This window comes from Cololabis saira, chromosome 8, assembly GCF_033807715.1.
Source record: "Cololabis saira isolate AMF1-May2022 chromosome 8, fColSai1.1, whole genome shotgun sequence".
NCBI lineage: Eukaryota > Metazoa > Chordata > Actinopteri > Beloniformes > Belonidae > Cololabis > Cololabis saira.
Window position 1 is genome coordinate 31698135 of NC_084594.1, and position 70411 is coordinate 31768545.

The 70411-nt window shown below is 39.7% G+C and overlaps 5 protein-coding genes across 6 annotated transcripts; 3 read left to right on the top strand and 2 right to left on the bottom strand.

Annotated features, from left to right (window-relative positions):
• Nucleotides 1-3517: 3517 nt before the first annotated feature.
• On the bottom strand, nucleotides 3518-5790 carry LOC133449493 (cytokine-like protein 1). Its single transcript, XM_061728647.1, has 4 exons — nucleotides 5493-5790; nucleotides 5355-5399; nucleotides 4523-4669; nucleotides 3518-4413 (listed from the first exon to the last, which is right to left on the bottom strand). Exons 1-4 carry the CDS (start codon nucleotides 5637-5639, stop codon nucleotides 4312-4314), a joined length of 441 nt encoding a protein of 146 aa, XP_061584631.1. The 5' UTR covers nucleotides 5640-5790; the 3' UTR covers nucleotides 3518-4311.
• Nucleotides 5791-7223: 1433 nt separating this feature from the next.
• Nucleotides 7224-24333, bottom strand: LOC133448854 (limbin-like). Of its 2 annotated transcripts, none has more exons than XM_061727775.1 (23): nucleotides 23932-24333; nucleotides 21508-21559; nucleotides 21196-21371; nucleotides 21047-21103; nucleotides 20742-20928; nucleotides 20534-20634; nucleotides 20343-20408; nucleotides 20126-20260; nucleotides 19774-19913; nucleotides 19345-19669; nucleotides 18966-19205; nucleotides 18599-18774; nucleotides 17381-17540; nucleotides 17072-17248; nucleotides 16655-16965; nucleotides 16158-16332; nucleotides 15061-15204; nucleotides 14611-14838; nucleotides 14241-14461; nucleotides 14069-14156; nucleotides 13802-13977; nucleotides 9493-9594; nucleotides 7224-9247 (listed from the first exon to the last, which is right to left on the bottom strand). In XM_061727775.1, exons 1-23 carry the CDS (start codon nucleotides 24088-24090, stop codon nucleotides 8866-8868), a joined length of 3978 nt encoding a protein of 1325 aa, XP_061583759.1. In that variant the 5' UTR covers nucleotides 24091-24333; the 3' UTR covers nucleotides 7224-8865. The 2 variants fall into 2 exon arrangements, with proteins under 2 accessions (XP_061583759.1, XP_061583758.1); XM_061727774.1 differs by having other exon boundaries at nucleotides 15061-15207.
• A 280-nt stretch (nucleotides 24334-24613) lies between these two features.
• LOC133449494 (evC complex member EVC) lies at nucleotides 24614-35003 on the top strand. Its single transcript, XM_061728648.1, has 20 exons — nucleotides 24614-25045; nucleotides 25128-25238; nucleotides 26004-26090; nucleotides 26439-26662; nucleotides 26761-26845; nucleotides 26942-27040; nucleotides 27118-27246; nucleotides 27343-27504; nucleotides 27624-27840; nucleotides 29132-29280; nucleotides 29454-29552; nucleotides 29642-29854; nucleotides 30010-30119; nucleotides 30294-30495; nucleotides 30626-30850; nucleotides 31970-32105; nucleotides 32353-32455; nucleotides 32549-32675; nucleotides 32772-32868; nucleotides 34612-35003. The coding sequence occupies exons 1-20, from the start codon at nucleotides 24881-24883 to the stop codon at nucleotides 34758-34760; spliced, it is 2889 nt and encodes a 962-aa protein (XP_061584632.1). The 5' UTR covers nucleotides 24614-24880; the 3' UTR covers nucleotides 34761-35003.
• Nucleotides 35004-36944: 1941 nt separating this feature from the next.
• On the top strand, nucleotides 36945-41504 carry LOC133449495 (major intrinsically disordered Notch2-binding receptor 1-like). Its single transcript, XM_061728649.1, has 3 exons — nucleotides 36945-38948; nucleotides 39422-39640; nucleotides 40664-41504. Exons 1-3 carry the CDS (start codon nucleotides 36945-36947, stop codon nucleotides 40856-40858), a joined length of 2418 nt encoding a protein of 805 aa, XP_061584633.1. The 3' UTR covers nucleotides 40859-41504.
• A 4851-nt stretch (nucleotides 41505-46355) lies between these two features.
• Nucleotides 46356-55701, top strand: LOC133448857 (rac GTPase-activating protein 1-like). The gene is made up of 16 exons (XM_061727784.1): nucleotides 46356-46465; nucleotides 49142-49344; nucleotides 49555-49709; nucleotides 49901-49970; nucleotides 50087-50140; nucleotides 50310-50387; nucleotides 50509-50626; nucleotides 51468-51610; nucleotides 51717-51881; nucleotides 51980-52075; nucleotides 52198-52396; nucleotides 52482-52587; nucleotides 52783-52915; nucleotides 53063-53171; nucleotides 53755-53863; nucleotides 55027-55701. The coding sequence occupies exons 1-16, from the start codon at nucleotides 46387-46389 to the stop codon at nucleotides 55097-55099; spliced, it is 1890 nt and encodes a 629-aa protein (XP_061583768.1). The 5' UTR covers nucleotides 46356-46386; the 3' UTR covers nucleotides 55100-55701.
• The last annotated feature ends 14710 nt before the right edge of the window (nucleotides 55702-70411 follow it).

The following is a 70411-nucleotide window of genomic DNA, read 5'->3' on the forward strand; positions in this document are numbered from 1 at the left end:
TTTATTGAGCAGCATAATTGTTATGAATAGCCTAAAGAGCGCCAGTCCTGCATCGAAAATCAAGGGGGAAACATTTTGTTATGCGCACTAATGAGGCAGTATTTCTTTTAAAACGCAATTTAAAAAAAGTCGAAGAGATGGAAAATTGCCCGAAACCCCCGAAAACTAATCAGAATCACAAACTGCGTCGGCGCACCTTTAATATAGCCCAAATGAGTGATGTGATGTGTGCTTTACAAGGAAATTTGTTTCAACAAAGCAGAGAACGATTACTGTCACCCTTGGGGTAAGCGGTTTTTACTGCGAAGCATTTAGGATTTTTGGTGCAGTGTCACTGAACATAAAATTGTTAAATTACCTGGCCGCCTGCGGTTTAAACGCTCTTGTCGTTCTGCCTTAAAAGGAGGCGCATTGCGCGGCCCTATAACAATGATTAATAACAACAGCAATTAAACTTTATAACCGCACTGTGGGCTGTTTCCTAACAAGCCACATGGTGCTGACTAACTATTTTGTCTTTGCCGGATTAGTTAACTCGCCGTGAGGGGTTCAGACGCAAAAACTTGATTCATGGCAGGGAGAAAAAATAAGCTTACACCAGAAAGAGTCCAACTGAAATGAAAGAGCAGACTGTTAAACAATTATAACAAAAAACCGAGCAGATTGAGTGTTTTTGAATCCAGCTCAGATTTTTAGAGGATAATTGCCGGCTATTGTGCAAATTGTTGTCTGAAAATGTCTAATTCCTGGATTTAAATCTATTTTTATAAATCACTACAACATTATTTCCATCGACTACTTTAAATCCTCGGCAAGAAGAGTAAACAAAACTGTAAAGTGATAACCATAAACGGACAGAGTGGAAGATGTCTGCATCCAGTTTATGGAAAGAATAAATGCATGCAGTCCTAAGATTGTGAATAATAGCTCATAAACACTGCCTCTAAAAACAGGCAGATGATGAGAGTTTTTATAATAACATCTTCTCAGCAGTTCCAAAATACTCTTTCTGGGGTGAGTATGGAAAATGATCGACTTCTGTTGCGTCAACGTGGTACTTTGAGAACTAGCGCCATCTACCGACGGGACAATTGCTATCTTATGTCCTTAAAATACGGTTTTGTGAACAGAAAGCCAACCCATGGTAACTCTGCTTCTTCCAGAGGTCCGTGGCTCTCTCCCAGGAACACACCTCCTATATGAATGGTAATATGTCATTTCAATTCAAGTTTAAGTATATAGAGTCTACAATGAAAACTCTATTGGTGCTTTTCAGAGAACTAGAGCATGACCCCTGAGCAAATATTAAAAAGAAAAACAATAGCATGGGGGGAACAAAAACTCTTCTAGCAGAAGAACAAACATTTAAGCCAAACATTGGCAAGGATTAATTAATTCCCCTTTAAGAGAGAAGACACCTTGAGCAGGACCTGGCTCATAGGGCGGGATCCTCCTGCCGAAGGCCAGCTGGGTTGAGGAGGAAAAGAGGAGGGAGATAGAACTGAGAGGACGAAGAACAGAGAAAGGAGATGCACAAATATTGTAAGTATTATATTGGACAGAAAATATTGGTAGTCATTATCCATTTGCTGGAGAACTAAGAGTTCCATGTATTTATATTACGATCGATCCGTGGTTAGTTGATGTCCTACGGAGAAAACTATATAAATAGGCAGCAGACACTGGGATGGTCAGAAGATCAGACTGCAGGCCAGCATCTTCGAATCTAGACAGATGCATCTAAACAGTTACTCTCGTTCCTGTAACCTGACATACTAGCCTTCCAAACTAAGTATGACAACATCAGTGCTAAATATGGCAACCTGTATGGTCATTTTCTACAAAGCTACGCAAAGTTCAGAATTAATCAAAATATGAAACATGATCGACTGTTGAAGGTATTTCTGTGATATGGATTAAAGATTTAAAGCCATTCAATGTAGCAATACCAATTAGGACCACATGGGAGTATAAACACCTGCTATATTGATGAACGAGTCATTAATGTTGCTCTCATGACTGGAAAAAGGCCAGCAATTATTGCAAGGAGCACTTTAGTTGGGTCTGAAGCCAGCAGATAACACATGATCTGTCTGGTGATATACTCCCCCGTGTGGTCACAAGTGGAATTACTACAAAAAGCTGTTCATAACATTCAATATTCAATTTATTATCCTTCCACAAGTAATTGACAATATGACAAAGAAACAACATTTTGTTTCTCACTAGCTCATAGATGTGCATAAAGCTAGAAAAATGAATACAATTGAAAAACAAAAGAATACACATTCATTAAAACAAGCATTCTGAGCAGCAGAGTTACAGCGGCATCACTGGCAGGTGATGCCAGGCTGTCACGGTTCTAAGTCAATGAGAGGGTTTGTTTGGATGTGGGTGTAGAGGAGAAGGGGAGGGGGTATATCAATGACGTGTGCAGCATCAAAATACAAACAGACGAAAGATCAAGAGAAGAAACTACAGCAGCTTTGAGTGCAAAACCTGCAAACATGCAAAATGCAATTTGTGTTATGGATAGATCATTTTTATATAATCGTGTCAGTCATATCTTATTATGCAGGGACATCATGAGATAAATGATTGACTGAAATGAAACAATCCCTGACATTATGATGATGTCATGAAAGAGTAATTCTGTCTGAAACAACGAGCTGCTGAAGGCGTTCCTGCTGTGAGCGCTGCCGCATGTTGTCCATCAGAAAGGAAAGCTGGGTGATTGTTCACACAGGTGAGTCTAACCCCTTCCATGCCAGACCTTGCTGTAAAATCACAAGTGATGCTGTATTTCAAAGATTAGACATGCAGCAAACAGACTGGATATCATTTCCATTAAGATATGCAGCCATTGCTGGGTTTTATTGGCATCCAACTTGACAAAGTTGCATTAGGGAATTTTAAAACAGGTTTAAAGACTATAAGTACTTACAGACTGGTTTAATGGGAGACTTATTTCATGTTAAAATCCTTCTGGATTGTCTCATTTGGCCTCACAGCTTTGTCAGTTATGATAATTATGACCAGAAAATGATGGGGCAAGTTCAGAGATGTTGAGGTACATTTAGCAGAACTGCATCAATCATTAAAGTTGATTTATGCACAAGCCCCAAGTTGCCATGACATCCATGTCTATGATGGGTTTCTATTCTACGAGCAGGATACAATGAAAAAGAAGAAAAAAGTTACATGAGCTGTTTTAGCGTTCTTGCTTCCCATGTGTCAGTTTCCAGTAAACAGAGCCGATTACTTTCTGACATTAACCCAGTCTGGAAAACAGGGGGCAGCAAAGGCCGTGACCTGAACGAAGATACATCTTCAAAATCATTACAATGAGTCCAAAAGTAATGGCAACTGGACAGAAAGAATAATGATGCTCAATCAAAAGACAAAAAACAAACAAAAACCAACACATTTCATATGAGGTAAATCAGTCTCATCTTTAATTTTGTTTGAAAAATGCTTTTACTGTGACATTTTCAGAGTTTACTCAATATACACATTTATTTTAATGAATAAAAAAGCATTAAAATGTGTCTAAACGTATTCGATCAATCAGAAATTGTCACATGCGAGCGAAAACTATGCAAGATGGATGACAAAAGTATCATGAAAGATGTAAGAACTAAAACAACTAATACAAAAATGAAAGCTTTATTACATGTAAAACCTACCATTTAGAGAGAGCACATAAAAGAAGACAAGAGTTTTATATTACCGTAGTCACATAAAAGCAGGAATTTCATTCAGGTTCAGTACAAATAACACTGAAATCATAACTGTTTGGGTATAAAACTCTACACAGGAACATTCATGAACACACTGTAAAACTGAGACAACCATCCCTTATGGAACATGTTCAACCCTGCAGATGTTTACCATGACACACTGCTGCTCTAAGACATGAAGGCTGGTGCAGTACAGCATGTTTCTCCTAATGGTGCCGAAACCTTTGATCAACCCTGGTAAGTAAGCAGCAGTTAAGCGTCACTCAAAAGCATCTCTTATTAGTTTATTATTTCAAGGTTTTCACCGGCATGGTTGGTATTCAGCAAATTTCCTGTGGAAAGTTGTACACTGGTTGCTGGAATGTGGCCACCCATGTCCACTAACATGAGTGTGAATCTCGCTCACAGCCAACTGGACATGGAACAGATGCATTATGTACTTATGCTGCATCTGACACAACACAAGCTGCGATGAGAACTAGTACTTGCTTTACTGGTCTGCATGTTGCTGCTTTAGGTTTCTATGGAAGCAGGAGCTCGGTTTATGTCCGTCGTCCGCCTTGGGCATCGTTCATCTCTCCTCCTGCAGTATCTGTAGTCTGTCTTCTGCGTAGTGGGGGCTGCTGTGTCCGGTATCAATGGCCGGGCAGTCATCTGTGAAAAACACCAAGTCCTGCCAACATACAAGAAAAGCACGCATGTGGTCAAGCTGGTCCGGCTTGACCACATGAACCTTGTGGTCACAACAACCCTCCTGAAGGGAGGCCGAGGGAGGCTCTTACCCGGTAACAAATCCTGGTGATGATGCTGTACAGGTTCTGGATTTTGCGTTTCAGCAGCACCATTCTGGGTCTCTCTCTGCAGTACTGGCTGGGATGGTTTAACACCACATAGAGAAGGTCACGGAGCTTGGTGGTGATGCAGGAGTTCTTAAGAGACAACAAAGACTTTAAAAATGACCACCAGCTTGGACTAAAGGCTGATTTATGGTTCCGCGTTACACTACGCAGACACACTACGCCGTAAGGTGCGCGTCGCCGCGTACCCTACGGCGAGGGCTCTGCGTCGATTTAACGCAGTACCATAAATCAGGCTTTAGTCAGTGTTTTTGTGAGCTGTCCCTATTTTTTATTTTTTTTTTAAAGGAGCACGAGGCTCCTTTTAAGAAATGAGACTCTCTAGCGCCACCCTTCACCACGACGGCCGTCGGGGGAACTGCAGCCAACAGTGAAGCCGGCACGGGAGAACGGGGAGAACGTGCATGCAGCGTCATGTGACGTCACATCCGCAGCCCAGCGCGGGAAATTCGGGCCCAGAATTGCAGCACATTTTGCAGCACACAGCCTGTTCAAGGCAACGGAGAGATACGCTAGAGGGCTCATTCTTTTTGGTTTGGAACGCTTCATCTGACATTATTACTAGAAAACTTAAAACGTATATGAATTTTTTTTCATAAATCCTGCCTCATGCTCCTTTAATGTGAGACAAAGTTCACCATTTGCTTAACATTGTATTCAAAATTAAAAAGGCACTTCTTTCCAGATACTGTCCCACTCTATAATCACCATGCAGTAGCTCCATCTCCCCCTCCCACATCTAATGTTTCAAACTTACATGCACATCAAGGAAGATCGTCGGAAGAACTTCGGCGCAGGTTTTCTGCAACCCAACAAACTTTTTTCATTAGACATCATCACAGGCTCCGGGTTAACAAAGTACATGGCAACAAAAAAATACGCTTAAAGTGCTTACAGTGAGGCGGAAAGTGTGGATTTTGTCCAGCAGAGCCATGGTCTCTTTGCTGAGGGTGAGCGCCCTGGAGTAGCAGGTCGGGGGCGCGCCCTCGCAGCGCAGCAGCGCCGAGAGGAGGCACAGCAGAGCCGGGAGTCCCAGCCTCATGGTGGACACACGCTGCTGCACTGGTCCCTGCAACAGTCCCCGCTACAGCCCGCACTAAAGCCCGCACTACAGCCCGCACTAAAGCCCGCACTACAGCCCGCACTAAAGCCCAGCTGCTGCTGCTGCAGGCTGGTAGGAGGTGTGGAGGAGACTGGCTGCAGTTTTACAGATGGAGAGGCAGGAGGAGGTGGGGACGGAGGATGGATGACGTGGAAACGCTGCTCAGGAAAACATGTGGGGTCTGCTGACGGGAAACAAAGGGAGCTTCAAATATGAGCCATGGTGGATTTTTGCCAAATAAAAGCAGACCCACATTTTTCCAGCATTCTTGAAAAGAAACACAAAAATTGCTTTGCAATAGATTACACTAAAAATGAAAAGTGAAAAGAAAGGCAAAGAGATCTTAAGGGAACTCTTTTATACACTGATACAAATATTGGGCTTGATCTACTTAAAAAAAAAATAAGTCAACTTTTTGCATGAGATTATTATGTAGATCAAGAAAGACTAGTATTTGTATAAACTACTTAATTTTATGTATGTCAATAATACAGTTTGCAAGTACAGTCAACTTTATCAAAATTAAGTTGACTTTAAAAAGAAAAAAAAGAAGAAAAAAGATAAAAAAGGAAAAGAAATTTTAAAAAAGGAAAAAAGAAAAAAGGAAAAAAAAGAAAGAAAGAGAAAAAAAGGAAAAAAAAGAAAGGCAAAAGAATTAAGTTGACTTTACTTGCAAATGAATTTTTTACATACTAAAAATTAAGTAGTTTATACAAAGACTAGTCTTGATCTACTTAAAAATCTCATGCGAAAAAGTCGCCTTAATTTTTTAAAAGCAGATCGAGCAAGATATTTTTTACTGTGGTGTTCTACTTAAACAAATAAAGCATGTTTCATCTAAACGTTGGTCAATCTGCCCAATAGATTAAAATTGTTAAAGGAAAATAAATATGTTGTTTGTGTGTAAATGAAAAGATTGCCTGGGATTACATAAATACTGCTAGTTAAAGATAAAATGCACAATGTCTTGTTTTTTGAACAAATGCAGAATAAGTTCAAAACTAGATGTATTCATGTAAAGCAACAAACTTAATTTTTAATTGTTAATATCACAGATTTAAATATGTTATATTTACATGCGCTTAGATTTATTTTTTTCAGTGTACATCTCAGTCACCCATCTTTGGCCATCTGTGAAACTCAATCATTTGTGTGTAAAACACAATCAAATGAAAAGTGAAAAAGCCCAGGTGTACTGAATGTGTGTGGAGACATCCATCGGTGAGGTGGAGAGAAGGAGCTCCTTTTTCATTTGGTGGTCTCAGTTGTAGAAAAACAATCGGGCATCAGCTCACACAAGCACCACACAAGCCACAGATGAAAGGTGAGTCCAGGGAGAGACATCTTATAAACATCAGGCCCCAGAAGCCTAAAGTGTTGCACGTGCCAGCTAACATGTGGTTCTAAGAAAGGTTTTCCAACACCACGACCAGAGCAGCCAAGTTACAGAGGACCATTACCGACTTTTCAACAGCTGAACAAGAAAGACAATACTATTATTATTCCTGCAGAGACTTAAATGTTTTTATTTCTATTTTGTAAATCTCGTGAACTTTAGCAGGTGTACATATGGCTTGACATGTGTGGCCGACTACAACTTGACAGGTGCTGATCACCATCCCTCATCCACGGTACTGGACAGCTGCTACGCCTCGTTTTTCTCAGAGTGCTCTCATTACTGACAGGCGTCTCAAGGATTGTGGCCTGCTTAGATTAAATTTATCAATGTTATATTATAGAAAATGCTTCATAAAAGACTTAATTTTTCTAAATAATTAGGGTCTGCAGAGGCTGAAATGTAGCTGCAGGTCTTTTTAATGGGAAGTTCAGTGTGACATCACATTGGGGTGAACTTTAGTGGATGTCATCAACTCGTTAGAAAGACTGACAACCAGATGTTTTTCACATAAGCTTTCTTACTTTAAAGAGCAATGATGGACTCATAAAGCCCCGTTTGGGGGGAAATGTCCTCACGACCTCTCCCATATTGATGGGAAGATCATTGCTGACGTCATTCCTGTTTGACATTGTTAACATAGACGTGAATGATCCACCAAACTGGCAAACGTGATGATCAGACTTTTGGATCTAAAAATACAGGTGCATAAAAAGGTGTATTTGGTTAGTAAACGTTACAGCTTAACTTAGATGTTTCTCCTAAAGACTCAGGGTTAATATGAGGGCATTCAAAATCAAATACATGGAAGGTTCCAGGAATTCATTTTCAGATTCTTCTTTTCAAATCGTTCAAATTACATTTTTAAAGGAGCATAAACTATGCATTGAAATCCCTAAAGCTGTGTTTTGTTGTTTGTAGGTCCTTTAACTTTCATTTCATTTCAAATTACTGACTCAAAATAATAATAATACATTTTACAACTGAATGCCTTGTGTTGCTTTTGCATTATCTCTGTCTTTGTCCATTGACACCGTGAAGCAATGTTCGGTCAGCACCACAGCATTTGGCTGCTGACATGCATTCCTATACTCTGATAGTCATCTGTGCCCTTCTAGCTACCACTCATGCTCATGTTCCTCTGTTTGGTTTGTTTTTTTGGCAAATTTCACTTTTGGAATTGGCTCCAGGCCTTTTGCTTGCCTAAAAAACGAGGAAAAAACAAAGAAATAACCAGCATTTCTGAGTATTTATGTGTTCATGAAGGAGTTACTTGATATTAAACTGCAGTTTCTCAAACTACCCTCAAATATGGACGTGAATACCTTCAAATTGAAATCAAATGTGGGACTTTAAGCCCATTTCCACTGTAAAACTGTAGCTCTAATACATTTTGATAAACAGGTCAATTAAAAAAAGTTGGATCAATGTCCAAATATTTCCAGATGTAACTGTATCTATGATGTGTTTGTTAAGAAATTAGAAGAAATAACTGGCAGCAGTTTAGGTCAGCTGCTTTTACTTGAAAGGATACAATAGAAAAGCCTTTACTGTCATTGTACGATGCAATACGATATTGTGGTTCTCCTGCAGAGCCACTGCACACCATAAAAAACAAAAAAACAAAGCCAGATGTCTCATACACATGGAAAAGTACAGAGAATGCTGTTGTCCTACACTGTAAAACTATTTTCAATTTTATTTTGAACATATATTATACCATAAACAAACATTAAAACAAAAAAATACAAAAGACCTTGTGTATACATCTCATGGTAAGATTGTTGGTGCTACTGATCCTTTCTTCAAATTGAGGAAATTCCTCTTCCTTTTTCTTTTAGGGATATCTACTCTGTCACACGTTTCAGTTGGATCTCGAAACACAAACAAGCGTTCTCCCGTGGCCGAGCTGGCAGACGCCGCAGTCACGTATCCCTCTGCTGCGCTGTGCGCTCCTTCTTTCTCCGTGTGCACCTTGTCGCTCTGCTGCCGTTTACCAGGGACGGCAGATTTATGAGAAGGTTGTGGTACTTTGTTTAAATTGTCCCCTTTTCCTTTCTCCTCAGCTAGCATCGGCACGACATCTTTTGGAAGCAGGAGACTGGACCTGGGGAACACTTTTTCCATCAGACTTTGCCTCCTCTCCTGGAGTCTGAGAAATTTGGAGGACAAAGGAGCTGTTGTTAGCGGGATCGGAGTGTTTTAGTGCTTACCTCATGCATGCAGTGACTGCAGCCAAGCCACAAAACTCATCTGACCAAAGGCACATTTCACTTCAGTTTAGGATTTGTAAATTATTTTGGTTACCCCTGATCTCAAAATTAGTCTAGGTGGTACCGAAACATCGGGTCTTTATATGGCAGCTAGTAGAAAAACAGAGGAACAAGCTGAACTCACTTTTCTCTTTCCATAGCGAATCCTGGCATATTTTGCATATTTTTCCGCACCACATCTTCCCGCAGTTTGGCAGGAATAACTCTGCTCAGCTCTCCAGCACACCTGTTCAAAAAGTCATCAACATATTATGAAGCTTCGTGATCCAAAAATATTCAGGCATACCAAGCTCTTGTAAAGACATTCATTACAGTTAGGGAGGATAAATATTAAATCTCTTTATTCATACTTGTCTCCTTTCTTTGTACTTGTTTCTGTTTACTGAAACTGCAACAGAGCGTCACAGCAAATTCTTTGCAAGTTAAAACAAATTTGCCAACAAAAAAATGGTCTGAACCGTGTAAGGAGTCACTTGGCGGCACTTTGGCAGAAGCTGGCGTTTATTTAGCAACATACGGCGCAAACACAAACAGCTGCTGCAAGCACACTGATGCGTGATCACATTTAGAGGGAGGAAGGGAAACACGAGCGCTGGAAGCAGTTCTGGTTGTGAATATGGGTCATTTTGAACAAATTCAAACTGGAGCGTGAGATTCTTAATACAGGCATACACAACATGACTGACCTCACTATTCAGAGGTGTGAAAAATAAAATACACAAGAAGATTGAGTAATTCGTAGGACCAGCTTTAGCAGCAATGACTTGAGGTAATCATCTTCTGCATGATGTTGGCCTCTGACATCATTGTGGAGGAATTTTGGTTTAATTTCCGGGAAACTCGCATTGATCTTTTTGAAATCATTTCCAGATATGTAAAAAAATAAAAAAAATAAATCATAGTTGAAAGGTTGCACATACCTTTTCATATTACTTAATGCCATTTTCTGTTAAGTCTGCTCTTCTTCCTTCAGACACACTTGTAGGCATTAGCCGTTGGTTTACTGATCTTATCAATCAACTTTCATTTGTTATAGTTTGTTAATAAAACATAACATTCCTATTCTGCTTTTGAAACAAAAGTATTTTCAGAACATAATTTGAGTGTGCAGCATCATCACTATTGTCCCAGACTCTCTTTGTTCTGATTGGCCACTTAGTGACCACCTATCAATTAATGTACGACGGATCTCTGATGACGGCAGGTGCCCAACTGATCAGACCGCTTTCCCCTAATAGTAAACCCTGCGTATCAATTCATGAATCATAGATAAAGTTAAAACTGCTCTGGAGAGTGGTTTACATTTCCTAGTCTGCACACAGTAAACAAAAAGAAAAGAGCACAAACGGACAAATACATGAATAAATAAAAGATGTGCTGCATATTGTTCCAGCCAGATCATTTTCGTTCCCTGGTCCTCCAGCCAGACAGCTTGATTCCTGAGCCACCTCATGGAGTAAGCAATCCAAACTCAGTAGGAGACGGAAGAGAGCTCTTCAGCGTATCAGGAAGAGAGGGAAATTAAACGATGAGTAAAAACATTTATCACACCATCTTGGCTTGGGAAAAAAAAGAAGGCCCTTTCGGGAGACGCATTATTTATTATTTAAAGTGAAGATAATGCCCCGGAGATGGCCGAGTTTCAACAAGCTGCTGTGCAAATGCTGTTTTGATTTAAACAGTGGGAGAAAGTGCACAGGAAGTCTTTCCAAGAGGGACACAACAAAATAACACAAACAAGAAGGCAAAACATACGGTGAAATGCAATTTCCCAAAACAGGGTAAAATTACAACTGTGTCCAGAACTTTCTAAATATGAAACAAATGTGTGGGGTCATTAGCAGAGTTAATGGAGTGGTAAATGTAGGACTGAGGCTGGGAGTTTGGCACGTAGATCAGCGTGAACCCAGAGTCATGTAAAGTCCTCCTTCAGCAACACTAGCAGCACAGACATGAAATAAAATATATCTTAATATAAACTTTTGATGATCAGGAGTAAAACTGTGAAACCTGCAGTTGTGTTGCTGCAAGGTTTTATGTTTTGAATCCAGGTAGATTTTGAGTGTTTTAAAATCTATTAACATTTATTAGCTTTAACAGATTTACAAAAATAAAAAACATCTTTAAAATGGTTCAGAGAAAAATGTAACACATAAATCATCTGGTTTTGCTTGTATTGTTTTGGTGATGTATAATGAAGCATTTGCAGAAATAAAGAACGCTGCACATAATAATATTTTGATGTCGTCTCTGATAGACTGCCTGGTACGTCTGAACACTATTGCAAACATGTTCTTGCTGATATACAAGAATCTGAGTTTTACATGATGCCAGGTGCCAGTGAGGCAAACACTGCTCATCAATCAGTGAAATCCCTGGAAATCTAAATGAGTTGCAGAAGCCACACCCACAACAATCAGTCATCACTGAATGGATGGATCCAGGTGAAACAGTGCACTTGGGGCCCGATTTACTAAAGGTTTGCGTGCGTAAAAACCTGTGCAAACTTGACAGCACCTGCAAACCAATGTGCCAGCTGATCTACTAACAGCGTGCAAAGACGACTGCGTCTCTGAAATGCGCAAAATTGCACACGCAATCCATTTAGTACTTTTGCCCTGATGAATAATCAATATGGGGCGTACCCGGCAGAAATCCTAAATACTGGGAGGGGAAGATGCAAATTGGTCCATTTACCACACGCAATGAGATTTACCAAGCCTGAAAGTTATTGCGCGTATTGTGATTGCGTCTGTATTTAATACGTTCGAAAGGAAGGTGCTAATCTGCTGCTGCCGTTATTGTGGCAAGGAGGCGACATCGCCAAAATCAAAGAATACGCAGAGAGAGAGTCTTTATTCTGCTGCATGCTATTTTAAAAATGGTTGCACAAGTTTTATTAAAGGCCACTTTTTCTTTAGTTCTCCGCCTTATATCTTGCCACCTTCTCTTATTGTGCCCCCCTCCACTCGCCCACAAGCAGGCCAAGCCTTTGTGCCAAAACTTTGTATTTTATTGATTACTTATCTTATTGAACGTGAAATCATGCTTTGTAAATTACATTTAATTAAAACCCGTGCTTATTAATCACAAAACACAGGTTAAACATCATGACCAAATCCGCTCCGACCCGCTGTGTCAGGATCAGCGCAGAGACTGCAGCTTCGCCTGAATTATGCTTCTGCGTTAAATCGACGGCCATATGATGGTCCCGTCTGTCACACATTTACTGTCAGTGTTTGCTATATAATATATAATATTTGCAATATACTGTGGACATCTGAATAAAAACTTAACTCATAAATAGATTGAATCAAAGCGCTCTCCAGCTCTGTGTCTGATTGACTTTTTCTCCTCAGATCATGCCGAGCACCGCCGGGTCACGCAAACCCGACCAATTAAATATTAAAATCAAATTCAGTCCTGTGGCCCGTTTTTCTATTTCGTATATTTGATCTGTGCCTAAAATTGAAATATGAAAAACCAGACGTTTTTCCGTTTTTTGTCTTACCAACTGCATTTATTCTATCGCAGGTTTTCTCCGATATTGCGTTTCTTTTGGTAATGTTTAAATTTATTTGCTGTAGTTCATGAATGTGTTTATTTGCCTCTTCCACTAATATCTCTAACTCCAACTCGTCAAATTTCATTTTGCGCTTGTGACTTGTGACTGTGCTTTCCATCCAGACTCTCCATGGCGCAGAGTTTGCGCTCGCAAACCTTAAGACACGCAACACCTCATTTAAATACTGCTGTTTGCACCTGTTATCAATTGCGCACGCAATCTTAGTTGATCACCCGCAAACCACACGCAAACAGCACGCGCAAACTTTTTCAGTGCACACGCAATTTAGTACTCTTTCTTTAGGATCTTAGTAAATCGGGCCCTTGATACGTATACTTCTTAGCACATTTCAGATCACATTCTTGAGAACTTGCAAATTTTACAAAAAAACATGTGAACAGATTTCTTTACTACTATATATTATAAGATCAGCTAACTTTCTAGATAATCCTAAATGCCTTTTGTGGTGATTTTGTTATTAGTTTCCAGTGTTACATAAAAAGCACACATTGTAATAAAATGGAGAAAAAGTCTTGAATAAAATCTACATTTTAAAGCAAAAAAAACATGAAAAGAACAAAGATGAAGATTTATTCAAGAACTAAAATACAGAAAGACCATACCTCCAGGCCAAACTGCTTCCAGGAATATTTCAAGAAAAAAAGTCTGAGTTTTAGATGTGGGCGGTATTTGCTTTTTGCTGCAGAAACATTTAAAAGGAAGTGAAATAAATAAAAAGATCCTAGTCATATATGTCATAATTATCCTCATTATGTGTCTAAACATCATATGGAAGTCATATAAAATCAAAATTTATGTGAGACCTCATCAATGTTTGCAGTAAAAATACTTCAGACCTTGTACTTACCCAGAGATCTCCTGCTCTGCAGAAGTTGAAACAGGATGGTGTTTGGGGCAGAGGGCGTCAGTGATTGAAAGCAATTCACTTTCTGGGAGGGCGGGAAGGAGGAGACGTAGGGCTTCTAGGACGACCTCAGCAGACACCTGGCTCTGTTTCACCAGCTGAGAGGCAAACTCCAGATCCTGAGGTGCAGAGCAGCATAGTATAGGTATATTACTTGTACTATATAGTAATATAACAAACAACATTTTTTCTAAAGAGAGAAAGACAAACCTGGTCGCAGTTTGCGTAAAGTCTCTTGAGGTCCATTTCCTCTTTCTGATCTTCCATAGATTGATCATTGTCAGTACATTTTTGAAACCTGAAAACACCACAGTTTCCACTTTAATTCAACATCCTGACAATCTCAAAAGCCTTTATAATTTCTTAAACAGCACAGGCTCACCTGTCAATCGTCAGTGCGATAACCTGCTCACACTTCTGAAGTGCTTGCTGGAGGATGAACATCATCCTGTATTCTGACTGCAAATGAAACACATCATCTTCCTCGCTGGGCTCCTCTCCTTCAGAGACTTCTTGGTGGATTTTACTCAACACTACTCCAGACTGAGGCATGTGCAGGCCATCCATCTCCTTCTGAAGCTGTTGCTCTGCTTCTTCCAGGCCCTGCAGCAAAAGTCATACTAACCTTCTAATAAAAGTCAACAATGGACTTCATCAATACATTTGATATGTTGTAGGAGAAACACGAACATTTTGAATTTAGAATGCTACAAGTCAGGAATTAACCTGCAGTCAAGAAATGGAGGACCCACCGAGCAGTGGCTCTTTATACTCTGAGCCATGTCTTGTTTCCCTAGGTTTTTTCTCTCTCCGAGCTGTTGGATGAGCAGGTTCTGCAGGGTGAGCACAGCTCTGGCCGTCTCCAGAACTTTAGTCCGCCTCTCAGCCTTCTGGTAGTGGATTGTGGCCATCTCCATCGCCATGCTGTCTGCCTGCAAGTTCAGGAAATCTTCTCTCTCCCTCTGCATTTCCTCCAACACCTGCCATGATTAGAGAGGATAACTGTTTTTTAAAAGCCTATAAAAGTCATGTATGATTTTGAAAATCAAATATAAATACAGAGAAACAAATAAATACTTAAAATACTACTACAGTTTATATAGGGCTGAACGGATGGGTTGAAAATAGGCTGTACTGTAAAAACAAGACATGAAATGCTACATTAATCATTCAAATCAATGGAAATAGATCAACAAGCCAACCTTAATCATCACACCATTCTCCATCTCCATCTCCTTCTCGAACAGCTGAATCCTCTCCTCGAGTTTCCTCTGGAAAAGCAGCACATCAGATGCAGCTTTCTTCTTTCTGACCTCGGTGGCTTTTCCCTTAGACTGCGTACTTGTCTGCTAGAAACCACAATAACCACAAAAACTGTTGGAAAAACTCTTTGAGTAGTGTCACAATGTCATAAGAAATGAAACCATGCTGGATCCCTTCATTATGTCTGAATAACTGAGCGCAGACTCAAGCAGCCGTGTATAAAGGCTGTATGACTGCACAGGTTCTTGTGTATTTAACACATTAAAAAAAAAAAACACTGTTCTATTAAAATAGATTAATAAAACATTGACATTATATTTATATTATTTATACATATGTATTGCATTATCAAAGTCAACATGAGGAGATAAACACACTCACCAGCCACTTTAGGTACATCTGCTATACCTAATAAAACAGCGAGTGAACGGCAGACATGGTCATGTTTTTTAAAGGAAAAGTATTATGAGTGATTCAAATGACAAAAAGAAAATGTTGCCAACTGGTTTTTGTAAACACTCTAATAATCATAACAAACAAAAACATATAAATAGTATGAAATCATGACAATGGGAACCCCTTCTCGTTGCCACTAGTGTATATCTGCCGTGATTCTAGTAGTTACAGTAACTTGTGCTTCCTCCCCTGTACTCAAGGACTTTTGCAGTCAGTGTTAGATACTACGCCTACGGCTTCAGATATTGCACACGTTTTCATTTGCCACATTTTCATATTCAGAAAGTAACCCAGGAGTCTTTATTTTGTCTTTTATTTTTTCAACTTCTCCATCTTTGTCTCTCTTTCTCTCACAAACAAATTGGAAGGAGTTAAGTTGCAAGGTCACCTGAGGGGGAAGTGAAGTGACACATTAACATTGTGACAAGAACCCTATACCATGTTCATTTAATCTTAAAAGTGAAGAAACCAAAGTTGAATTGAAAAAGAGAAGATAAAATCCTTTCTAATTATAGCAGGCACTAAAAAAATAATTGTAAGAGCCAACTCTGATTTGTCTAATGTGTGATTATGTGTTCACCATGTGCTCTTCGCTTTCTTCTCTCCAAGCCGTGAGGGCAACATGAAGTTTAGTTCTGGAGGTGGCGTGAGGCAGGACCAGACAGCGGTCTATCACAGACAGACACTTCTGAAAGTCCAGCTTCATCCTCAGCCTGTCATCTTCTGACTGGGCCAGCTGGGACAAACACAAACACCTAAGGCAGAGAAGGAAAACCAAGAGTTGCTCATAAACAAATTTGGATTTCAGGATGACACTTTATGCATTTATGGAAGCAGCTTAACCTTTAACCAGAAAAATGATGAATAACATTAGTCCTATGATTGACGTTGATAAATAGTCAATACCTTTACAAAGCTTGTAAGATGTAGTCTAGTATTATTTGAAGGCACTTATTTAAAAAAACTAAAATGTCTATATTTTCCACTTATTCAAAATTGACAGTTAATATGACATCACATATTTCCCTGTATTTGAACCCACTGACATATGCAGACTCACATTATTGCATTACTGACCTGAAGAAAACTCTGAAGTGAGCCCTGAGCGCTTTCTGCTCCTGCAGCTCTTTCTCCATCCCTTCCTGCAAAGCTTCCCTGGTGCAGCTGAGGGTACGTAAGGCTGCCTTGCCTTCCTGATGGAGCTTCTCCTGGCCCTGCAGAAGAGCACCAGCCCCTTGAGTGGTGCCCTGACCTGGTCCCGCATCTGGTTCCACCTGCAGCAAGAGGTGTTTTGTCCCTGGAGGCACGAGTGTTAGCGCAGCCTGAATGGCAGAAGGCTGTATGGCTTTGACATCAGTTATGGCACCTTGTATCACTCGCATTGTCACCTAAAGGAACAAAGGATAAGCAGATATATCAAAAACAGCCAAGGTTACATGTTTTAATCCATCTTCCACTGTGATTACATTGTGATGTGTACGGTCGGAGGTGCACCTTGCGGATGTCTGCAGCAGCCTCTTCATCCAGGCTGTTGATGAGCTCTGCTAGCTCCAAGCTCTGAGCTGTAAGTAAACTCTGCCAGCAGTGCAGGTGCTGCACTACATCCGCCTGTTCCTCCAGGCCTCTGGACATACTTGACAAATCCCTCTGTCTCTGTTTGTGGGCCCTTACCTGAAGAAGGTGTGTTTTGGATTACTTAATATATTGTTTGAAATTAGGAATATACTGCATTGCCACACCAGCGTTTTAAATATGAGTCCACATTTAATGTATTTCATGGCTGAATATGCATCACCCTCTCACCATGTCAGAAATGAGCTCCCTCCTCTTCCTAATCAGTCCACAGCGCATAGCCCTCCTCTCTTGGTTCAGAGTCTCATCCAGACGTTGCCTCACCATCATAAGTTCTTTCTGTGCCTTTTCCTGCAGCTGGTCTATCTGCTCTGCAGGTACGATGCTCCCTCTGGTGGATGAAACAACACAGTGCCACATTAACTGTACTTGCGTTTATGGTCAAGAAGGAATAACAATTATTTTAAATCCTTATGTGTAAAGTACACCTTTTCTTAAAAATAATGCTATTTATTGTAATCATTCCTCTCGTTCTTCTTATTTTAATTAAAGCTGCATTTTGACTGCAGGGGCATTTCTAAGGCACTCTGGCTATTCCTCCAACCCCTTCGTTCTCCATCAGAGGTACGACAGGGTGGTCAGAGTTCAATGGGACATATTTTATGCCGCAAAATAACCCTGGTACAAAATATTTTTTAGTACACTGCCCAGAACCTTTGAGGTGGAGTTTGCAAGATAATTTAGTATATTTTAGTATTCAGTAATCCCTCACTGTAACCCGGTTCACCTCTCACGGTCTCGCTGCTTCACAGATTTGCACTGTGCATTGTGTTCTGCATTCTGATTGGCTAAACAGTCTCCCCGCTTCTTCACTTCCTGTGTGTCAATAACGTTACGGTTTAATATGTACTGCACATGTACGTGTATGTAAAACAGCTAGCCAAATTTAAGTTTGCAAATTTTCTCAAAAAACCCATAATGTCGACAAAACGTTCCATACCGATTCTCCCGTTCAAATCCAATTACTCAGGTCGCGGTGCGGTGGTGCTGATCTCCGCAAATTTGAAGCCTTGTATAATAATTGTAAAAAATATAAAGGTTACTACTTCAAGGATTTCACCTATCACGGGTTCTTTTTGGAACGTAACCCCCGCGAACAGCGAGGGATTACTGTATATTTGTTTCCGATATATCTGTCTCAGTCAGCTAACATTTACTCTCCATAGCTTGTTTGTAAACAAGATTTGAACTCAGTTTGATGGTTGTCCTTTCCATACAGATCTATACATTTTTGGAGAAAAAAAAGCCACATGATGCTGAAATGTTGGCTGGTTTTAGGAGACATGGACCTTTAGATGTTCTTTAGACGATATGCACCTTTAGATGTCCAAGGATTTGGGGTTTTCTTTGCTTGAGAAGCTCACATGCACAAATAAGCACACTGCTCACCTCCGGATGTGAGTGAACCAGGTGTCCAAGTTGCTGGAAGTGCTGGAGAAGGTGCCAGAAATCAGGCTGTTGAGGCTGTGGAGGCTGTGTACCAGGAACTTTCTCTGCGCATTGCGCTCCGCCAGCACATAACGCTGATTAGCAAAGACTACATCCAGCACCTCCTCTAGCTGATCCTGTCAAGAAGAAGAAGAAGAGAGGAGTTAAATCAGTGAATATTTAAGCACAAATGTACATTTCTACAGATAATAGATGTAAAAAACTGTTGTCCAAAGCTCAGGGCTCCAGTCTGGGACCCCTAAATGTTAAACTGGATAACATCTCTAACTACAAGACACAACTCTGAGGGGGAGCGTCAACCCTTTACCTGATAGACAAAATACTGATGCTGAAGACTCCTTGTTGTGCTCTTCTCTAACTCTCCCGTCCTCGTGGCCTCCTCCAGTTCCTCTGAGAAGATCTTATGAAGCTCCACGCGTCGCCACTCAATGATCTGTCTCTGGACTTTCGCAGAGGCTTCTTCGTGTCGGACCAAAAGCAATCGCTGAAGCCGCGTCTGGCTCATCTTGTGCAGCTTATCCAGGAGGACGCTGCACTGGAGAAGCTCCTGGTCACATTATATGTTCACAAATGAAAAACATTTTAAAAAGGGCATTAGATGTTGTCTGTGATTTCAAAGCAATTGTCTTTGTTTTTCTGTTCTATAAAAATGCAAATGTCAAAAGCTAATATTTTTCTCTTACTACCTGCTGGTCTGCATGTTGACAGAGTTGCTCAGCCTGGGCCTTCTCTGCAGCTTCCCTACGATGCTCCGCCTCCATTTCTTCCCGGGTCTCCAGGTTACACTGGCCAGCCAGAGCAGCCATGCGAGCCCCTCGCTCCTCCTTCAGCCGCCCTTCCATGCCCAGCAGCTGTCCGTTAAGCACGCTGAACAACCTCTGCTGCGCTTGGGCACTGGCCTGGCCACGTGAGCGCAGGCTACTGAGCAAGCAGGATATCACGTCTTTGTAAATCTGAATCCGGGTGGCTTCCAGGTTACTGGTGGCATGCAGCAGTGAAGACATCTCAAGGCTTAAAGGGTGAAAAGACAGAAAGGACGATGACATGGAATTCTGCACGTTTTCCCTCAGAAGTAGATTTTTTTTTTAAAGAATCAACAGTTTTGAACCCCTCACTTTTCCAAAGCCTGGTACATGTTTTGAGGTTCTTCCAACACCATCACATCCACCATCTTGTCCTCAAATGTGGCTTCTTCTTTCGCTGTCTCGCTCATATTGCAGTCTGCGTACTCAGGGTCTGAGTCACCTCTGTCTCTCTGCACCAAAAAAACAAACAAAAAAGATAAGTATATAAGAGTAAACACTGACTCTAATACAAGATTAATATTAAAAAAAAAAAAGGTTTTGTAAAACAACAGATTTATTATGTTAACAAAAAAGAGATACATTCCACATTTGCATTTTTTAAAATGATTGTTTATAATAAGATTATCCTCAGGATTAAGTGGAAGGCTTTAATTAGTGATACCTTCTGCTGGAGAAGGCTCAGTCTTGTTCGGGGACCCGTCAGGTTCATTGCAAGAAACCCTAACGAGAGCAGCACCAAAGTGACAAAAAACCCTGCAACGAATCCAGCAAAGTGGACTCCATGGTTTGGATAGATCTGCAACAGAGGGCAGTATCGGAAATGTCATAAGGAATACTACAGAAACAGGCATTTTGCAGATTTGTTTCCTGTGACTTACCCTGTCAGTGGAATTAACCCTTAGAGTTAGATTAGCCGTCAACGGCCCAAACATACTCACGTCATTCTGTGGAGTACAGAAAACAATACTCTAGGAAGCAAGAAATCTCTTTCTATCGATACATTAACATATGGAAATTAATAAGAAGGCACCAATTTTAGTTTAAGTTAAGCAAATCAGAAAAAAAATACCTGTGAGGCGTTAGAAAATGTGAGGAAAGCCGGTAGATCAAGGATTTCACTCTTGTGACTCCTTACGTGAGCAGTATAATTAACAACAACTTGGAATCCAGCTAAACAAATAAAAAGAAAAACATGATATCAACAACCCAGAATAGAGATGTTTCAGCTGACTTGGGTTAACAATTCTCTTTCAAAATATTCTGATTTATTAACATACCCAATAGTGAGTCGATAGCAAATGTCTGGTAGCCTCGTTCCACTACCCTGCCTTCAGTTTTTAGAGGTATTATTCCAGAAATAGAGTCCCGGATAGCCACCTGAGACAGGTTGGTGCCACCCACAGGGCCCATGTTGTGGATCAGCAGGAAGAATGACAACTGAGGGGGATCAGTGTCAAGCTTCACCTGGGGCAAACATGGGTGACAAAAACAGGTAGAAATTGGCTCATAGAAATTGGAAAATAGCTTGTAAATATATATAAAGATAAAATAGGTCACAGTTATACAGATGACTATGATGTACCTTCGCGCACTTTTGAAATTTGACCCCAAATGAAGGTGGAGGGGCCACATTGTGTACCTGCAGAATCATTCATGAGTTACTTCAAGAATCATAGTTGTTGAATCTTAAATTAAATGTTCTTCAAATGTAATTCAACAGCACAGACACACCTGAGGCAGAGGGTGGCGGGGGCGTTGTCTGGTGAGCGTGCTTCTGCTGTTTCTTTGGTGCAATATGTTTGACATGTAGGTAAATGACGAGAGGAAAGATTGTCCCCATGGTCCGGCTGAAGCTGAAGAGGAGAGTGGATTCTCTCCAAAAAACAACATTGGTCTACTGACTTCACCTGTACACTCGGAAAAAAAGCAGTGTTAAATATTACATGTGGAAATTATTTATTGTTTGTACAAAAATATGTTTTTATTGTGTATACAGAATAGGGAGAAAATGCAGGAAATATCAGTCCTAAGCAATTTTCTGACCTGTAGACATGTTCCCTGGGTCATGTTGCAAGGCATGCACAGCACACTGGTTCTGTCAGTGGAACAAGACAATCCTGATTACATATTTAGTATACTGATGTGTACATATTTAATAAACAATAGCCTGGTGATATTTAAAAACCAAGGCTACATACACCTGCTCAATTGAAGTCAAGATCAACAACTATTGAGCAGGTTCTCCTTGTGCTCCCAAAAGAGATCCAACTAGTCAGGATCTGGACAGAGATGCATGGCAGAGCTGATCGCTTTGGGAAAATCATCCAATTCTCCTTTGATCTGCAACTATCAAACTCAAATTCAGTATCTATTCTGAATTAGATATTGAGAATGATTCAGAGCATTACTACATTGACCTCTGTGGTTAACAGGATAGTATGTTGTTTGTAAGCAACAGCACTTCATCCAAAAGTATTTGTCAATAAAGTGCATGGTCTGACACAGTAATGGCTCAATTGTCTTTCACTGAAAATCACTTCCTGTCACATAAAAATAAATCGTTTTTAGCTAAATCTGAACCCTTTTCATGTGAAGAGAGCTGGGACAGACAGACCACTGTGACCCTGAGGAGTAAGACGTGGGTACAGATAATGGATGTATGTTCCGCCCTAGTGTCTGGTACGAGGATGTTAGGAAAAGATCATTTGGGTCTGTGGGTTGTGGGCTGGGGTCTATGTGGATTGCTCCATACAGATGCCACCAGCCTCCATCCAATTGCTATCTGGGGGATTTGGAAACCACGTAAAAACCTCCGACTCTATTGATCACCTTCACCCACAGGTAAACTGGTTTCTGTGTTTGGTGGTAAATGCCAAAATAACATTCAGGTGAATGTCAGGATGCAGGGTTTCCCAGCAGAGCATTGCATTGAACAGGATGTAAGTAAGTAAATTTTATTTATATAGCACCTTTCATAGACAACAGGATGTCACAAGGTGCTTCACAAAAAATAAAAGAACATTAATAATAACACTAATAAAACACTATAATAAAAGTAGAAATACGATAAAAAAAACAAGACAATACAGATAAAAGCTCCTACAATAAAAGTACATAAAATCAACATGTGGGTCATAAAACAACCCTCTTACTACTGATGTTTAAAAGCTTGGAGAAACAGGATGATCAGTGTTTTGGTCTTAACATTAAGGCATATGGCTGACAGTCTAAAGTACTAAAACGCATGGATTTAGTGGCATTTCAATCTGCACAAGTAATGTTTAAAGCAAAAAATAATTTGCTACTGTACCGGATAACATTCAGAAATGATTCATTGGGAGGGAAGGGGGTTATAATTTAAGGGGTAACCTAAACTTCAAATCTTTATTTGTGGGTACAACAAAAATACGTTTTTGTGTATCAGTTTGTGGAATTAAACAGTGGAAACTGTGTTTGAATTTGGAGTTAAAAGAATGTACAAACAAAACAATTTAAGAAGAAATATAAAGAAATAGTTTATTTGAGGTATAAAAGTGAAGACTGTGTGTAAAGATCACCAGCTGTGTGTGTTCTGCTATTTCTTCATGTTGTCTTTGTATGTTTATATACTTAGATATATACGTATAATATTTATTTATATCTTATTTAGTTATATTATATTTATATCATAGTTATATTTATGATAGAATAGAATAGAATAGAAGACTTTATTGATCTCCCAGAGGAGAAATTCAATCGTGCAGCAGCCAAACACACACACGCTCAACGGTTTATACAAAAAATTAAAATAGAAATAACCAATAAATAGCGAAATAATAAAAAAGAGCAATATAAAATGTAGAAAAATGAGTAATGTACGAGAGAAAAAATAGTAAAAAAATAAATAAAATAGAACTTACATCTGGTATTAAACAGGTTATTTTTGTAAAAATGATATACATTTATGCAAATTAGTGTATAGTATAAAAAGTAAATACAGACATATAATTTATGTTTAGTTGTGGAAAGGGGGTGGGATTAAATAAATGTATACTTCCCCCCACTCCTTTTCTAACATGTAACTGAAACATGTGTTTGATGTTGTTGTTTTTTCTTTATGTGGCGGAATGCCCACCTGGATTTGTTTTATTATCTTTTTTCTTGTTTTTTATATGTTCGAAATAAAACAAAAAACAAACGAACGAACGATCACTGATCAGAAAAGTGCAACAAAACAGGTTAAAGGATTCGTTAAATGTGTTGAGCAGTAATAAAACGTTTACAAATCCTGAATAAAGATGAAGACGATAAATATAGATGATTGCTAAGGTGATTCAGATGTGTGGTTAAGCCTGAATTATGCTTCTGCGTTAAATCGACGCAGAGCCTACGCCGTAGGGCACGGTGTAGGTACGCGGCGAAGCGCACCCTACGCCGTAAACTCTGCGTTGGTGTGACGCGGAACCATAAATCAGCCTTCAGACCTACCTCTTGTCTCCCTGAGTGCAGAGCCGGACTGGACCATGATGTCCCCGGACAGGAGCCGCAACAAAACACCGCAGAGGTCGGAGACAAACACCAAACCAGGAGACTCCATAAAAACGACCATATTGCGAGCCTCTCCGCGACTAATTGTTTCCAAAACATCCGTGATTTGGTCGCTAGCTACTCGGCTGCATTGTTTCTGCGCGGCGCCTCCGTTAGATCCGATAAAACTTCACTTTTCCTCAGAAACATCACGCAAGCTTATCTTATCTTATCTATTGTCCTTTAATAAGAGCAAATACGGCCAAACAAGGCACGTCGTCTTAAGGTTTCTACACGTATGCAAGAGTTTTATTCACCATAGATGAACAAGTTTGGAAAAAGTCTCCAAACTTGGAAGATCGGGACCAGTTGGGCATTTTCAGGGAGGAATGTTCAAATTACTGAACGACGTAGGTTCCGGTTATTCCTTTCAAAATAAAGACATACGGATGAGTCGGCTGGTTACTTGGGATCACAGTACTTACGAAAAAGTTTTAAGTCGCTTTATTATATGAATTCACTTTAACTTTGTAGGAATATACGTTGTGCTTCTATAATAAAGTGGTCTTGATTCTTTTTTATCTGCATAACCATTAATTGCGCTTTAATTGTGAAAATACGTAAATGTATTCCGGTCTGTAATTTTACTAACTTGATTTCGCTCGGCTCGTTGAGAATCACAGCCCACTCCTTTTATAAATCACAAAAAGAGTTTGCGTTTGCTAAAAGGTTTCTGCTATTGCAACTGTTTGCCGATGCATTTAAAGAGAAAAAAAGAAAAGGAGATGGATTTAAAGGAATTTAAACCTCGAAGACGATAAATTGAAGTTCAGACGATGCTAAAATGATCACTGGATGAGCTAATCTTGCAGGATTCGTGTATTTTTCTTCGGTGTGAAGTCGCCGAGAAATGACAGCGGAATGCAGCACGGATGTTTTGGTGAGTTTCTCCGAGTCCCTGCACGTCTACAGCGGGCTGTTGACGGTGTCTGCGGTGTGCGGAGGTCTGTCGGGGATCCTGGCCGCCACCCTGCTGTACGTGTTCTGCATGAAGCCGCTGCTGCTGACCAGACAGGTGAGCAAAACACACGACACACCTATCACCTATCCGTCAAAGTGGTTGTCATGAACACTTGATGTTCCTCATCTCTCGTCAGGGTTACAATGCAAGGAGGCTGTTTGAACCTGACGATGTGGAAGTGGACAACAACCAAAGTGACCGTGTCAGCAACACCAGAAAAGAAGCTCCAAGTACCAATAACGACAAAGTATTACTCTTTCTACTCAAAAACACTGTTTGATGGTTATTACCTATTACCTATTACCTATTACCTATTAAGCGTGAATAAGGTCTGTACATGTGCCATATGGATTGGATTGTTCCCCATTAAAGTATGGGGAGGCTTTATGTATTGAATTAATTGATTGATTGAAATCTTTATTTCGAGCATACATAAAAAAAAAAAACAATTACACAAAACAACAAAAAAAAAGAATATAAATAAACAGTCATTAAACAAAATCAAAGGGAAATAAACCTTCATGCCCGAAAAGGAGTAGGAGGAAGTAAAAAAACGTATGTGGTCCTACACCTTGTTTCTATTTAAATTTTGCTTGAAAATAAAAATAAGAAAAAAATATAACAGCAAGCTTCACTACTTTATAAAAAAAAATTATACCTGTTATTACCTTATGAAAATAGTACAGCACTTCATTGCAATATTATACCTCAGCATTATAAATATAAATATACTTGAGCATTATAAATAATACATATACTATATATATATATATATATATATATATATATATATATATATATATATATATATATATATATATATATATATATATATATATATACACACACATCTTATCATAAACAATATAATATAATCATTATTGTATATATACCATTTTATATACACATTATGCTGAATATGCTGAATGACGGTGCATGTCTAACTATAGCATCCCTGCAAATGTTATCGTTGATGTCCCTCTAACATTGTTTTCTGTTAATAATTGAACAGGAGAAGAAGCAGCAGGGCATGAACAGTGATGTGGCTGCATTTGCATCAAGAGCCAAGGTGGTTTACCCGATCAATCAAAAATACAGAGTAAGTCTCCCTGATGCCATGGTTGATGTTTACATCCCCTAACAAAGCCTGATTCTGACGCTGCTGAAGAATCACACATCTTAAGTTATCCAGTTTATTTGATTGCTATGCACAGATAATATGCAGATTTGACAGTTTTACAAACTGATGCATGGATCTTTGATGTATGCTGATAGGAAATTATGAATATATTCATCATTCTGTTCTTGATGATGCTTTTTATTTACAATATGTAGAATTATTGTATGTAAAACTAGAAAAAAAGGTATTTAGCCATTAGGTATTATTATTCAAGAGAGAAAAAAGACAAAAATGGTATTGCTTTTTTTCCTGTCGTATATTTGTCAGCCGTTAGCAGATGGTGCATCCAACCCATCACTACATGAGCACTCAAAATTACCACCGATGCCCAATGAGGAGTCATCCTCCTCTTTGGATGGAGAGTCTATGAGCCAAGAGCAAGACAACGATGACAGCAGCCAGTTTATCTCGTCATCTCTGGTTCCCAAGAGCCTTCAGAACCACAGTTTCATCAGGGTGTCCCACTACCCCCACACACTGATACAGACAGGGTAGGAAGGACGCTGAAGTACTCCCTCTTAATACTGAGCTTGAACTTTACTTCATAGGCACTCGATGATTGTGCCAGTCACCTGTCTGTTCATTACAGTTTTGAAGGAAGGATCAGCCTTTACTGTTTAGTCCTGCAGGATGTAGAACATCACAGCTCTCAGCTCCAGGAAGAAAAATACTTGGTGAGATGTTTATCTTATCAATTGCTATGTATCATGAACATGCACAGTTAATCCGTCATAGTCGTGACTCTTTTTTTTTTTGTTTTGCTACATAAGATTTTTCTTCATATGCTGAAAATAATATTCAGCAGCCAGTTTCCAAAAGATCAAAAGGAGGCAGAGTTTACAAAGAATATTCTTCAGATGCAAGAAAAGGTAAGAACAGACATCTTTTAATCAGAATTTCATACTCTACATAAATGCATAATTGCTTTTATACATTTTCATTTAAGGAACTGAATGATTTGAGGAAACTGTTACCAACAGTTCAAACTGTTAGTGAGAAGAGTTCTGATGGTCACTGTTCACTAGAAGAGATTGAAAGAGCTCAGAAAGATCTCTTTGAACGGGGTCTTCAAATGGTGAGACGATGCAACCCATTTAAGAAGGATTCTGACTCTCTTACTGCACCTCCATTTATTTTCTCAGGGCTGACTAAAGCTCATGTCTCTTCACAGTGCAAACGTTTCAGCAGACAGGTAGAGGATTTGTGCCACCATCTATTGAAGAAAACCAGCATTTTTTCTCCAGATGAAGCACAGAGTACCATTGCCTCTCTCATCCAGACACTTGTTGTAGTAGAGAACCAGCTCATGAATTCACACAGAGCTAACCTGAAGGTAACGATACACTTGCTGTTTGGCATCGACTTTATTAAGATGAACATCATTTATAGCATCATGTGCAGTCTTGGTGGACTTATTATTGACTGGAATGTGACTGTTTCCTATTTTTTTAGAGGATACAGGAGAAGTTGTTATGGTGGGAGGAGTTGACTGGGTTTGTTCAGTCCCAACCCGCCTTGCTAAACTGGGAAATGAGTCTGAGGCAGAGCTTGATCACCACAACACTGGAGCAGCTCACAAGTGATGACATCTTGACATTTAGTCACATGGAAGAGATACTTTCAAAGGTTCAGACCGCTCTGACTGATTGCCTTCAGCAGTGCACAGAGGGTAAGATCTATCAAGGGAAAATGACTTCAGTTGAATCCACAATAAAAGCTCTGTTTTTGTGTTACAACAACTAAAGGGTGATGGGTATTTTATAAATATGCATCGTGGGACTATTTAAAATAATTTCCAACAGGAAAATCATGAATTAGTTTTTTGTTAATCAGGAAAATAACACAATTTAATTATTGATGGATGGAAACAAGCTCCCCTTAAATTCAACCGGTCCTGCAAATGATGTCCAGCAGAGGGTGCAACAGATTTGAATTCCCCTTTTCCCAATTCATGGTGAACACTACATTCTGTATAATACGGGGATCATTCTTTTTCACAAAGACAAACTACAGGTACTTTTTTGTTGAGTGGAAGTCTGTAGAAAAGTTGGGAGTAGACAAAGAATGACTTTGGCAACAGTGTTTTAAAACAGGGTTTTAAGGTTTGTGACGAGCCTCAATACTCTGTGGTTTGTATTGAAGTCATGCAAGTATTGAAATACTGCACAATCATTAAAAGTTGCCATGATCCATCACAGTCAGAAAAGTGACTGCAACAAGTCCCGTTTTGGCCTAAAAGGAGCAGTAATATTATACTTTAAAGTTCACTTCTTCATTTTCTTCTATGTAAAGGGCAGAGAGTACAGGTTTGGACACTCCTTTAGTATTTGTCCATGGTTACTAGCTGAATCTCATACCTAACCCAGAAAGACTGGTTATGTGTAGATGGAGATGTGTATCCCAGAATCATTGACAGAAAGGTGGAATTTGGCATTTTATCAGGAGGGAGATGGGTATTATTACAGGATTTAACCCTGCATTGTCTAAAAGGGGCATGCTTGTCAGTATTTTTAGTAAACCCCTCATCAGTAATAGAATAAACACAAAACAAGCAAATTAATGTAAGTGTGTCTTTGATAAAGCAATAGTTAACGTCTAGCCTACTTTTCAAACTTTAAAGACGTACTCTCTCAAAATAGACAATTTTTCTGGGAATCATCTTTAGCTCCTTAAATAAGGCCACGTTCTTCCAGGACAGCACAGAATATTATACAGTCTGATAATGTGGACCACAGTCTCATGCAGCCTAACAAAGTTTAGATTGAAATCATTTTTACACGACTTATACAGGGAATGTTTAATTTTAAATCATATTCTATTTACTTTTGCATTCATACAAATTACTGGGCAATCTCATTACGTTTCAGCGCTATGCACTATGTTTAATGTTAATATTAGTTTACAACTTGTAATTATTTTAAAATCCCCTCATCTATAAGTTTAACCTTTTTATTTTCCAGAGTGCACGAGGACAACAAAGGAGCTGGTAAATGAGAAGTGCAGCAAAAAGGAGTCGAAGAGGAGGAAGCTTCAGAGGAGTCAAATGAAGGAGAGAAGCCAAGCCCTGGAGCAGACGCAGGCTCGCGGTGACTTGGAGGAATCCACCACGGTCAGAAGATTTTCTTTAAACATGTGGCTCAGGGTTACTGTTGAAATGTTTATAAATCTTTCCGGATTATAGCCATCTGTTGCTTCTCGAGTTTCTGCTCTTTTCTTAGCTGCCTTAATAGAAATTTATGCTGAAAATAAGAACTCTTGGATAAAAGAAACCCTCCCCCTCAGATGTACCAGGAGTTGCTGATGAAACACAGGCGACAGATGTTCGACTTGGAGCTTCAGCAGAACAACAGGATTGCAGAGGCCTTGTGTGACGTTTGGAAGGCAAGACATTATGTACCCAATCGTTTATTAGTGCTCACACTTGTGTCTGTATACATGCACCATTCTAACGTACGGTCTGGTATTGTCAGAAACTGCGTACGTGTTGGTCAAAGAGGCTCGGGGAATTGGCAAAGGACGTCTTTGTGATGTCTGTTCCTGCCCAGACGCACCTCACCGCTGAGCACTGTGAGAAGCTGTGGCTGGATCTGGAGCAGGAGCTGGCTGCTCAGCTGCAGCAGGCGGAGCGCAACACCAGACAGCAGCTGCAGGACATCACGGCTGAGCTGGATAGAGATGAGCAGGTAGCCACAATATGATGGACTGGGCGCACTGGATCATCATGGCGGCCGTATTCTTCTTTTCATGTTAAAGTCGGCTACATTTAATCCCATGAATTGGGTTAATCTGTAAAGATGTGCTTCTGTTTCTAACTGAGCCTCTGTTGCTGTTGCTGTAGGCGTGGAGTGAAGGGTTTGCTCTGGTGCAGGCCTGTCTCAAACATCAGAGTGAACAGCAGATGCACATCCTCAGATCAATGGTGGCCAGACAGAGCTACACAATCAGCAGGTGGAGTTTTTTTTTTTTATATATTTTTATGCAGATATAAATTAATACACATTTTCATGACCTGGCAATTCCACCACAGTCATTTTCTACCTGTCTTATGCCCACTTACTCTGTATCTTCATCCGTCTTCATGAATGAATGTATTGGATAATAATGGAATATGATCTCTTTCAGTCAAACGGGGAAGATGATAGAGAGCAAACATGAGCACCTTTTGGCAGTGGTGCAAAGATGCTTTGTGGTCAGGCACTTCTGTCTGCACATGCTGAAGGAGATGAGACTGTCCAAGCTGAAGGCTCTCTCTCAGACTGATTTCAGAGCTCTGCTAGTGGAGGATCCCAGTAAAGGCCAGCGTTGTGTTAATCCGGTTCTCAAGGTAAGATAAATATGTGTAATGAAATGCACTTTTTTGACTGTTGAACCTGTTTTAGGACAATTCATAAACTATAATGGATTAATATCCTTGAAACATCTTTTCATGGCCTGTTTGAATTGCTTCCATACAGAATAGCAGTGCCGGCTTGGCCGGGAGCCACCTGGGCCCCGAGAGCCAGCTGCTGGAGAACAACCTCCAGCAAGAATTTCTGTCTGAGTTGGAAACGGCAACTGAGCTTCTTCAGAGTCACGCACAGCTGGTGCTGGGCAACGCCCTCAGCCACGCCATCCAGCAGAGGATGGAGGCCATATCCTCACACTCACTGACCTCTCCTAAACAAGACCATAGCTTGAAAGTAGGACATTGGGTTAAGTCATTTAATTTGCCATTGTTAAAAAAGTTCTTCTTAATTGAAAATGTACCTCAAGCTGCAGTCAAAATAACAGAGATCAGTTCCCTTTTCCAGCCATGACTTTAGACCATTATTCATAGTAGCCAGTTTTATTGGGCGGCCTTGGCCACTCTACTCCACTCCTCGTGTTTTGCAGGGTGGGCTTTCTTTATCAAAAGTAAATCTTTACCACACACCTGGTGGAAACTAACAGAAAATTCCTTGACGGGGATTTTTATTCTCAAATACTTGGATTTCGCTCATCAGCAGTTCAGTCACAGACAGCTGGTACTGAGCCTTTCTTTTAGGTACAGTGCCATCTCGAGAAATGCGTCATCGGGGCCCAAGTTGGTAAAACACAGCACTGTCTGGCAAGTAATATGTGGTTCAAAGTCTCTTCCAACTCCTGCGGCACACAGGCTGACTAAATCCAGGTCACTGCATTCCTCTGTGTTTTGTTTAAGTTTTTAGAGTCCAGCTATAACGCAACACAGCCTAACTTCTGGGTCTTATAATAATGTTTCTAAGATCCTTTTTAGTGGATGATCAACTTTTAAAAACACAAATTACACCTCTGTCAAAGCCTGAGTCGGTTTTGCCCCCCATAGGATTATGCACCTTCGTTAATCAGGTAGGAAACAAAGTAGCAAGTAGTTCTGCTTGGAGTCGGGACTCCGTTCACCACCTGCGATCGTGATAATGCAGGACTGCAACCAGACTGTAGGGGCCCCCTTTTAAAGCACTTTCAGAGCATTGTGTCCTGAACTGTCTAACTGCTGATTCGAAATGTGATGGCAAAGCAATTAGGAGTGTTTCAACTACTTACTTCAGAGGGGAACGTGATATAATATTAAATTATAGGTGGAGATAAAGATGCAATGGCTCGATGATTGCACTTGGAGTTGGGCCAGTCATGTAACATTAGCCTGCATTTCTGAACCACTCACAGCTGTATCTCACTCTGAATGACACATTTTCAAGCAAAAGCAGTTTTTTTCACATGTTCCTTTTTAAATATGCCTTTGCTTGCTGAAGATATCACAGATCACAACAGTTTTAATTTTCCTTTCTTTTTTCAATTAGCACAATCTGATGGAGGGGGCAGCAGACAGTGTTTATATGACCAAAGATTCCCTCACTGCGCTCGTCCAGAGCTACTATTCCTGTCTAAGAGACATTACTAGTAAACTGCAGCAGGATCAGCCAAACACAAACCGGGGTGAGATGATTATATAAAACCCAGTCAAGTCTCATACAGCTTTAATGAGCGCTGTGTGTATTAGCTATTAAGTGTTTGACAATATATATATATATATATATATATATATATATATAGACATATTTCTTTATTACACTTCACATTTTTATAGTTTGTTTAGTGTTATTCTGTCATTATTCATTTGGTGTGATGTTAAGTTACATTAACTTTCCAAGTTAACTTTGCCGTTTTAACCTTGTTTCCTCAGAGATGTGTGAGAGGAAAGACCACAGCGGTCACGTGAGCAGAGTCTTGCTGAGAGAGCTGGTGAACTGGGGGAAGAAACCTGCTTCGGCCGAGTTTCAACAGAGGTACAGTAACACTGGCAGCCATGGACATTTTTACCTTCAAAAGCTCACTAAATGGGCATAAAATGCACTTCTTTCCTTTTTTTCCTTCACAAGGGTTGAGCTGAACAAAAGGAAAGTGCTGGACCAGAGTGATTTGGAACAAGAGGTTATGTATGAAGAACTGAGACAGAAGAAAACAGCCCAAGACCAAGCCCTGGAGAGGATAAAAACACAGTTAATGGTTGGTGTGATGCTTTTCTCCCGTACTAATTAGCTTGATGATTTTATAACCTCGCACGGATGTTTTCTGGAAGCAATGTGTCTCTGTGTCCATTAGGAGGCAGAAGAAAGCTTCATAACTGAGCTGGCAGCTTTGGCCCACATCTCTCTCCACAGTCCAGATCTGGAGCACAGTAGTGAAGAGGACAACATTGGTAAGGCTGCTTCGGATATACAGTTTGTCGTGTGATATTTTGACACTGACACATCTTTTTTTTTTTTTTTTAAATGTCAGCTACAGTATATGCAAAAACGAATTCAATAATATAAGTTTTCTGTAAAATATATTCCAGAAACAGGAGAATCTCATTTGTATACTTTACCCTGGCTCTACTGCTGCTTCCTTCAGTTTTCTGTTTTTCATTTTCTTTTTGAACAATAAAGATATCCCTACTTTGAAAACTTATTTCAGTCGGGCCTTTTTACAGGGGTGGGTTGTCGAGTTCTTTGGATCATGACCCCTTCCAGGTCTTCTCCTGGTATATTTTTCTTGTCAGTCTGGCATAGGTTGATCAAAGTTGAATTTGTCAAATAATGTTTTTTGGAACTGGTTTGACTTTTTTTTTTACTTTTTTCAAAGTTTTTTTGGGTTTATTAATACCACGACTCAGCGGGCGTTTCGAAAATGAGAACCGCATCCAGTGCAGCGAGGATCACGCAGGGCTACTACTACTACTACATGTCTTTTTTTGACAGTTTTGAATAAGTGACATTGTCATAGGGCTGTGCAATTAATGGAATTGAATCCCTATTTTCAGTTTTCTCTCCTAAAGATTACAAAAACCATGTAATCTAGAAAAAAAACTATTATTTTTGCTACATATTCTGTCTTATGTTATGAATAACATTCACTCTCCAGGCATAGACTCAACTTGGTATAAGATCAAGTTATTTGATGATGCGCAGATGATGCGCAGTGCCCACCTAATTAGAAACGGTACAGATATTCTGTGATATTTTTTTATATTTATAAAAAAAATAAAATTATAAAAAAATAAAGGATCCCCATAACTTTGATTGGGTGGGCAGGACGCACGTTTGGGTGGGCACAGCCCACCCCTGCCCCCCCTAAAACCGGCCTCGCTTACAGGTGAATGACACATGGGGTAGTTTTGTTGAAAATGTGCTGTCCAAAATGTCCTGAAAAACTGGACTCCTGCAAATGCGCGTTCCCCAAAGTTTGTGGGGGCGGGGCTTTGGACGGAGCGCTGACGGGAGGGGGAGGAGGGGGCGGCTTGCCAGCGCTCCAACATTACTGACTATACCTTTAAGTGTTTTTGGCAAAAAAATATTAGCAGCATTTGATATGTAGGCATTAATCATTTTTATGTCACAAGGTCCTCTTTAGTGGAGAAATCGTCAACCATCAGGGAGCTTTTGTGGTTTGTACTTAAGTGTCTCTCCACATTGTGCTGCTTCACCGTCACCCCACACATTAAATATATACTCTATTTTATCACTGTCAAACAAAAGGATTCTCCTTCAATCTCATTGTAATAATAGAACCAGTATGTTTTACTTTCTGCCATAGTTTTTGAGTAAGTCAAATCCAGCTCCCTGTTGTGTAGGATGATATTTCTGGTTAAATATATTTCCACCTGTACGTTTTTCATTTGGCTGAATGCTGAAAAGGGCTTTTTTTTCTCATGTAAAGGATTCTGGGCTCATCTGCTACTGTTGTCTTCTGTTCAAGCCTCTTTATGTTTTAGAGTTACAGAAAACGAGTGCTCTACCTGTTAAGTAACTGTGATAATCAGCCTCAAATTAAAGAGAGTCTCCACTTTAAGGACTGCAAACTTTTTCTGTTTTGTTAACTCCTAAAATAAACAGTACAAACTGTGTATGAACTATTTGTATACCAGACTGATGTGTGCTGTTCTTGTGCTGCACTTCGACAGGTGACCAGAGTATCCCGATCCTGGACCTGCTCGCTCTGAACCCAGCGTTAGATCCAGCCTTGAATCCTTCACTCACGCCAATGTTTGCAGCTCCAGTCGTGAAATCCAAACCAAAGAAGAAAAGAGAGCAAGAATCTCATTTCATCTGAAATCTTAACATAACTGGACTTTTTATGTGTTATAAAAATATGTGTACTTTTATATTTTTCTGGCTCATAAAACTGCTACTTTGTTAATAATATCAATGTTTCTATGAGGAAGGTACCACACTATGTACAATAACACAACTTTTTCTTAATGGTTAAGTACACCAAAGCATCCTGCTTTAAGCATATTTACCCTCTGTTTGTCTGCTTCTCTAAATGTACCATAAAATAATACAACTCTGAAAAGTAACAAAGCCAATCATCATTTGTGTTGTTCTTTCTTTTGAACTGGCTATTAAAACTGCAACAAAACAGGCCTGACAGTAATGCATTACTGCCCATGCTTACACCCATACCACGGCTCATTCATTGCATTGATTCCTGAGTGCATGGGATGATGGACGCCCTCCTCTCAGTGAGTTGTTAGATGAATTAGAGATGTCCTTCCTGATTGTAGCAGAGTGCTACTACTCAGCGATGAAAGCCTCACCCTTCTCTCGCTCTAATGGGGTTTTAAGTACAGCCCTTTATGGACGATAATGCAGAGTGATGGTGAAAAGTCTGGGCGGGTTGAAGTCTCGGGGATTTCTGTATGCAGCAATCTTGAGGGCAATTTAGACCAGACCGGGTTTCCTGTCAGCACAGTTTTTGGTGTATCAATTAAAAAAAAACAAAAACCCATCAATTTTTAATCTGCCCTTTAATTGTATTGCTGGTCCTGACCCACTCAGGATACACATCAGTGTTTCCTGCCAGGAGAATGTCTCTCTTTCTATATATCTAATAGAAATGTGGACTGAACAATTATCTCCTCGAGTGTTGAGAAGGCGACTGCTGGTCTGTGATGAGGGGAAACCGTTTGGATGTATTTCGAGGTCCCTTAGGGGACTGCGGGGACTTGTGGGAAGATGACCTGATTTCTAATTTTTTCTCCTTCCTTGCCTGGGCTCTGGGCTAGTCGCTGCCATAAGCTTGTGAAAGGAGTGCTGGAGGATGAGCCGGGCTGGACCCTTTTAGGATATGGATCCCCTCCTACACTTTTATCGTAAATGTGGGTTTTGTTGCTGGACACTGGTGTGGCTGTAACCCTCTGCTGGTAGATTCAGGTGAGTGGGGACATGCACAGGCTTACAGTCGCCTGTGCTGGAGCTTTAGAGTGATGTTTGCAGCTGAAATTGTATTTGCAGCAGTGTCATATCCTCTTTACAGAGACGGAAGACCATGTACAAGCTCACAGTGCAGAAATGTCAATCCTTTTGTTTCCTGAAGACATTAGTCCATTGTAGTTCATCTTCATCACTTTCAAAATATAATATATTCATTACATGAAATAAATGCTTTTTCTTCTATTTATCATACTTGTTGAGTAAAGTGGCAGGCATGCCACTGAGCTGTGCTTGGAGATGAGTGGATTAAAGCGATGTGCGCAAGTGACGGCGTCATCTCGTCAGATGACCGGTTATTTTAGGACCCCAAAATAAGGTCGCTTCAGAGTCCCACAAATGGCTCTCACTCCAGCTCTCTACCACTGACACGTCTCTTAGGAAACATAAAATCAGATTATCTGCCCATTAAGTAGTATATACATTTAGCTTGTTTTAATGTTATAAACAATAATAAACTAAACACCAAACCTGCCCTGTACACATATGTTTGTATGAACTGCATCCCATATATTACAAAGGGCCACTTGTCTCGTTTTACTTTTAATGGCTCTGTCTTGTGGCAGTGAAATAACTAATTTCAGACCGTGACCTGAACATACTGTTGATGTGACAGTTTATATAATTTTTAATGGCCTTAATAAATACCTTTTGTTTTTGAAGTTTCAAAGTTTATTTAGACGGGACAATGCATATTAATGCACACTACATTAAGCAGTATGAATACACCGGGTTTAGCAGTAATGCTAGTTTCCACCCGCAGTCCCCACAAACAACCAGACACACTCACAATCACACCTACGGGCAATTTAGAATGATCAATTTACCTAGCATGCATGTTTTTGGACTGTGGGAGGAAACCGGAGTACCCGGAGGAAACCCACGCAAGCACGGGGAGAACATGCAAACTCCACACAGAAAGACCCTGCTGGGCCTGGGAGTCAAACCGGGAATTGATTGATTAGTGGTATCCAGATTGAACTGCCTTCCTAACTGCTCTCCTCTCTCCGTCAGGTGAGCTCCCATGGCTAACATGCAGCAGGAGTACCCGGGGATCCTCCTGGGGATCCTAGAGGAACTGGCCAATATGCGCCAGTGGCTAACATTCCAAGACCTTTGTCGCATGGTCAGCACCCGCTTTGACTTAGAGCACCTCGTGGAGCTCAGGAGTTTGCTGTTTGCCGCTGCCAGCAGGGACCCCTGTTTTCCAGCCACTTTGTTCAGGGACAGGGTTGCCTCCAGAGGCCAGGGGCTTTCACCCATAGGGGTCGCTGCAGATATAGTAACTATCTTCAATCTCATTCAGATGACAGGTGGGGTCTCCAACGACATCCATCCAATGAGAGCCCAGACAGTCCTCCCTGTTGACCAGTCTCCAGGCCCTAGTCTGCCTGGACTCCACCCACCGAACATTTCCGGTCGAGCAAGAGCACGTATACAGTCTGACTCTAGTGGAAGACCAATCGACCAGCACTTGCTGAATCCCAAATCAAATTACTCTGCACGCAAGCGAGCGAGTCTTCCCCCGGATCCCCTCTCATTTGTGTCGTCCCCTCCCATCAGGACAAGGGCTGTCTCTTTTGATTTGCCTCATACTATACATTCGTACACTACCGGTCGAATTCCCAACGAGGTTATGAAGAATATCTACCTACCTTTGGAGACGGATAGTGAATCTAGTGGAGAGTCTGCTCCAATGGAGGTGTTTGAAGCCGAACAGGAGTCAGCAGTTGACCAGAAGAGAAACATCTTCAGGAAGGACTTCCACAACCAGCCACCTCTAATACCACAGGTGACTGTGAGCAGCGAGTCTCCCAGTCCCAAAATGGGACACGCAGGCTTTGGCAATCGCGGCTTTGAAGCGATCCCAAATCCTTATCCATCACCTATGATCGTACACCAGTCGCCGGAGCAGCGCTCAAACGCTAAACATGAGAGCTTTGATGATCTGCAGGACTCAACTTATTTTGGACCTGGATCAGAGCCGTCCCCCAGCCGTCTTCCTCTACCACCCAGGAACAAAAGGCCCATCTGGAGTAATAAGAGCCACAGTCTAGAGGACCGGATAGGTATGGGCAGCATTGATGTGGGAATGGAATCACAAGCAGGACAACTTCCAAGGCGATCGACCCCGGCTATCAGCATTTTAGGGGGGTCTTCAGGAGGTGAGAGCGAGGACAGTGGATTGCCAAGTGGAGGGGATGGAGTGCAAGCTCGAGGAACACAAACAGACCTGCCAGACGCACGGAGACTCCGCAGCCTGGTTCACGCTGATCGTCTCTCCTTCATGACCTCATTAGATGACCCTGAGTTTGGTGAAGATGATATCAGTGCTATTTTTCGATTCTTAGATGACATAAGTATGTGTGGTTCCACAGGGGTCCTGCACCCGAGTGATGGCCCACTTAACCAGGACACCCCAGAGGCCAGACGTGGCCGCCTTGGTCAGCTCCAGAGGCTCTTCCATTCTCTGGAGAGCAGTGACGATGGGCTTAAGACCAGTGTCTGTAAGCTGCTGCTTCGTATGAGTCAGATAGAAAGACAGCTGGAGTCTCTGAATGATGTGAAGGCAGAGATTTCTCAGGTCCTCTCTGCTTTGCAGCGACTAGATGAAAAGATCCAGCAGCCTATCGTTGGCGGCGGCCAAGGCATTGGCACTAGATGGCTGGAGCCTCTCAGTGGTGTCTCCTCTTTTATCAGCCACCCCGTCACACCTTCTGAGTCATCGGAGCCTCAGCCTCTGTCTGCATCTGGGCATCTGTTTCCAGGGACCAGCACAAGCAGTCTGGACTGGAGCCGATGGAACACCCCTGTGGATCAACCAGAAAGCGTCAAAGGTAAAGCAGACTCTAAAGATGCGAAAGAAGGGAAAAAGGATGCATCATCTCGCCGTGCCTCCAAAACCCAGTCCGAGGAAAAAAGTCTCTCTGATATCAAACAGCTGAATGTTTCTAACTCTGCAAGAGACTGGACAGTGTCTTTCTCCAAAAATAAAGATGGCAAAGAATTGCAACGAAAAATTGGACAGGTAGAGTTACGTTCCATCCTGCCTTCTCCACACATATGCTTGATTTTATGCTGTGTTTTTATGATACATGATGATGTAATTGAATCTCTGCAGATAGGAACATATGATGTCCTCACACAGACTGATTTGCAAATCATTTTAAGAGCAAAGGCAAAGTATTTGCGTAACGTGTATATCCATTTAATGCGATCGTGGTATCTGTCAAGCCTGTCTCTGTCTCTGTCCGTCTATCCTGCAGAGTATGTGACTATGTGAATGTGTTTCAGACTCATCGGGCCATGTTGTGGGGTATTGGTTCAAATCTTGACAGCGAATGCTGTTTGCTCAGTGCTGAAAAGAAACAAAGCTCATCAATTCAAATGCATGTGCATGGTAGTATTTAGTTGCCTGAATTTTCCATCTTTTAAAATGTTAGAAATATCCAATGTACAGTACGGTATACATATTTTGCTTTTGGTCTATTTTCATTTTAGGCTGATCAGTCAGACAGCACCACTAACCTACTCTCCCAGAAGTCCACCAGCATGGTGGAACAAGTGTTTAACTCCTCCCTGTTCCATCACAAGGACAGCAGTCTGACGCGAGGGCTCTCCTCTGGGAAGGTCATCGACCCCAGACTGGCTGAAGGAAGAGGAAGACCCATATGGACTGTAGATGACAGAGAGGCACGGATCTCCCCTTTGGACCTACAGGTAAGAACTGCAGACTGATGAAAAGCTACGGTAGATCAAAATGTTTAATATATTGTTCTGTTTCCCATGTCGTATCTATATTAAGTCAGTAAAATTAGTATACAAATGATTTAATTAATGATTTGGGGCGTCATATCTTCTAGAGCAGGGGTCGGCAACCCAAAATGTTGAAAGAGCCATATTGGAGCAAAAACACAAAAAACAAATATGTCTGGAGCCGCAAAAAATGAAAAGTATTAGAATGAAGGCAAATGGCGAAAGGCGAAATGTTGAGAAAAAAGTCGAAATGTGGAGAAAAAAGTCAAAATGTCGAGAAAAAAAGTCGAAATGTCGAGAAAAAAGTCGAAATGTTGAGGAAATAGTCGAAATGTCGAGAATAACGTTGAAGTACAATCTTGAGAAAAAAGTCAAAATGTTGAGAAAAAAGTCAAAATGTTGAGAAAAAAGTCGAAATGTCGAGATTAAAAAGGAAAGGAAAAAGGAAGAAAAAAAGAGAAAAAAAGGAAAAAAGAAAAAAAAAGAAAAAAGGCGAAATGCCGAGAAAAAAGTCGAAATGTTGAGAAAAAAGTCAAAATGTCGAGAAAAAAAGTCAAAATGTCGAGAAAAAAGTCAAAATTTCGAGAAGAAAGTCGAAATGTTGAGAAAAAAGTCGAAATGTCAAGATAAAAGTCGAAATGTCGAGATTAAAAAGGAAAGGAAAAAGGAAGAAAAAAAGAGAAAAAAGGAAAAAAGAAAAAATAAGAAAAAAAGAGAAAGAAAGAGAAGAAAAAAAGGGAAAAAAAAGTCAAACATTTTTGAAAAAGCTCCAGGAGCCACTAGGGCGGCGCTAAAGAGCTGCATGCGGCTCTAGAGCTGCGGGTTGCCGACCCCCGTTCTAGAGGAATATTTGCTTTATTTTCTGATGTTATAATAACATTCTATTATGGAGCATACTGGGAAAGGTAGTGGAGAAAAATTAAAGTATCTGTTACAAAAAATATATCTTTTACTCCTCATAAAAGCAAATTAACTTCTTTTGCCCAGGCTCAGGAGTCTTTAAACCCCAACAACATGGAGTTCTGGATGGAAGACATCTACACTCCGGGCTACGATGCTCTGCTCAGGCGTAAAGAAGCTAACCTCCGTCGGCTCAAGGCCTGCAAACTGGTCGCCCTCATTACCATTGTGGTGGCTATCATCCTTATCATCGTCATTCCCATTTGCACAGTGGGCTCATGAAAAACCCCACAGAAAATCCATCTGTCCTCATCGGACTTATCTGTTCATGTCTTGTCAGCAGCGATGTGGTGTACCCAGGATCTGAAACGCTTTCTCATGGAGAGAGGGACTGTGACTTACTGAACTCCTTACATCTGTCCGCATGATGCACCATTGTCCGTAACTTCAGAAAAACGGGAGGATTTGAACCATAAATCATTCTCTAATACAGCTACAAGAGGCTGTAAAGTGTCTTCCATTACAAGAGTATTTCCAAGATCTGCTGTGATTTTATTTCATGGTGTATGTTCTTAATCTTCAGGTGACCACAGAAATAAGGGATTAATGCCAAGCTTTTAAGTTTATTTTACGTTTTTAAAATAACTATGACAACATATGTTGAAACTAGTACTACTGAGCCAATGAAGTGTCAATTTCTTATTACTTTCTTGTCATGTCTGCACTTTTCTGATAAGCAACACTGTCAAGTATATGCATCGAGCACTGCCTGACTTGATCTTGCTGTTCCCTTTATAACCATACAGGGCTTTTTTCACTTCTATGTAAGGGACATTTTATCAATAGACGAGGATTTAGATAATTCATTAAGAGAATTGAATTGTGTGGACAATGGTGTTTAATTTCTTTTTGCTTGAATGTTCTTAAATATACAGTATGCTGCTCAAAGAATGTGGAATCAATAAAGAATATTATTTTCATAGAGTTCTTACACACTTTTTTCAAACAGGAAAATCTGATCTGTTTAATCCACTTGCGAGTGTTTATTATATGTGGTGCAGAGTGTTTACCAAGCGTCCGATTTCAACAGTGAAAGATTGTTGTTAGTGATGATACTTTAGATGTGGAGCAAAAGAGGGAGCCTTTTTCCAGTAAACACTCTCTGAATGGGAGATTCCACTTGTAATTCAATTGATGGGAAGCTTGAAGTGCACCTGCAGTATATGCACTTTATAATTTGAAAGTACTCACTTGGCCAGAGCTTTCTCACATACTTACAGACTCACTCAGCACCAACAGTCATCTGGCAGCCATTCACCCCGTAGGGTGACATTCCACTTTGTGCAAACATCCTGTTAAATCACGTTGTTCCCTTTCAAACCAAAACCAACATAAAATGCACACACTTGCATGAAAGAATGGACTCAAACAGAAATAACTAAAACAACTGCTGCAGTTGCACTACCACTATTTTTCACGTTTTGCTGAGATTGACAAAATCTCAATGATTTAACTTTAAGTAAGGCTTGAATTACAGTACTGCACACAACTGCATGAAATGTTGGTTTTATTTTGATCAGGATTTGTCATTTAAACAGCATATTAATCAGGTTTGTAAAACAGCGTTTTTCCATCTCCGTATTATCGCAAATATTAGGAACATCCTCTCACAGAGTGATGTGGAAAAACTAATTCATGTGTCTGTAACTTCTAGAGTAGATTACTGTAATGTATTATTATATTATTATTATTGTTGTAGTGTATTATCAGCAGGATGTCCAAGTAATTCTCTGAATATCCTCCAGGTGATCCAAAGTGCAGCAGCGTGAGGGCTGACAGGAATCAACAATGGAGAGCATGTCTCTCCAGTGTTAGCCTCCCTCCACTGGTTCCTGGTAAAACTTAGAACCCAATTCAAAATGTTATTACTTGCGAATAAAGCCCAAAACGGCCTAGCTCCATGATATTTTCAAGACCTGATAGACCTGATAGATAATAGAGGATTAACCTTCTGCTATCAGGCACCATTACTATGGAACCAACTTCCAATCTGGGTTAAGGAGGCTGAGACCACCTCCACCTTTAAAACCAAACTTCAAACGTTTCTGTTTAATAAAGCCTATAGTTAGTGTAAACTCTGGTGTGTTAGGGCCAGTAGTCATAGCTGTAGCTACAGGATAAGACTAGAGCAGCTCATCTTAAACATAGATTCATCGTAGATATGCTGCCATAGGCCTACGCTGCAGGGCGACACCAACATGATCACCTGAGCGGTGCCCCTCACCCCTCCTTCTCTTTCCTTTCTCAGTTATTTATTATAAGTATCTCATAACCATCATTGTTCTCCATTGTTCAAAGTTTGTTGTGCTGGTCTGCCCCCTCCTTTCCTCTTCTGTACATGTTTGCAGGCCAGAGCTTCAGGAGCTGCGTGCTGACCTGCAGTCTCACCCTCTGATCATCCCAGTCCTTGCTTCCACCTGTCTATATGGATATCTGTTGCATACCTAATGACATCCTGACCTGCAGTCCCGCCCCCTGACTACCTCAGTGTCCGCTGTGTTTCCCAAGTCTATCGTGATTGCACTACATTTTATATATTCGTAACGCTCAATCAGTATCCCCTGTTGTGGATTACATTACGGTATTTCTTCAACAGCAGATAAACACTTGCCAGAGGCTGGAGGTTTAACGCAGAACTTCAGGGTCCAGAGTCTTTTCAGAGTATTGGTACTTGTCATGTTTCCCATCTGGACCCACAATTTTAGTACATTTCCTTTGTCAAACTCAATGGAAGAGAATTCAAAGAAAATAAAAACTGATAGACATGCAGTATTCTACTCCACTGAAGTTACTCACACAGACACACCTAAAGTGAAGAGAAACTTTGCATCTATGCAGGACAGAACTGCAATGGTAAGCTTATTTGTTTTGCCAGACTTTGAAGACTTCACTTCATCCTGTTTGTACAAATATGCACAGGCTGTATAGGGGGTGTGTTCGTCTTCAGCTTGTGCTACTGAGTAAAAATGCATTGTGTATCTGCCAAGTGTTACCCATGAGGGTGTTTGTGGATCCATTACCCTTCCAATGGAACCAGTGAGCAGGCCCGACTCTAGCGTCAGCAAAATCTGTTGGCGCTACCTCTCAAACTCCCATGCATTAAAGCATCCCAAGACTTGTTACAAGAGATGCCTGGACAGATTTGATTTGAAATGCGATCACTGTTTTGCAGTTGCGTTCTTTTTACACAAGCAAGTCAAAATCTGTGAATTTCTTGTCATTCTGTAACCATTCTGTCTCGTAAGCCAATCACACAAGACAGAAAATATGTACAGATGTTATGATAAAGGTTAATGTTGTGCTGTGCTTCATATGATTGCAGAAGTGTGTTGTTGTTGCTGGATAAATCAACAATACGAATGGGTCACAACCTATTTATTCATTATATGATAAATCACTAAGGTTAAAAACCTTGTACTTAAAGCATTATGGTGCACAAGAGGCAACTAAATATACTTGCAGTTACTCTATAAATCTAATTACTTGCCATTTTTCTTGGTCAAGTGTGTGGTTAAATGTACAGATAGTGCATTTAGTATATTCAGGTTAAGCAGGAGCACACAGTGACTGATGTAAAAGAGAGTAAAATGAGCCATGACTGGAGGAAATGTACCTGTAAAGATGAATTATTGATAAAGTCGGAGAGGATATATTGACCGACAGATCCTATTATCTCAAATAAACTGTAATGGACTGGATTGCTCAGCCGACGTGTGCATTTCTGAAGGAGAGTTTAACGCTAAATCAGGCAGCCAGTGCAAAACAAATGACATAGCCACACACAGCATAGCTGTAGTCTGTTGACAAGTCATTTTGCACACACATGTGAATTTTAAATGAGTGTCTGTGCACGTTATTTTTGTTAACTGCTCTACTGCACCCAGTTATGCCATCAGCGGCTGATTAATGATGCTGCTGTGCGCATCTTATACTGTATGAGCACAGATGAAAACATCACACATAATATTACCAACAAATACATGGCAACAAACACTTGAGGAAGCATGTGGATCATACAGCATGAGTTCAAGTTTTTTTTCCATCTACTGTGAGATAAAGAATAAAAATATTGCATTTGAGAATTGGGTTCTCGAGTCAGACCACCTTGAAATCTATGTCATGTCAAGTATGTAGACTATTACATTTGTACAATCAAGCCGAACCGGAAGCATATATTTTGAATATTGATATGATTTCATAAGAATCATAGAGAATCAGCTGGAGCCTATCCCAGCTGTCTTTGAACATCCTGGACATGTCACCATAGTTATTGCAGGGCCACAGATACACAAACACCCACACACACTCACTCCTATGGTTAGGATGACAATCAACGTAACAGCAATTATAAGTGCTTTCTAAAAGATTGTGTTTTTCCAGAAGTCATCGGTGGACACGATATGTGATGATGAATTGAAGTGTATTATGAATATTACAAGTCTGAGACACGAATACCCCACTTACTGTAACCCTGTGACTTGGGGGAATTGCTGAAGTCATGCATAAAGGCTGATTTATGGTTCTGCGTTACACCAACGCGGACCAGACAGTGTACCCTACGCCGTAGGATCTGCGTCGATTTAACGCAATACTGAGTATGGCAGTATGAGCCTTACCGTCCTGTAGAGGGAAGTAACAGGCATCGTTGTTGTGTGTGGGGTTCATGTTCTTTCAGAGAAGCATGTGGGATTGGTTGGGAGCTCTCCACATTATAGTTGTAAGTTTACAATATATTGCTCATTGGTTTTATCAAACGATATGGTATAGTTTCTGTTACTTTGTTTTGTTATTTTATTTCAGGATTTGCTTACTTATATGTTATATAAACAATACAATGATTGAGATATATTATAATGTTATTTAAGCAAATTCCTATATTATTTTCATGTGAGATTCAGCCTGCTTATGTTTATTGTTTACTATTTCTGCAGGGCTTCTTCATCTCTGTCATTAAACTAAATAATTAACATTGAGGAGTGTATTTCTTCAGATACCATAATTCAGGGTTAAGCGGTAAACCGCACTAGGCAGGTCGAGCCCTGCAGTTGCAGTCCTGGCCTTGAGGGGGCGCTAGAGCGCACGCACATCCGCCTTTAGGCGCCGAGGAAGAAAAGCGGCGCTGATTTTGAACGAGGCTGCTGGTGAAGGAATGTGGGCGCGTCGGCGTATGTGGAGATAAACAACCAACCTTTTGCTCTTAACGGGGGTTATCATCGCATTGCATGTCCACCGCACTGCAGTAGCAACGTGATCGCACAGGTAACCGTCTTTGGTGTTTCCCACTAACTTAACAATGGTTCACCTGCTGTAAAAGTGGGTTGATGGTCGCTAACGTTCCTGCTATCTCGCACTAGTTTCCTTGTTTGCAAACCACCTCTAAACCTGATTAATGGTTAATTCATCCAAAAGGCTTGTTGGTGTGTTTGAATACTCGGTTACACATATTTTAATCTATTTCCTCTGTTCCGTGCGAGATGTGTTTATTATATTTAGCTGGCTGCAGAGCTAGAAGTGTGGCTTTAAGGCTGATTTATGGTTCTCCGTCACACCAACGCAGAACCTACCTCGTAGGGTACGCGGCGACGCGCACCATACGCCGTCGTTTTAACGCGGAACCATAATTCAGGTTTAAGTTTGTAGACTCGTCCAGGCTGATGGATATAAGTTAGGTTTCCTTTTAACCACTATCTCTCCTTTTACTCTTGTGATTAAAGGGTTGTCTTGGGAGAAGACTGCTGGATTTCGCCGGTATGGAGGCTGTGAACCTGTACAGCCAGTTCCAGAGCCTGATGGCTCAGGTGGACGGGCTGAACGAGAGCGTGGAGCCGCGTGAGTCACTTCCTCCCTGCTGTTTAATATTCACCTTTACACACGCCGTTCAACGCTTCCAATTCAATTCAGTTTATTTGAGAAGGGACAGTGTACATTCATATACATTTAGAATTAAGAATGCAAATGCACCCAATTTTAGCTACAGAGCTAGTTTCCATTGGCAGTCCCCCGGCTAAAAATATAAAAGAAAGACAAGTTAAACAACAAGTTAAAACAAATAAAACGTGCAAAAAGTTTCTGTTCTTGTTATTTTGCTTCTATTTAAGATAGAAGGAACAGGAGAACAACCTGACACATCAATCTTCATACTAACACGATCTTACAGACATTTACATATATTACAATAGTGAATACATTACACACAGAGTTTCACATTTAGCAGTTAAAAGTTTAGGCGTTAAAGTGCCAGAGTAAGTTAAAGTGCTTCAACATACTTGTACATACCTGTCAAGTTTTAGATTGAAAAATAAGGGACATTTTCCACCAACCAAGGTCCAGTATCTTACATTTTAAGACAGGTTTGCAGTAAAGATCTGGAGGCTGATGTACACCAAAAAAAACTTGAAAAACAGGTGCGTTGGAGTAGGAGTGAACAAAGGAAAAAAGGGGTCTCCCGCACACTGTCAAGTCACTTGCAAAAGACTTTAATAAAGCAAACAAACAACGTTTCGGTCCACAGGACCTTTCTCAAGCAGAGATTTAGACAGGTTTGCAAGAAATCTAAAATAACTACCTGTTAATCACTTACAAACTACAATTATGTGCTCAGAATCTGATAGTGACCTTTGTTGAAACTGAAATGCTGTGGACATTCCTATGTATGTAATTCCTATAATAGAGCCTAAATGAAAACACAAAGGGGAATTAAAGGACACTTTTTTTTAAATATATATATATATATATATATATATATATATATATATATATATATTTTCAGTTTATATACTCGTTGATTGTCTTCAAGGGAAACATTTACATTTTCTTTTAATTTGTCATTTTCACTCATGGGGCTCTCTGGCGTTCACTGACTGACATCAGTCTTTCCCCCGTGAGAGACACTAAAAACACAATTACAAATCTTTCAGAACGGGTAACTGAGCCCCGTCTTGTTCCTCTTTAGGAAAGTAAATTTGGTTTCCCATTTTTAGAGATATTCACACGAAGTCTTCGCTTTTTGGTCAGAAATGCCTTCTCTCTCGTTACATCCATCTCTCTGATTTGTTGTTCCGAGTTTGTTCCCGTTGTCGCCACTAACCTCGTGAGAACCAGACTACAGCAGGTGGCAGTTCTCGCGAGGTTAGTGACAATTCAGTTTGCAGTTTAAAATGTCTTATATTATAAAACTAAAAAAAATACTAATACGGGAGGACGGCGGGAAAGAGGTGTAAAAAACGGTAGTTTCCCTGCCAAAACGGGAGACTTGACAGGTATGCTTGTAGTCTTAACTGTTTATCTACTCTACTGTGGCAGGATGTTTTTAATAGCTGTGTTGATATAGTTGTGGTTGTTTCCTTTTGTTTTTGTGGTCCCGAAATGCAAATTTGGAGGGAGCATTTTTTTTTTGTGTGTGTGTACATCTTTTTTCCAATATACCTTGTACTTGTAGTTTTGATTAAACTTTTATAGTATGTCTCTGTGCTAAAGGAGTACATTAAGATTGAATTTTCTTTTTTTTTTGGCATTTTAATCATAGACTGGAAAAGGTAATCAAACTTAATTTTTAGCCAGAATATAATTACAAAGCTGTCAAACATTTATAAATGAATAAGAGGCAACCGAAAGTAATTGGTAACTGGAACAAGGAAAAGGGATCATATCACCCCGATTTTATACTCTTTACATTGGCTACCAGTTAATTTTAGGATTCATTTTAAGATTTTAGTACTTACTTTTAGAGCCCTAAATAATCAAGCTCCCGTGTACATTGCTGAACTGCTGAGACCCTACTCTCCCTCACGTTCATTAAGGTCATCAGATCAAAAACTCTTGATGGTCCCCCGCACCCGTTTTAAAACGCGAGGTGACTGCTCTTTCCAGGCCAGTGCCCCTCGCCTCTGGAATGCACTTCCACTGACCTTACGCAGCATTGAGTCCACTGACAGTTTTAAGAGAGAACTTAAAACATATATCTTTAGACAGGCGTTTCCCTGGGCATCTGTGAAGTTACCTGTTGTTGTGCTATTGTGTGTTTTATATTCTACTGCATTTTATCCCTGATGTAAAGCACTTTGTGATTGTATCTACAAAAAGCGCTCTATAAATAAATTTTACTTACTTACTTACTTACTTACTTACTTACTTAATTGTAAAAAATCTTTGTTAGACTTTACATTTTGGAAAGACTATATAAAGGGGGGGCATGTTTTAATTATACTATCTGATCTGTGTCCTTTAGACTAGTTTAACTATATTAATATAGTCCTGTCAAAAAACAAAAATGGTTGCTAAAATAAAATTAAACACACAGGCTGTAGAAATGAATAGTCTAGTCAATAACACAAATGCAGTCACAGAATAGCACTGTTAATCATTTGTTCACTTTTAATAAGAGTCAATATCTTTTTTAGGCAGTCTAAATAAGGTTTTGTATTTCTCTGAGGCAAACAACATTTTTTGAGCTTTAATAGACATGAATACCACAAAAGTCTATGTTTCTGTTGTCAAATCATCCAGAGTTCCTCCAGATGGCTATACATTTTGAAGAATGCCGTAAGAAGTGGCTGCTGGCAGGTGATGAGCTGGTTTCCTGTAAAGAGATGCTGGCTAAAGCAGACACAGAGAAGGGCGCCCTGGAGGTCAAATTAAAACACGCTCGAAACCAGGTGGACGTGGAGATACGCCGACGCCAGAACGCAGAAGCAGTCCACGAAAAGCTGGTTGGTGTCACACTGATTTTAAATCTCGTGTACTTTTGGTGTTTTATAGATAAAAAAAAAAAAAGAAGAAAAGTTGTTAGTCTTCATGTAACAAATGGTAACATCACTCACTGATTGTGCTGATTTTCGTTGTTTAATTTGCGATTGTTTGATATTATCAAGTACTGCGTCTGTTTCTCTACCAACATGCTGCTTCTTTGAAAATGAAAGGATCGGCAGCTACAACTTATCCGTGATATGCTGATTTCGGACAACAATGGTAGCAGTGTCCACCTAAGTGAAGAGCAGCGGTCAGCCCTGGCCTTCCTCAGTGCCCACTCTCAGGCGGCACAAGCTGCTAAAAGCAACCTCAACTCCAGTCAAAGGTCAGTCTCACGTTGGCGACTCCTCAAGCCGCTCAGCTTCATACTTACTCCCAGAATAACTACTAGATTGTATGATAAAGAAGGGACTGTGATAAAACAATGAAGTTCGGTAATTTATGAAAACATTGTGTCACCTTGCAACCATCTGTAATTCCACTCAGTACATTCATTGATTTTATACTCTTTTACAGATTAAGTAAAATTGATGAATCGGCTACTTTGCTGTCAGACATCAGCTATGACCAAACCGATGATTCTTTGGTAAATATACTCTTCTTTTACAATTATTTAAAAATAATGGAGATGCATATCTTCACATATCAATGATGGGAATTTCCAAAGTATGACAATGTTCTATCTTACAACTTTTCCTGTAGCAATGGGATTCCTCTGGGATAAATAAAGTGAGACTGCGTAAGCGTCAAAAAAGAGTGAGTAATATCCTCGCATATTGAGTAAAAGCTGCCATGCTTTGAGATGGTCTTTAGCGATTAGTCATTTTATCCAAAAATGACATCTAAGAGCAGTCACAGGATTCATAATTTGCCTTTAAATTATCTTGATTTTCTTTGTTTTTGAAAATGATATTTTAATCCACAGCGTTCCTCCAGAAAACTCTCAGAAGTTCCCCCACAGGCGCTGAAGAAGCCTCGCTCCACTGGACGTCCATCAGATAGGGTAATACTGACCTCTGCAGCTCACCGTGACATTAAAAGAGCAGTCTTTCTCTGGAAACCATGTTTAAGTGGCTGTGGCTATTACAAAGATCACATGTCATGTCTCCTTGCGTATGATTCAGATTAATGAGTCTATTGTGGCCAAAACGACCATCACTGTTCCTGCAAATGGTGGCGTTTTTGAGGCCGTCTCCACCATTGAAACTGTGCCTTACTGGACACGCAGCAGAAGGAGGAGTGGTGAGAATTGTTGTTTCTTTTATGGAACCTTACAATACAATTTGGTTGATTTGATTTTTATTTTTTAACGCTAAGTAGGGCTGTTCGATTTTGCCCAAAAATAAAATCTCGATTTTTTTTTTTCTCTCAAAATCCGATTTTCGATTACGATTATTTTGTGAATTGACAAAAGGCAAAGAAATTATTTCAAATATGCTGTTTTTTTATTGAACATTTGCCCCATTGGGCTTTAAGTGCGAACTTTGCTCTTATTAAACCAAAAATGAATGAATAAAGTGCAAAACTCTGTAAATAAGTTGAAAAAAAGTTTCAAAAAAATATAACAAAATATAAAGTTTCATCTCTGAAAAAAAAATCAGCAAATCAGCACTTGCAAACATACAGTAAGTTATATTTCCAATTAAATAAAACAAGACATTTTCTAATTAAACTAAACTGGGTCTTTGCATGCTAAATAATAATGCAACCCATGAAGGAGGTAGAGGTGTGTAATGTCAGTCATTACATTTGCTATTCACATTTGCAAGTTTTTTGCCAACGCCCCCTCCTACACTAAAGAGCCTCTCCGATGGGGCACTTGTCGTAGGTATTGAGAGGTATTTCCATCAATCATTAATATGGTATCAATCATTAATATGTGTGCAGACAAGGTAAAAAAAAAAAAAATTGAAAAATCGATTTTACGAGTTTCACGTTTTAACATCGTTCTAATTACATAATCGCGATTACAATTTAAAATCGATTAATCGAACAGCCCTAACGCTAAGTATATGGTTGAAATTCTGTTCTTTTCGTTTCCCCCTGGTTATGCGATCTTACCCTCGCATGATTATGTTTGCAGTGGCTCCAGAGTTGGGTGACACCACAACTGACCAGTCTGATACGACCAGTGAGGCTCCCTGCACACCAGTCTCACAGTTTCCAGCCCAACGCCAAGCCCCTAGAGCTGGAGGAGGAAAGAAGCATAACTTTGTTCCCAAAACGGTATGACTGAATGTTTTTAAATGTACAAAATGATGTCTCTGTCTCTACTTTCAGAAGGACGGCCTGCTTATTCGCCCAATTAACTTCTTTTCCATACACCTCTAAGGTGATCAAGTCTGAGTTCTGTGCACCATGTGGGAGAAGAACAAGGTTCGGCAAGCTGTGTCTTCGCTGCCAGAACTGCCGGGTCGTGACACATCCAGAGTGTCGTGACAACTGTTCCTTGCCCTGTAATCCCACAGCTCTTACTACTCCCCTCAAAAGCACAGAGGTACATGTTTCTGATTGTTTAACTCATCGTGCTCTCCCGACATAATTTTCTATTTTTCTCTCGTCATATATATTTAAAAATATATTGCTCTCTTGTAGGCCACCCTGGCTGACTTTGCTCCGGCCACCTCTCCAAAGATCCCGTCTTTGGTTGTCTACTGTATTAAAGAGATTGAACGTCGGGGTCTCCATGAGGTGAAAAGAGCTTTACTGTTTATTTTTCACCTTTTACTTTAATGCGTACCTAAGTGATGTAATAGATGATTAGTTATATGCTACTAGATTTTGACAGTCGGTTTTACTTTGCCCCTGTACAGGTTGGCCTGTACCGAGTCTCTGGTCAAGAGCGCTTGGTGAAAGAGCTGAAGGAGAAGCTCATTAGAGGAAAAACTCTGCCTCCCCTTAACAAAGTGGAGGACATCAATGTCATTGCAGGTGTCCTCAAGGACTTCTTAAGAAACCTTCCAGAGCCGCTGCTCACCTTCCACCTCAACAAAGCCTTCATGCAGGCAGCCGGTACGTTTTTGAGAACTCCAGAAAATCAATGAAATCTGGAGAATTTATTATTAAAAATATTTTTTATTTGTTATTTTTTTTGTAGAAATTCAGGATGATGGCAACTGTCTGGCCATGTTGTATCAGGCCATCGGTGAGCTGCCTCAACCCAACCGAGACACTCTGGCCTGCCTCATGATCCACCTGCAGAAGTAAGTCACTCATATTCAAGCTAAGAGCTTTTTTTTTTTTTGTTTGTCCCATGATCTGATATCCATTAGACAGACATGTGTAAGCATATATTTGTAAAAGAAAAAGTTTAAGGGTCAAATCAAACTTTTATGTTTTTCATAGTTTTGAACCTGCTTGTTAATCTATGTTAATATCTGTCTCTTGTCTTTTCCTAGGGTGTCTCAAAGTTTGGATACCAAGATGGATGTGAACAACCTGTCCAGGGTGTTCGGCCCGACCCTGGTGGGTCACGCTGTTCCTGACCCAGACCCCATGACCATCTTACAAGACACCAGTAGGCAACCAAAGGTAAAGTGAAGATTTACTCTGAATTTGTGTGAAAGTCAGAACTCTGTTCCCTTGTTTCATGAATTAAGTGTTTTTTCTGTTAACTTAGATTTTTAGATTATTGTTTGACTGCAAATACTCAACACAAATTGTCTACCTTTTTAACAGATTGTAGAACAATTGATCAGTATTCCAGAGAGCTACTGGAGCCGCTTTGCTTATCCAGATGTTGCAAGCATGGATTTTTCTCACCAAGCCGACACTCCAAATCACAAAGGTAAAACACTAAACTTATGATATATGTGTTCTTCTAAAATTAACAACACAAAGTTGTTAGATGGTTCCATCAACAGTGTAAACTAGTTGGCATGATTTCAGGGCTGGGATGATGTCTCACTCCAGTCTTGTGACTTCGTGCATTTCCACTGACTGCATGAGTTCTGATCTGCTCTGCTGTCAAACTGTCATGTACATATTGGATAATGTAGTTAGGAGTTTTCCATACTTGCACATCAAGGTGATTGTGCAGCCTCCAACACGAAGCAAGCATAGATGCTGTTTGGAAGAAATCTGCCATGAGGTTTATCTGTACGTAACCTCAGCGCAGTAGTTATTAGTTGTACATGTAATAACCACCACACAGGTGCTTTATAAAGTTGAAAGTTTTCTGGCTGTCCTTTTGATAGCTTGATCTTCAGTGTTCAACATTTAAACAGTTCATACATTCTCACGCATGCTTTCAAGGCTGTGACGCCAATAAGATCTCGTGGCATTTAGATCAGTGGAGCATTTTCTTCTATCTTTTCAAGCATTTGCATTCAGTACTTCTAAAGCTATTGTTTTTTGTATTTTTACTCTAGTAAGTATACTGGGACCAGTGACAACTCCAGAACGCCAGATGATGGCCAAAACACCGTCCTCCAGCTCCCTGTCTCAGCGGATGAAGCAGACGCTGTCCAGTACCACCCTGTAAGCTCACACACATCTGTATAAAATTCACTCACTAAAACTCGCCTATTTAGTCTTGCTTGGAAGTAAGATGAAAATAGATTTACTGAAACACACTTTATTATAATATAAAATCTATTGCACTGTAGGATTTTAAAATATTTACTGTACATTTTTTATTCTCTGCTCTCATATCGGCATCATCAAGATAGACTGTATTGTAAACAAGTCAAAATGACGCACATTGATTATGATTGGAATTAATAGTAGACTACTACATGGTGAGATCTGCTTTTGCAGACTCTTCTGGCCTTAAACTTTGAGCTTAACACAGGTCAACTTTGGCTTCATTTTTCATACGTGTAGGCTGCTTCTTAAAAATAAAAGTACATTCTCTTTTACTTCTAAGGTTTCACATTTCATTAGACCCTTGCCAGGCTTTTTATAATAAGGTAATTAAAACCTTAGATGAAAAGCATTCAAGACATTTGGCAATCTTCTCAGGAGTGGATGTTCCAACAAGGTCATCCCAAGGTCAAGAGAAATTCCAGATTAACATCTCAGACTCTCCAGGGTTCAGTCAGCATGTTTAAAGTTCACGATAATACCATTAAAAGTGACCCGAGTAGAGGGGTTACAGGTGCACACAGGACCTTTGGAGCGATATTGTCTCAACAGATCAGACCACAGCGAAAATGTTTGGCTGTAATGCACATAACTATTTGTGAAAACAAAGCACACGCATATCAGCGCCGTTCTCGAGCACGGTGGTGGTGTTATGATGATACACTGCTTTTGAATTTTAGTTTAATTTTAGTTTTACCAAAGGTTAAATGTCATATTATCCATTGAGTTTATTTTCTCTGATTTAAGACCATAATGCCTTGTAAATGTTTCATGTAAAACATTAAATGTGAAAGAGGGTCTACTTAAAAAAAAAAACATGCTTTTGTTCATTTGACAGATGTATAAAGATAAATTGAAGATTCTCACTCTTCTTTGCAATACTGTTTACTATTAAAGTTTCTTCAGGTTGATGCGGCATAAGCACAAAACCCCCTGAACTCTTCAGCCAATTTAGTTTTTAAAATATTTTGAATGAAATTCTGGTCATTCTCTTCATCTATTTTATATTACTTACAAAAAAAATTAAGATTTCTTCTTTTTCAACCTCCGACCCTTAGATTTGGAAGCAAGAGCAAAGCATCTGCCTTGAACCGGAACGGCAGCTTCTTTGCTTCTCCGAAGCTGAACTAAAGAAAGACGGAGAAAGAAAACGACTCATGTTTCTGGATGTTAGTTCCTGCTGTAACAGAGTGTCTTCGTACTATCTTTTGGGAAAATTCACTGCTTGTTTTATTTTGGTCAAATGTTTTTTTCTTTTTCTTTTTTAATTTTCTGTTCATTTTTTTTTCCACTTAAAAAAATGTCAGAATATAAGTATTTTTGTTGTAACTTTGACTAATAATGTTTATTGGCCAACGTATCATCTGTCTGAGCTTGTAATGCCTAAGCAACCATATGAAACTATTTAGAGGGAGAAAAAAAGCGTAGATCCTCTGCTTTATGTACGATGTTGACGTGTATCTTACTGGTGTCTGTCTTGGATTCTGTGGTTGTAACCACGGTGACGCACCATCACATTATACACACCAAATGAAGCAGAACAGGGTCTGTATTATTGGCCAGTCTATGTTTTCAACCTTTTGTTTTAAAGATTTAACATTTTCTTTATGTGAATGTGCTTTGATGTATACTAACCAACTTTTAACCTGTGATCACTTTAACAATAATCTATGCACAACTACTAATGCTAGAAAATACTGCTGCATTTTGCACTCTTTTAAAGAAAAAACAAAGAACGGATTTTTAGTGATTGGTCACACCTACCGCTAGAGGGCGCCCTTGCACCAGTTTTCATACACAGTTAAAGAGGCGTTTCAGTCGGTTTTGCGCATAAGCGTTCGGAATAACAGACTGTAAATAGTTATTCTCTTAACCAAAGATATGAGATCCAGATCAGTGTGAACACAAAGTAAAATATGGAGCTACTTTAATGTGAAAATGGATTTGTAACAAGTGTCCTTATTTTGCTTATATTCGTAAGAGTATGTTATTGATTTGCAAGGGAGTTATTCTGCATTCTCCACCCTCCCACCCTGCTGCTCTCATCACCTTTAGCTAATCTTATTGTAAAAATATAGATTCAGCTGTTAATTAGGATGTTTGTCTTTTTGAAAAAAGTGAGCAACTACATCAAGTAAACCACATCCATAGGTTGAAGGTTAAATTGCCCTTTTTATAAATTTGTATATTTTTATACATTTATTCTTCTCAATTGTAATTTCTTTTAGCTGGTGTCTAACATGCACCAAAGATCTTTGCCGACTAACTGTTAACATCCATTCCTTTGTGCCATCTTCATTTGAACCAAGACAATGTCCACTGATGAGCTAAAAATAAAACCTTAAACAACTTTACTCTTTTTTTTTTTTTCTCTCTCTCTACTTTCATGCATGACATAGGCAGACGGGGATAACAAAAAACCTTCTGAAATGAAGCGTGCATGCTGGAAATGTTGGTTTTGTTACAAGCAACTCAACCTCAAACCAAAGCTTCTTAGACGCCCAACATGGATATGTTTTAACATGTTATTAAGTATGTTGTTAGTACTATATACAATAGATTAAATTATGTATTTTTTAAATTTGGATTCTGCTCTAAATTGAATGAAGCCCATGGTTATTTCAGCCCTTCACTGAAAGGGCACAAGCACAGCACCTGTTATTCCACAGTTGGTGATAATTCAGCATGGCTCATTGTTCCAGTAGTCATTACAGCTATTTCCATAATCTATTGGGGTGGATGGGCAGCTGATGAGGTCCAACATTATTATGAATTAAAGCAAGGTTCATTTATACATCTTATAGTTATTCCATTAGCACTCTTTGTTGAGTGTGCTAAGCCATGCTGAACCTACTGACATACATTTTATATGTCCTCATTTAATACAGAGCATCAGCAACACATCAGGTCCTCTGAGATCTAAGGCCAGCTGTTTTGGGGAGGTGTGTGTAGAAGGGGGAGGGTTTCAAAAATACGGTGTGCAGAGTTGATTTGAATGAGCTTGTTCTGGCTTCCTTTCATTTCAGCCTCCAACACATTCAGCCAGAAATAACTGCAGAGAAGAGCCTTGGAAAAAAAAAAAAATGTTTGAATTTCAGCTCTACATTAATAGTTCATTAGCCTGAGATAAGGTCCCCCGTGTGTCGATCTGTCCTCTCACCGGGGGATTTTGTGTTTATTTATGCTGTATGGTGCAGCATACGCTCGCCTGCTGCAGACATCAAACAGCTGGCTGTGTATAGTGTGTCTCTGCAGCGCTATACTCCAGCATGCCCCAGCGTGCAGTGACAGAGCTCCATTCTGCTGTGGGACCCACGAGGGCCAAATGAGTAACTACTCCAATTAAGAGCTCTTAAATAAATTACAATGTAAGCTGGTAAACACGTAACAACAGCAGCACTGCTTAATTCCTCTATTTATACAGTAAACCGCAGGCAGTGAAGCCAAAGGAACCACCAGCACTCCTCATACTTTCTTTGGAAGCTAAATGAAATCAATAATTACTCAACTCATGAGGTTTAGTTATTGCTATTATTGACTGATTGGAAATGCAGTCTATAGGTGTCAAGCTGTGTAGTTGTGCAGCATGTAGAAGGTGTCTGGAGCGTTGCCTCTTGGAGGTCAGGGCAGAGGATTGAAGCAACTCAGACGGCTCAATAGCTGCCAGTCCAATCCACCCGGCTGATCATACATCTATTTAAAAAATCCACTTCAAACACATCGCAAAAGGTTTATTTATATCTTGTGTTTTACTATTTTGCTCATGAAATTTTATTAAATAAACCCTCTGGAGATAGCTTTGAAATCCATGTTTAAAATCAGCAATGAAGAGAGTCATGCTTAAAGAGCAAAAGTGTAAATGAAAATGTGCTAAGGACACTTCTTCAACATGTCTGCTTAACATTTAGGATTCCTTTTTTAATTTTCACTTCTGTTCCTTCTTGCCAGCTTACTACATCCAGATCAGATTGTAATTATAAGATAAGTATGCTCTCTATTTGGTGAGTTAAACATACAACAATTGTGAGCAGCAAAAATGTATCAAACTACGCGTGAAAAACAAGACCGGGGTCGTCGTCTGATCTACACCCACCTAAAGTCTTTAAGTTTTGTTAACTGTAGATAATTGCGAGGCCTGTTGGCTTTCACGGCTCTTGCTCTCTTTTTGTCCCTCATCTTCATCCTTCATTCCTTTTTTTTTCTCCCTCTCTTCTTCTCCTCCCATCCTTTGAATCGAACCACCGTCTTAGCTGGCTACGGTGCGTGGTCGATACCTTGTTACCACAGAGAAATCAATTATCTCGACCAAGCAGCAGGGGAAAGAGGCAATAATGAAAGAATGCTTCTCCTTCCTAGACGATGGCCATGGTCATTAAATATGAATTTATCATTGGCCGAGGAGATTTATGGAGCGAGATGTGGGCCCAGAGTTCATGCTCTCTTTATACCATAAGTTCTGCTTTCAAACGTAAAAGAAAAACAAAAAAAAAAAAACAGGTTGTTGAACAGCTTAATTATATCTTTCACAACACACAACAATCAAACAGAGAGCTGACTCTTGTCAACAAAATAAGTACAAGAAGACAAATGTTGTTTAGCATCTCCGAGGTTGTGTGCACTCCGGTGAAAGTGTATGAGATGCCAGCACATCCCTGACTAGCAGAGAATCTTTCCAATGTGATGTCTTACTGCCATTAACTCCGGTAACGGTGGAGATGGCAGTGATGAGCTGCTTGTAGGTGTGTAAGCCCACCATCGCTGCCTGTATGGGTGTGTAATGAGCAGGTCTGAGTACTTGACAGCTGCTGCTAGAACCAGCGGAGGGAAAAACACACCGCTCTAACATCCCCACTGCTGGAGAAAGAGGGCAAATGAGGAAGGGAGCGAGGAAAGAGAATGGAGCAGAAGGGAAAAATGTGCAATTTGGGTTTGCTCTTAAGGCATCAATAAATTCCATTTTAATGGGGCACCACAGGCAGTAGCAGGCACTCAGCAGTCTGTTGTGTTTGATGCCAAATTGTGCAGAATAAACAGATTTTCTGTGCAGCTGGCCTAAACGCACACGTTTTCCCCTATCTGTCTGACTTGCTCTTTTCCCATCTTTCCTGCAATGTCTCCTCATTCCCCCGTTCCCTCTCCGTCTCTTCCCTGCCTGCCCTCCCCTCATGGACATACCAGTCAAGAATTAGACAAATCATCACAAAAAGATGTCTTGTGCATTCATTTATTTTCCACTTAGCTAATCACTGATCTCCAGCCTCTTGCGCATGTTTAAGACAGGGTATTTGTTTTAGTGGGGGGATAAAAGTGAGCTGCACGCCACTAATGAGAAACAACTTGCCACATCAGGCTCATTTTGTTCTCAGAAGATGGATCTTTAGTTATCGCAGAGACTGAATCTTCAGCCTCTCTGAAGTATAACTTAACATTTACTTTAAAATGTTGTCAAGCGGTTCCACACAACTGCATTAAGTAATTATAAGATACTTTTTCACTTAAAATAGACTCAGTGGAGTCAACTATTACAATGATTACTTCATGCAGCTCTGTGGAGCGACTTCACATAATGTTTTTAAGTAAATCTGAAGTTTTATGTTCTGAGTGTATTCACATTTTTCAAAGCCATATTTTCACCCTGATGGCGCCATAAGAGACTTTTTTTCAACAAAGGGGATGTATAAGGCTGTCAAGAATCACAAATCAACTCTTGGTGAAACGTTTTTTTGTAGTACTTCCAATAATGGGATCACTTTTGGAAAGATTTGAGCTTAAAACAATTCAGGAATGTGGATTACTTTGATTTTCATGTTAATTAAGTGATTAAGTAACCTGTTGGAGAAATGTATGCAGAAATGAATACTTCATTACATACATCTACAGCAGTATTTCTGCTACCATTGTTTCCATGACTGCCATTTTTAGAAATCTTGTGCCAACATTACAACTACACACTAAAAGACTGTTTGAACTAAATGAGCCCTGCTTCTTGAATGCATCTGATTTCATGAACGTGTTTGCACGGGTGCGTGATATGGATCTAGAAAGAGAAGGGCTGTGAGCGTGAATAATGTCGGTGGTTTCTGTGCAGTGACCATGTGTGGAGGTATGTGTGAGTTTCTGATCTTGGGAGTGTTTTTGCTGCATGGATTGATACAGCAATAAATACTTCACAGCATATGAGATATGCTCTTATCTTTCAAAAGCACATTCGCCACTTCTCTTCCCAGTAATTGTTATGGTTCCTTTTTCATATGCATAACTGGCATTACCAGTTGGTTTCACTTCTCTAGCTTAAGCCTAATCTTAGCAACATTATATTATCTCACAGTTCCCTACCTCAAAAAGCCAAAAGCTAACTTTTAACATGGTTCAATATTTAGAAGCAGAAGCAAAACGCTCTTAAGTCACTGTATTGCTTCCAATCAATATTATTTAAAAAATAAATAAATAAATGACTCTCAACAGATTCCTCCCTTCAACATTTTCAACGCACAAGCACATTTTCAAAGGCTCCATGTAATTCCCCGCTTGACCTCTAGGATGCGCTGTTGTATCCTATAATCAACCTCTGTGGTTTAAAGCCGAACACACCCATTAACTTCACCCGACTCCACATCTCTATCATGTAGCCCTCCGCTGCATGTGCTTGTTAGGATATTTAAGTGCTACGCCATTGTCGCTTTTTGTATTATTTGCACTACAAGCTTTAATTTGAAGTGATAAAGTATTGCTTTGACCGTGGCAGCGTTCTCAGGTGACAGATATTAACATTTCCTTCCCGTGGATTTCACCTCCAGGGAAAAATATGAAATTGGATGGATCAGAGTTCATACATAAATGCAAGCTGAACAGACACCAGTCTAAGTAGATGCCTTATCGTATATGAAATTCACATAGTTTCCTTTTAACCCCAAGGCTGACAACTGTTTAAACACCCTGCGTGTGTTCAGATGCCTATCGCTAAATGCTTAATGGAAAATTACACCATTTAAAAATGCGCGCTTGAAAATACAGTTCTGCTTGTTACATATTCTGTTAACAGGTGTAACTGTTGGGTAGTTTGAAAAGAAAAAAACAACCAATGCCATCTTCATCTGATGTTGGTTTAAATTGTAAGGTTGATGCAATATAAATCCAATTTAATTTTATTTATATAAGTCTATTAGAATACAATTAGTCTCCAGGGCTTTCCAGAGACCTGGTAAGAGCTTGACCCCGAGCACTTATTACATAAACAAAGGCAGGTAAAAACTCCCCTTTAAGATGGAAGAAACCTTGAGCAGGACCTGGTTCATAAAGGGGGATCCTCCTGCAGAGGGTCAGCTGGGTAGTGCAGGAAAAGGGAGAAAGGAAAGAGAGAATGAAGAAAAGAAAGGCACCAATATATTGTCAAAGGTACACAAGACAAGATATATTAGTATAAATTATTTCCATACGTTAGAAGGAGAACTAAGAGTTCTATGTACATATTGCTGATACATGGTTAATTGGTGGGCTACAGGGACGACTATATGAACAGATGTAGGCAGCAGACACTGAGGTGGTCAGAGGACGGGACTGCAGGTCAGGATATCAGTAGATATCCAACAGACATCTATTTAGGCAGATGGAGGGAAACACTGGGATGGTTAGAGGGTGGGTTTGCAGGTTGGCAACTCTTGAAGCTCTGGCCTGCAAACATAAACAGGAGAGAAAAAGATCCAAATCTTTTAATCAATAGAGGCTTTTGCCTCGAAAAAGATGAAATTGTTACATATGAAAGCAACATTAGCCCACGTAAATAAAGAAGAATAATGTTTGTCAGTGTGATGTGGCTCCATCAGGCAGTTCATCAGGTCAGTAAAGAGTTCTTGTAGCCACAAAAAAGTACTCTAGGTGAGTTTTAATAGTCCATCTAAATTTTCATAAAGGTTGCGAGAGAAATTTAAGTTTCTGTTCATAAATGTCACCATGTCATGCCATTCATACACACAGCGATCCAGCTTTGAGCCACATTAAACTTCTGAAGCCAAGGGGCCCCCAAATACAGAGTAGGATAACAAAATGATAATTATATATATATATATATATATATATATATATATATATATATATATATATATATATATATATATATATATATATATATATATATATATATATTTATTTATACGTATGTATATACAGCCTGGTTCAAAAAGCTGTTTTAGTCTCAATCGTTTGATCTCACATCAATGACAATTCTAAAGGGGTTGATTTTTTTCATACCATGCCAGGAGAATTGATATAACACATTCAATTTAATTCAAATATGATTGATTGACAGCTCGCTCAGCCACTTGCTAGCCACCACCACGTCCTCATCCGTAATTGTCATGGTACCGCGCTCAGCAAAGCAATCACCCAGTGTGGGCTAAACGTGACAATCATTTTTGATTTTGCTGTTGAGTCAACATGTTACATGATATATTTTGCTGTAAACGTCTGCCGGCAGCGCTGGGGATATTTTGGTGGGGATCCACTGAAGGAGGTGGGAGCCAAGGCTAACTTTGACTGACATATGATGGCTATCTTTCCTTTGACTTCCCAGGCAACATGGCTGTGCCCAGTATCGAGAAAAATGTGCTTCAAAACCGCTCGTCAGAAACCAATGGGTCACGTCCATTGTTTTATACAGTCTAAAAGTAGCAGGGGCCAGGATGCCCCTTATCTGGAGCCCCTCCCACTGATCACACCCATTTTTGCACTGAACCTTCTTTTTGATTGAGTTACGAGTATGGTTGCAAATATTTAAACACATTTCTTGACTGCAGTATTAATCAACAAATAAATGATCGTTAAGTGAGTGAAATACAGTTGACATTTTTGTGTTAATGAGACAACTGACATGAAATCTGTTCAGAAAAGGGAACTCATGGATGGATAAACATGGTTACACTTGAATAAAAAAACTGAATTGTAAAAGTAATAACTTAATTCTCTTCACTGGTTTAAGGATCACACAAACACACTGTTTTTAAAGTCGCATGTGTTGAAATTCTGGGATATTGTCAAACTAAAAACTCTACAAATCATATTCAAAGCGAGAACTGATTCACTTCCAGGGAATTTACAGAAAATGTTTTGTGACAGGGAGGGGGGTTATAATTTAAGAGGAAAATGTAATTTAAAAAAACAATGTTTTCATTCTAAAAGGAAAAGCATGTGTATCTCAGTTGTTGGAGTGGATTTATGGAATGGGTTGGGTGATGGGTTGAAGCAATGTACAAATATAAATCAATTTAAAAAACGGTACAAAAAGGAAGTTCTGGGAAGTTATTTGGTTGAGGAGGAGTTATTATAAGGCAATATGGTGTTTGTTAGCTGGTTAGGTGCAAAGGCACAACTAATGGGACAATTGGTAGCCTATTAGGTAATTGCAGCTATTTATTATTAATATTTATGTTTAATTTATGATAGAGGTAACAAAGGGGCAGGGTTAAATAAGTTTTACTTCAACCTGCTCCTTTTCGGACACTGTTTTTTTTTCACCCTGTTTTTATTACGTTTTTGTTGTTGTTGCTTTTTTTTCTGTATGTTTTGAATTTGTTTTAAAATCTTATATTTTTTTACGTGTTCGAAATAAACAATTCAATCAATCAATCAATCAAACAATTAATACTCACAGCAAATGAAAAAATGTTTATAACTGATGCATGATGAAGGCACTTTTTCACAACAACTGCTCAGCTGTAACTGATGTTCACAAATATTGCCACAGCTACTTTCCAGCCTAGGAAATCTGGTAGTATGTATTACCACTGATAAAACAATGCTTAAATACACATAATTAAACGTAATTGTGATAATCAGATCAGCTGCTTGTTAACAGTAACTTCTGCAGTTGTAGGCCGGAGCTGCTCTCTGCTGTTGGACACACACTCAAGACGTTTCAATATCTAGTTTAGCTTCAACTACCCTTGTAGTTGGTAAACTGGTCGCTTGCAAAACCAGTTGAAATTAATCAGATTAAAGGTAATATGAAATCCAAAATTGCTTCAAGAACATTAACTGAGAGACCACTCGGCCACTAGAAGACACTTAAATTATAACATAAAACCATTATAAAACTTCCATGCTTATAAACTAATCAGGCCTAGAAAAATTAAACATCTGGATTCCCAATTAGATTACTCTGAGCAGCATGTGAGGGAATTAATTCAAATATAATAGATTTATGGATATTTATTACTTTACCCCTGACTAGTCAGAAAAGCATGCAGCTTTTACCGTATGTTGCTCTGTTCTGTTTGTATGAGCTCTCAGAGTCTCCTATTGAACCATGACATTATGAGTAATGAGTTTGTTTTTCACTGCGTGAGAAAATGGATGTGAGGCTTGAGAGGGTGGCACTAGTTTCAACTGCATGTCTCACATGGGATTTGATATTCCCTTTTCACACTTCACATTTTTTTTACCTTTTAAATGTCACCCTTTTCCTAAATGTAAACCTAAGGGTCAAAACCTTAAATACTCTTTAGAGGAATGCATTGACCTTGACTTAAGGAGAACAAGGAGGGGTGTAGGCAGGTTTCCTCTTTGACCTCGTGTAACAGACACATCTGCTTGCTATAGGCTAGTTCACTCCCAAACAGAAATGTTCTCAGTTGTCAATGCCGTGTCCAAACTGCAGCCCAAAGATACACTGTTTTTTTTCCATTCAATACCAGCATATTGAGTGCATCCTTCTCTCAACACTGGACTTCACAACAAAAGTCCCTTTGAGCTCTGTCTTTATGCTGTTTGCACTGATTGAATTTCATACCTTTGCATGGAAACCACTTCTGTTCAGAGTAATAACCTCAACCCGTCAATTACACAACAGCTTTCTCTCATGAACAAATGAGAACTCCTTCCTTTTACTTAACACAGTCAAGGCCTTGGGAATAGATGGGCCAGTTCACTTTTAATTATTGTTGTCTAAATTCTCTACATACATGCCTTTGTACATGTCTTTACTCAAGTAGGGAGTATATGAATCAGAATCTCATCATTCCAGGTGATACTTACACTAGTGCTTGGTCAAAGAAATTAATACTTTTATGTCAATAAGGCCTTGTAGGCAGACATAGAATAAGCAAGATGAATATCTGTGCTCTTTTAATTTTTTACAGTACATACACATTTACAGTTCGGTCTCCGTACGACCAGAGCAAGAGATTGGTTTGCATTGCCAACAGTAAGTCAGATTTGTTCCCAGTGCATGTTGGACTCCGGCAGGGCTGCCCTTTGTCACCGGTTCTGTTCATAATTTTTACGGACAGGATTTCTAGGCGTAGCCAGGAGCTGGAGGGGGTCCAGTTTGGAAACCACAGGATTTCATCTCTGCTTTTTGCAGATGATGTTGTCCTGTTGGCTTTATCAGGCCAGGACTTTCAGCATTTACTGGAGCGGTTTTCAGCCGAGTGTGCAGTGGCTGGGATGGCAATCAGCACCGCCAAATCCGAGGCCATGATTCTCACCCAGAAAATAGTGGGATGCCCTCTCCAGGTAGGTGGACAGGTCCTGCCTCAAGTGGAGGAGTGTATCTCAGGGTTTTGTTCACGAGAGAGCGAAATATGGAGTGTGAGATTGAAAGACGGATTGGTGCAGCATCAACTGTTATGTGGTAGGTATATCGGGCCGTCGTGCTGAAGAAGGAACATTGTCGAATCCACTTCCACCCTCACTTATGGTCATGAACTTTGGGTAATGACCGAAAGGGCAAGATACAGATACAAGCTGCCAAAATGAGTTTCCTCCACAGTGGACTAGACGCTCCCTTAGAGATAGGGTGAGAAGCTCAGTCACTCAGGAGGAGCTCGGAGTGGCGCTGCTGCTCCTTCACATCAAGAGGAGTCAGCTGAGGTGGCTTGGGCATCTGTATCGGATCCTCTTGGACGTCTCCCTAGAGAGGTGTTCCAGGCATGTTCGAGACCCTGGGAAAACCCAGGGCATGCTAGAGAGACTATGTCTGTCATTGACCTGGGATTTTGTCAGGCTGTTATCCATATTTATTACGGTATGTAAAACACTAGTTATTCCAATGTCCACATTAGGGTTGTATCCATTAAGTGTCCACCTACCTCCTACCACTATTTTCTGAATGATGAAGCTTTTCCAAAGCTTTCTCATTTTCGTCATTTTCTTCTAAATAAACTCAAATGTATTTAGAAATCTAAAGTGTTTGTTATATGTGTTAAAGAAATACCAGTCACAGATTTAAATTTGGGTTTTAACTTGAAACCCCCACCAGAGAGAAATTAACATATATATATATATATATATATATATATATATATATATATATATATATATATATATATATATATATATATATATATATATATATATATATATATATATATATATATAAATAAATATACAATTTACAAAATACTAACTGATAATGAGATATATTTTATAACTTTAGTCGCTCTGCAGGATGACTCAGAAGGGAAACAACACAGTTCCTCAAACGGAGTACAGCCTCACAGCTGCGAAAGATTTTAAAAGAAGCACAGATCGATCCAAACTTTTTCACTGCGGGTAAACCATCATGGCAGAAGAGTTTGAGCTCTCTGACTACGAGGACGTGGGATTTAAGAGCACCGATGGAACTAGCAGTGAACCTGAAAAATCAGGTGAGAGTATGAGTAAATGCTAACTAAAGAGTATTGTATAGAATTTAATCAAATTGTATCTGTACCTTTATGAATTATAAGAGAATGCAGCAGTGATACCAAGTATTTAGGTTTGCTCAGTTCTTATTAAGAGGATGTTGGAGAAGCTTGACACTTGCGGATATTTTTGTGTTTTTCAGAGGGAAGACTCTTCAGAGTAGGACTTATAATCTTAGGAGTACTGTGCATCCTACAAGTTACTCTCAACATCTCCTTGCGACTTGCCTGTGAGTTATGTGAACAAACAAACCTTCACACACGCGTGTGCACACACACACACACACACACACACACACACACACACACACACACACACGCTATAGCTATATATATATATATATATATATATATATATATATATATATATATATATATATATATATATATATATATATATATATATATATATGTGTATATATTCCAGATCAAAACCCAGAAACTGCAGGGTAATGTGTAAACATTTTTGAAAGAACATTTCATTATTCTATTTATTTTTCAGTTCATTCAAGAGAGGACATGGACCAGCTTTCTTTCGACAGCTCTGTAATAGAAGACTTGTACCACTTCGAGCAGATGCAGCAGAATTCATCGCAGCCATGTTCCTGCTGCAACCTTGTGAGGAGGTTACTGAAGAAATATCAGGCCATGGAGGTAGAAAGAAGTCTTTTACAGCACCAGATCAATCAATTTAATCAGTATAGACCCATGGACGATGAAGATTTCTTCTCTGGATCGGGGATGCCAGATGTTTAAGTCCAGAACTGAACTTGATCTGAAGTTCAGTGAAGACCAAGCCTTTGAATCGGTACCAGTAATCAAGCATACAAACCAATTTGCTCATAGGTTTCAATAAAAGGACAAGATTATGACATTTGACTTGTTTCCTAATTACCACCATGAAACGCCTACCTCACTGTGACAACATTTGTTGATGAACTCAGTGTTATATTTGTAAACCAAAGTTAGAAACTGGTGGAGGCCAAACAGACGTCAGTTTTTGACAACTGAGGTGTTGTGTTTGTATTAAATTACCAATCATTTGCCATATTAAATTTGAACAGTGATATCTTTATATTGTGAAAAAGGTCCAACTTCAATCTGACTGTAAACGCCAACATACTATTGTATTAAAATAAACTTACCACAAACTCAAAGCTTTTTATACTCACTTTCAATTTACAGGAATCCTGCGATGTAAATCGAGCTGTTTGAGGATTCTTGTCTTTTCTTTGGCCACAGCTATCAGTATTTTTTTAAGTTTCATTATCGATTAAGAGATTGCATGACTTGTACCCACAAACCTCTGCACCGCAGTCATAAGAAGTGAAAGAGACAACATCATGGATTAAGCACTTTTTGATGTTTCAGCTGAACTCACATCCTGTTATGGGGTTGTGGTTACTTGTTCTCTATGACCAGTACATCAGCAGGAGTCCAAAATGAATCCAATGATGTTGAGTAAAACAACTGAATCTGACTGACAATGGCAATTTATATTGACATTCTCTAATTGGGCCCCACAGTTAAAATAGATGGGAAAGTAGCTTTTTATTGCATTGTTTGAATAAAATTAGATGCTTTTTTTCTTTTTGTATCAACAAAATCCTGAATAATGTCACAATTGGTGCTGCGTGAGTAGAGTGCAGAGGAGCTTTCATGACAAAAAAGGATTGTGCTGTTGTTTGTTTGTTTTCATCAATGTTCTAGTTTTAAAAATGCATATCAATGAAAGGAAAATGCAAATACATTTTTAAACATGCCTGGATTTTTCCAACCTCTGTTAAGCCTTTTTATTTATCTATTTTATTTTAAGGTTTGTCAAAGGTAAATGGTCAGAAATCAAAACCCCTGTGCTTCTATTAATCTTTTCTCATTAACACTGCTGGCTTTTAAGCCTCAGTTATTGACACCAGTGTCCCTGTGACACTCCCACCTGTCCCATCTCTGTCACCCAACATTTTTATTTCTTTTAAGTTTTGTTCTTCTCATGAAGAACAAAACTTACTGCTGAACATTTAAATGAGATTGTCGAAGGGAAATAGTAAAACCTTATTCTGATTAAAAGAAACCTCTTGATGAAAAGAGCAGGCCCAAACTCATCAGCAGGGTTACGCATGATCACTGTTTCTCAGAATCGACAGAAACTGGAAAAGATGTGCTCCTGTGCAGAAGCTTGACGTGCCGTGTGGGTTCCTGAGGGTGGATAGAACAGCCGCAAATGGTCAAATCTGTTGTGCTGATGCAAGCCATTCTTCAAGGTACTGATGCCAAGAATGTGTAAATCTTTGTATGCTCTAAAGATGCTCAACACACAACACCACACTTGCTGTACAAACTTATGGCTCGGCTGAATAGCCGACATGTAAAAATTCCAAATTAAACACAATAATGTAGTGAAAACAGAGGAGTAGAAATGTACAGATTAGCTCATGAATTTGTCAAGAAGGGCTGCTGATGACTTTAACTAAAAGATTACACAACAGCACAAAACAGACTGTTTCGGACCACTGATTATTTGTTGGACAAATAGTTAATTATTTTGTTCTTGTCAATCAAAGAATTACCAAATGTACAAGCTTAATGAGCCTGCTAAGCTTTGGATTTCTGTCTATCCCAAAGCCAAAACCGTGTGCAGGGTGCTCAAATACGAGTTATATTTACTCCAAAGATGACAAGAGACTATACTTATCAATAATGACCAATCCAATTTTATATAATTAGTAACATTTTAAGTAAGTTATAGGCAACAAGTTAACCGTATAATCAGGATACACAGTCTGTGCAGCTGACATTGGATGAAAGCTTGAAGCCCCTGCTCGTTTTTTTCATTAACAACTTTAATAGAGGATGAAGAGATAAGGGAGAAACAGATGCTTTAAATTGACCGAAAGCTGCTGAGGAATTCATGTTGCGTGGGTTTTTCCAAACTTTCACTGTGGAATGCTCTACACACGGTCATAAATTAGGTCCCAGAGCTTGGAGATAGTCACTCTTCCTGACCAGCCATTGACTTTAATCAAAGCCTTCCTCAATTTCATCTGGAGCTTTTAAAAAATGAACAAAAAGGTGTGCTGAGGCATGATAACCGAAAACAGAAACTGAGAGGTTATATGATCAATGGACTGGGTGATGGCTAGCCAGACAACGGACAAGCAAGATAAGGCGGAAAGACAAGACAATGCATAAACAGAAGAGCGAATGAGGAACAGATGTGAAAACTGCAGAAAGGCAAAGAGAGGAGGAGAGAGACCGTGAAGACAGACTGGACAATTTCAAAATAAAGCACAAATCTTTGCAGAAAAGAACAAGAAGCCCATGAACCATGAGATTTAATACATTTTGCACTATCTTGGTCAGCACTAGAAGAAAATAACTGCTAAATTACAAACCAACAGAATAGCTTTAAATGTTAATTAAACTGTCCTTTCTGTAAATTAAAAAACAAGAAACGTTTGAATGATGTGTAAATTATTCAAAAACGCCGCTTCTGTATTTAATGAGAAGATAGAAACAACGAAGACCTGTTCTGCTTTTTTTTGTTGTGTTGTTGTGTCATAAACAGTTACCCGGAGACTGAGCATGAAGTGACACGTTACCAGGCTGTTTTTTGAAATATGGTGTAATAAAATTCAAACGCCAGTCTAATTTACCGGTGAGAGTTGGTTTATGGTAGGAGATGAAGACATAGGAAGATTTTGATGCTTCTTTAATGGCACTATATTCGTTCAAGATATAGGTGCTTTGATTATATCTTTGGAAAACC

What these genes read in the sequence shown, in the direction of transcription:
- LOC133448857 (XM_061727784.1), top strand. Translation starts at nt 46,387, where the DNA reads ATGGAGGCTGTGAACCTGTACAGCCAGTTCCAGAGCCTGATGGCTCAG. An exon ending in AAGCAGTCCACGAAAAGCTG is followed by an intron (nt 49,345 to 49,554) that starts GTTGGTGTCACA and finishes TGAAAATGAAAG; the next exon opens with GATCGGCAGCTACAACTTAT. An exon ending in ACCAAACCGATGATTCTTTG is followed by an intron (nt 49,971 to 50,086) that starts GTAAATATACTC and finishes CTTTTCCTGTAG; the next exon opens with CAATGGGATTCCTCTGGGAT.
- LOC133449495 (XM_061728649.1), top strand. Translation starts at nt 36,945, where the DNA reads ATGGCTAACATGCAGCAGGAGTACCCGGGGATCCTCCTGGGGATCCTA. An exon ending in TGCAACGAAAAATTGGACAG is followed by an intron (nt 38,949 to 39,421) that starts GTAGAGTTACGT and finishes TTTTCATTTTAG; the next exon opens with GCTGATCAGTCAGACAGCAC. An exon ending in TCTCCCCTTTGGACCTACAG is followed by an intron (nt 39,641 to 40,663) that starts GTAAGAACTGCA and finishes TCTTTTGCCCAG; the next exon opens with GCTCAGGAGTCTTTAAACCC.
- LOC133448854 (XM_061727774.1), bottom strand. Translation starts at nt 24,090, where the DNA reads ATGTTTTGGAAACAATTAGTCGCGGAGAGGCTCGCAATATGGTCGTTT. An exon ending in ATCGCACTGACGATTGACAG is followed by an intron (nt 14,157 to 14,240) that starts GTGAGCCTGTGC and finishes TGGTGTTTTCAG; the next exon opens with GTTTCAAAAATGTACTGACA. An exon ending in TTTACGCAAACTGCGACCAG is followed by an intron (nt 13,978 to 14,068) that starts GTTTGTCTTTCT and finishes TCTGCACCTCAG; the next exon opens with GATCTGGAGTTTGCCTCTCA.
- LOC133449494 (XM_061728648.1), top strand. Translation starts at nt 24,881, where the DNA reads ATGACAGCGGAATGCAGCACGGATGTTTTGGTGAGTTTCTCCGAGTCC. An exon ending in TCGGCCGAGTTTCAACAGAG is followed by an intron (nt 32,456 to 32,548) that starts GTACAGTAACAC and finishes TTCCTTCACAAG; the next exon opens with GGTTGAGCTGAACAAAAGGA. An exon ending in GGATAAAAACACAGTTAATG is followed by an intron (nt 32,676 to 32,771) that starts GTTGGTGTGATG and finishes TGTGTCCATTAG; the next exon opens with GAGGCAGAAGAAAGCTTCAT.
- LOC133449493 (XM_061728647.1), bottom strand. Translation starts at nt 5,639, where the DNA reads ATGAGGCTGGGACTCCCGGCTCTGCTGTGCCTCCTCTCGGCGCTGCTG. An exon ending in CGATCTTCCTTGATGTGCAT is followed by an intron (nt 4,670 to 5,354) that starts GTAAGTTTGAAA and finishes TTGTCTCTTAAG; the next exon opens with AACTCCTGCATCACCACCAA. An exon ending in TCACCAGGATTTGTTACCGG is followed by an intron (nt 4,414 to 4,522) that starts GTAAGAGCCTCC and finishes GTATGTTGGCAG; the next exon opens with GACTTGGTGTTTTTCACAGA.